This window comes from Enoplosus armatus, chromosome 11 (assembly GCF_043641665.1).
Source record: "Enoplosus armatus isolate fEnoArm2 chromosome 11, fEnoArm2.hap1, whole genome shotgun sequence".
Lineage (NCBI taxonomy): Eukaryota > Metazoa > Chordata > Actinopteri > Centrarchiformes > Enoplosidae > Enoplosus > Enoplosus armatus.
The window spans coordinates 7315150-7387238 of NC_092190.1; the positions used below are offsets into that span (position 1 = coordinate 7315150).

The 72089-nt window shown below is 41.4% G+C and overlaps 1 protein-coding gene across 3 annotated transcripts; it reads left to right on the forward strand.

Moving 5' to 3' along the window:
* The first annotated feature begins 18614 nt into the window (after nucleotides 1-18614).
* shox (shox homeobox) lies at nucleotides 18615-29154 on the forward strand. Of its 3 annotated transcripts, XM_070914747.1 has the most exons (6): nucleotides 18615-18987; nucleotides 20728-20936; nucleotides 24110-24167; nucleotides 24346-24434; nucleotides 26528-26740; nucleotides 27094-29154. In XM_070914747.1, exons 1-6 carry the CDS (start codon nucleotides 18741-18743, stop codon nucleotides 27181-27183), a joined length of 906 nt encoding a protein of 301 aa, XP_070770848.1. In that variant the 5' UTR covers nucleotides 18615-18740; the 3' UTR covers nucleotides 27184-29154. The 3 variants fall into 3 exon arrangements, with proteins under 3 accessions (XP_070770848.1, XP_070770849.1, XP_070770850.1); XM_070914748.1 differs by having other exon boundaries at nucleotides 24346-24470; nucleotides 26528-27184; XM_070914749.1 differs by having other exon boundaries at nucleotides 26528-27184.
* The last annotated feature ends 42935 nt before the right edge of the window (nucleotides 29155-72089 follow it).

Consider the following 72089-nt stretch of genomic DNA (forward strand, 5'->3'; position numbering starts at 1 on the left):
CATTTTGTGTCATTTATCAGCTTTGTCTACCATTTCTCCAAGTTGTGCATCTTTCCCAGGGGAACCATCTTTGAATACATACGGGTGATGTTTGCTAGTTTTGGGAAAACTGAAGGTGTGCCTGCTGTTCAGTAACTCTGTTTGATAATAAAACTTGCTGCAGAACCAAAAATCATAGCAGTGAAGTTCAAAGCATTCGATGCAAACGCGTCTTTCAGTAAGGAGCTGTTACATGTATACATGGTCCTCTGACTAACCAGTGGAAGTAACATGCTTCCCATTTATTAATGGCAGAATGGAATGAAGATAGAAAAACAAAGAGGGAAAATAGGTAGAAAATAATGGTAGAAAGGAGGAGCTTAAGGTGGGAGAAATCCAACATTCTCCTCTCTCCTGCCCATCTGTCCTCCTCCTCTTCTCTTGCCACTTTCAAGCTGTCCTGGGCGATTGTTTGTCTTCAGAGCGTCACTGTCTACCAGACAGGACTGTAACATCAATGTTAGGAAGCGTTCCTTTCTCTGGTGTAAGGCTGCAATGACAACGTCTGCCATGTTTCACTCTGATCTCTCCATCAGTGTGAATAAGTGTATCGCCACGCTTCCTCAGACTGTCACTCACTCCTCTGGGGAGACACTCACACACCGCTTCTTATTATCTCTGCCAAGATGGAGGCCTTCAAATGGAAATGCTGCAGATGTAAATGCACAGGCGTACACACACATTTATTGTATATTATATGAGTGTATGTTATAAACATATACACACTCAGTCTGCAGAGATATACATACACATAGAGGCATGCAGATGTAAATGTAGAGTTCTAATAAAAACTGGTATGAGTGTGTGTATTTTTACAGATCAGTGGGTCAAGCTAGAAAATAGAGACGGATTTGACAGACAGGGCCAGAGTCCTGTATTGTGTGTGTGTGTGTGTGTTTGTGCACATGAATTTCATTGAGTGTGTGCAACTAGTTTGTAGTGTGTGTGTGTGTGTGTGTGTGTGTGTGTGTGTGTGTGTGTGTGTGTGAGTGGGCTGACCTGTAGTGCAGCTGCGCAGCACAAGCTGACTACCTTTGTTAGATCCCTCTGTCTTTCGTGTCACATCAAAACGCCTCATTATCTCCTCCTCTGTCATTGGAATTCAGACGGTTCTTTTTTTACTATTAACCTACTCAATATGCTCTCTCTCTCTCTCTCTCTCTTTCTTACTCACTCTGTTTCTCTCTCTCTTTCTCACTCAGCTCCCTCTGTCATCAGCTGCTGAGACAGTGTTGGGTAACAATTCCTTCCTTCTCGTTTGAAACCATTATTTAAATAACAGATGCCTCGTCCAGTGGAGGACAGGAGAAGAAAGCGGCGCGCTCGCACTGCTAAATCCTTTCATAATTTGTCAGGTGAAGAAGACCTCTGCAATGTGTGGCATTAATGATCTTCATCAACCCTTCAGCTGCCTCTCAGGCAACAGCAGACCATATGGTGTTGTGCATGCTAAATGCGACAGCCCTGCACACTAGTCTTAGGTTGAAGATGCAGATTTGGTTGTTAAATTAAGGTTGAATCTTAATCAACGATGGGAAAACTCAGGAAGTGACTTAAAGTTTACTGTTAACTATGCATCAGAAACCAAATCTTAAAATCTATGATGCATTTCTCTGAGCTTGTTGTGTTGTTAGGTATGTTAGAAAATGTGGCCATTACCATGTTGAAGGCTAAGAATTAATAACTTTGCATTGCCAACAGTTGTTATGAGAAAATAAAAGCATTTCTAATGAGTCAGCTGTGCTGTGTGAACCTGGATGGCACGTATTTATCTGTTGCTGGAGGCAATCATTTGTTTTGATGTACATATGGTGATATGTTAAATCTGGACTGTACATTTTCTTTAGTGAACTTGACCAGAGAGGCCCCCACACAAGTAATGCAGGCTGCAGTAACTGTAGTCGAGGCCCCGGCCTCTTAATTACAGTACAAGTCAAACAGGAAATAAAAATTACTTCAAACAGGAAGTTCATATTACCGTGTGAGCCAGTCTGTGTCAGCAGTGATCACTCTCTCCTCATTAGTGTGTTATTTCACATCATTGAAACATTCTCACGCACACACACACACACACACACACACACACACACACACAGACTGCACCTGCAGACGGTGGGCGCCAGGTGTCCGGAGAATGGATCACTTTTTCTATGCCTCATTTCAAGTCACAGCTGTGTCTAAAAGGAAGTCCATGCTGCAGGGACTTCCTGTAGAAGGATGCGTGGAGATTACTGTACAAATTCACATACTCTGTCTTAATTCTTTGCTAGCTGTGATTATGTACATACTATATACATGTATGAGTGCACTGTATATATGCACGTACAATATTGGTATGAATGTAAGGGTGTATCTACGTATTTAGATAGATGCTTATACAGTAGATAGGCAGATGCAGATAGATACAGAGGTTTAGTAATCGTTTGCTTTTTTGATGGTGGCTGAAGGGTGACATGCTCTCCTCCTCCTGTTCTTTCTGCATGGAGGATGGAAGCCTTCTCCTCCCTTCTTCCCGTATATGAAAGAGTAGTGGCGTCAAGCACAGGGAAGGTGGTAACCCTTTTGTTTAGTCTGAGCTCCATCACAGGCTCTGTCAAGCCCAACAGACAAGCAGACAGAGCCGTGACAGGCCCACTAATCCGACAGCTCCTCCACATCACAAAGCAAAGAGCAGCCATCACATCAAAGTGGCGCGAGAGAGGCACCGGCGGTGGGAGGCTGACGCCACTCCTTTGCTCTGCCATTTTTGCTGGTATCTTCATAGCGCCTCTGACATGCTGCGCACCAGGAATCTTCAGAGGAAGTATCCAGGTGGCAAAGGGGGAAGCCTGAGTTGAGGGACTCCCCTCTGGCTGAGCGGTGAGCGTGGGCAACCTTCCTGGAGGATGAGTGTGTGATACACTGAGAGTACATGACAGGCTGTTTAAATGGATTTGTGTTTATGTGTTTGTGTTGTTGACGGGGGTGCAGGGCTGTTTTGAAGAGGGGTGGGGGTCATATGGCAGTGTGACTCTGTGTATGGCTTCCATTATGAAGGAAGAGACACTACAAAATACTTTTAGTTAAATTACTGGTTGAACAATGGTCATCAAATCCAGTGTCACTGCTGGAACAGTTATACTTTTTTTTAAAAACCTTTATTCATCCAGGTAAGCTTTACTGAGAGCAAAGCAGGAAGGCCTTGTCCACATTAGCACAGTTTCCCACATTCACACCTGGAAGCTGCCCAGTTCAACCACAGTCTTATCTGTTGGCAAATGGGTAGCTCCACTGGAGCAGCTGGGGATTTGGGGACTTGCTCGAGTGCAGCTCCGTGGTGGTTATGAGGGATAGGCAAGTGTTGCTCCTTCACTTTACCAGTCCAGATTTATACTTTTGGTCCAGGGATCGAACCGGTGATCTTCTGGTCTCAAGGCCATCTGTCATTCTCCTTGGCCTAAAGCTTTTTGAGAAAGTTTGCAAAATATAACAATTTCACCCATTATTAGATATATTAAAAGATTTGTGTTGCATTCATCGGAAAAATCATTTTGTCCATATTATCTAAAACACTTGTCCAAGTTCATCAGATCTAGCAGAGATACGTTGGTTGAACCTGGTTGTAAAAAATATAATTTTTTCTGCCTCAAAACTGGATTTACGCTGTAAAAAAAACTGTAGGACTCTGCGACGTGTCTGCATCTGGGGTCACACACCAGTTATGTGGGTCGCATGTGATCTTCCTCATCCAGATGGTTTGCCAGATGCAGAGCTGCCAGTTGTCTGACAGAGCACACACCCTACCTGCATACAAAAACAAACACATTAAAAACAGAGTGCGGCATTCACCGAAAAATTAGCACAGAACTATTTTTTAGTAGAAACTAGTTGGCTCTGAACAAAGCAGCTTGGGATGTTCAAAAGTCCAAACACCTTGCACACAGTTTGGCAAAGATTTTTCTACTTAATGTTAAGTAATGGAGTTGATGCATATGTGAGTTTTGGGACTGCGGTGAGGTAATGGTCTTGTAGCGCTCTGAAGTGCCCTGAGTCCATCTAATAATGTAAAACAACACTAATTTGAGCGAGCCGCTTCATCTCTGCATGTTAATCAATAAACTCATTACCTCCGGTGCTTAGTGAAGGATTCCCTGATGCCTGCTCACTGATGTAGACAGAGAAAAAAAAGAAAGAGAGAGGGAAGGGAGATGGAGATGAGGGGGAGAGGGAGAGGTGGAGAGAGAGGTTGATTATAATCACAGATTTTAGCAGCATGTGCCTTAGCATAACCTGCTCATTACAGTGAGTGAGTATGTGTGTGTCGGCCTCACACTTTCAACATAGCCCCACAGCCACAGTGCTCCCCAGCTTCCCCTTCTGCGGAAAGCCAAGAACAGCCGACACAAGTGGCCCATTTAAAATATAAACACACAAAAACCTGTTATTTCAATTGACCTTCGTCACATCAAGCTGTCAATGATCTCAGCTCTGTACTCTTAGACGTTCTCTCCTTCTCTTTCTCCGAGGCAGGCTGCATGGTAATGAACATTTGGTTCGGAGTAGGTGAGGCAGAGAAGGAGGGAAATGATATGCCAGGGCATTTAGCCTAGCAGTGTTTCTGGTGTAGGTGAGACAGCCAGCAGCATTTATGGAAATGGACAGAGCTGAGGGAGGCACTGTGGCTGCTGCTGTGTTTTCCCCCCAAACTCCCAACAGCGGGGAATTGGAGAGTACTCTGACAGATTTGGTATGCCTTTGTTATAGGGATCAGCAAACTTTCATTTTGCACCTGATTTGAGGTTTCTTTTGTCATTAAATGCAGGCAATCTTCTCTATTTGCTTACTTCTAAAATAAGACGCGGGCACAGCTGCAGTGACGACATATTTCAGAGTTTGGATCTTCTGTCACCTTTGTGCGTCTGATAGTGTGTGTGCTTGCATGCGTGCTCGTGTTTGTTGCGGATTGTCAGTGTTTGTTGATCATTATGTTTGTCAGTGTTGTGCCGTAGTGTATCTAGCAGGCATTCCCTGGCCTGCTTCTGGCTTGTGATTATGAGATGAGAGGTGTTTATGATTGACTGAGCCATCCGCTGACACTGTACACAACCATTAGCATAACTCTCCAAGCCGTCACTGCTTATCTACGAACTGTAGCGGCATGTTATGTAGAAGATTGAAACCAATGAGGATGAATAAAAAAAACCTGCATTCTATCAGAACTCGTGTCATTTATACCATAGCTGAGTTGAGCTCCAGAGTCCAGCTTCATTTTGTGATGGCGTGTGTAACACTGAGTCGGTTGGACGCGTGCCTTCACTCTAAATGTTTTCCTCAGGACAGGTAGTGTCATTGAAGTGTTGTTGGCAGAGGCAGTCTGCTGCGAGATTAGGTGATTAGAAAATCTAACGTCACAATCAGTTTTACCCGTAATAATAAATGTTTTGTATGAGGAGAGAATCGTTCATTTTAAGCTCTTTGCTTTTTGTTTACCACTGTCAACCAGTGAATAAAAGGCAAGGTAAATGGAGGTAATGGAATCTATATCTGCATATCAACTCACTTTGAGGTTTTTAATGGTGCTCGGTAGTCTCATTCCAAATCCATTAATATTCTGTTTAATACGGCTAAATGCTGCTAACTGTTTTTAACACTGGGAGACAGTCTCTGGGCTGTCTCTGTTTGTGCTGCCAGCACATCCACAACATCAGGTCGATGGATAGAGAGGCCATAAATGACTGTGACAGCCAGTTTACAGTCAGTTTAGACGCTTCTACTTTTCCGTAAAGCTACATTACGTCTGCAAGCAGCAGGATCTAAATTCACTCAGCTGCACAGTCCTGTTTAGTTCAGTCAAGTCAAATTAATTATGATTTTGTAAACCAAAAATATGATTGGCTCATAAAATATGATACATTTCTATAGATTTAACTACCAAACAGTATAAAATATTCCAGCTATTGTACAAAATGTTGCCGTAAATGTGTTGAAATATGTACATTTTACTGTTATAACGGATTTTTTGCTTATTCAAAGCTGAACTAATCATTTTTATATGAACATTTGTTTTTATGACTATGTGTTATGTAAAAGGGGTCGCTTGTAGAGAATTATTGCCTCCCCTTCCCTAATAGACCTTGCTATACTGAGTGTTTTCGCAACCTTCAGCTCATTGTTTTGGTTTCATGACCTGCAACTTTACTGTCTTTACTTTTACTGTCTCACTGCACACATCAATCCCAGCTGTCTTCATTGACAAGCTCTGATAACCCCACTGCACACCACCTGCCCAGCATCAAATGGCAGGCAGACAAAGTAAGAGACTATCTGGTGAAGATAGTGGAGCATTTAGCAGCTAAGAGATGGATATTTTTCTCAGGAGACCAAAAAAAAAGCTAAAAGGAGAGCTCCAACTCCAAATGAATGTTGATGTTTTTCTGTGTCTACTGGATGTCAAAATAAGCAACTGTTTTCTAACAAGTTTGCCATAGCCTTATCTTTATGCTAATTTGAAGAAATCTAGAGCTAAAAGAGGAGTGAATATTAGTCTTTTATTCATTGGGTCAGAGCCATGTTTTCATGGTAACGGTCACTGCCACCTGCTGACCAGTGGTACAAAACGACAAGAAAAGAGGAAAATGTGGCTCATAATTTGTGGTTTGGTAACAATGTTGTGGAGCGAGTAATGAGATGGAAATATACAGCAGCGAGGACATCGTCAATTGTTTTTGGTTTGGAAACCCTGAACCTGACTGACCAGTTCACAGCTCTGCACTGCATTTAAATGTTATTCTACTATGTTATTTGTATTGTTACACTCAGGAAAATGTCCTTTTAACTGTTCTCTGCTGGAGTGAAGGGAGATAAGCAGTTTGACACAGTTGTTCGGTCAGCCATGTTTTTTAGTCTGAAAAAAGTCTTAATTTACACAGAATTCATTGAAAATTAGTCCTGCTTAAGATAATCAGGACCATTGTGCAACAGATGAATTTAGATGTATATCTGAAGTCTGACTATTAGTCAGATCTAAGCCATAGTCACAGTCTGTCTTTGTGAAACCATCCTAATGTAATTTTGACCCTTCCATTCTCTTCCATTCAAATTTGGTCCATTTCAGTTCAGGGCCTTCTGTTTGCTTTAACTCCACCATCGTCCATTTACAGTCTAGTATCATCCATTCCAGTGTATTCAAATCCACTTTTTCCTTTTTGGTAATTTGATTCCAGTCAGTGTCAGTGAAACCCATCAGATAGTTTCGTGTCCCTCTTTGTTTCAGTGGTTAGCCAACCTCCTCACTTCCTGTGGTGAGAAGATTATCACCATGAAGACTACCACACGTCATCTGTGTGTCGTAAACACACAAGCACACAAACACAAAAGCCATATGGTAAACCTCAACAAGTAAGAGATGTAGTGATGGGAAGTGGATATTAAACAGAAAAAGTTTTATAAAAGTAGTGAGGAAAATGCTCTTTCCTTGCCTGTGATTTGTTTTAGTTCCAGCCTGGGCAAGGTTCAGTGGTTTCTGGGCAGAGGACGCTGGCACTGTGGGGACATCTGGACACAAGAGGGGAGCGTCCATACAGGCAAACTACAGGGACAGCCGTGCCAGAGAAACAGGCCCCCAGATCTGACGCCAGTGTTATGTTAATTTGATTTGTTAATTCAGTGGCCCTGTTTGAGGGAAATCTGCCACCAACACCTGCCACCGTTTCCAAAGGCAAGGACGCAGATCCACTGTGACACTGGCTTCATTAAATAAACAAACCAGGTCCCCCATAACAGCATTTGGTGGAAGGCACCATCAATTCTTATACATTTAGATCACAGCGATTAGAGATGACACTGAGGAGCTACGTCCCACTGTTTCACAGACACACAGGGGTGAAAACCTGCGTGCAAGTAAATGTGTGTCTCTGTGTGTGTTGTGTCTATGACTATTACTCTGTCTTTTGCCTTTGTGTGTGCCATGTTGTTTGCGAATGAGAGCGTGTGTGAACACGCCAAGTGTATTTTCATTCTGTCTCCCAGCTTCTCCGCCAGAGAAGATGGCGACTGATGTATTTTTCAGGCATAGTTCCACAATCAAAGAGGCTCTTGTGGCCTTTCTGATGCGTCATGTAAATTTTATAAAGTGTGGAGCGGAGGAGAGTCAGAGAGAGCAACTGCAGCTCTGGAAAGCCTAATGTCTGTTTGCCTTTAACTCTGACAGGCTGTCTTTGCTCCTGTCTATCTTACTTCCCCTCCACTTACTCTCTCCTCTGCGGATCAAGGCCGGTCAAGGAGCATCTCACCACAGGGCCCGATGTCAGACAGAATGTGTGGACGTGTGCGGATGTCAGAGCTCAACCAGCTCTCAGGAAAAAGGGGGAAGTGAGGTGAGGGGATATCAAGGCACAGACCTGGCTACAAGCACACAACCTAATGTTGGATTTGCATAACGGAAGAGTGTCATACTGCGATGTGTGTTTCAGTGTGTGTCTGTGGTGGCGTGTTTACATGTTTCGTCTCAGTAACGGTCTTGGACAGGGAATCCAGGCCCTCACATATTTTCCTCAGCTGCAGTTCTGGCAGATCCTATGGCCTACTGTGTGCTTTTCTAATGATTCAATTGGCTCAATGAGCATATGCTCTCCTCTGCATCATAAACTTCAATTAGATGTGTTGTAATGCGATTTGAGTGTGTGTGTGTGTGTGTGTGAAAGTCCAAGTATGTAGGTTTAAGGGAGAAAGAGACACTCGATTTATGTTTTTCTCTGAATTAGAAAACAACAAATGTCATCTGATGAAGACTTAAAAGCTAAAATCAATATATACTGAATATCTCCATCTGTATGCAGGAGTCTTTTGAGCAATATTGATCAGTTTGCACCTGTTTGGTTGACAATGCCGATGCAGTCATTAAATTATTTACATTAATATTACCTTGTTGGTTGATGACATTTTCACTGTATACATACAACAACAAAGTAAAACAACTTGACAAATGTCACACTAGATGCTCCGTCATCTCTGCTGTAGTTAAAACATGATGATTATGGTGTTTATTTTGATTATTAAAATGAAAATAGTGGGGGGAAGTCCATACTTCAGGAATCAGCACATTGTTTCCATTTTATCCCCAATGTTCTCTCCACAAGTATTCTCTGCTGTCCTGATCAAAAGAGGACCTTGATTTCTTATCAACTTATCAGGAAACACAACTGTTGCATGTGTGTGGACATGAAAACCTGGTGTAATTGGATTTAAGATGGCCTGCTCCTTTTCTGTGAAAATCATTAACAAAATGTATCCTACTTCCAACACATCTGAGACTGCAAAGTGCCACAGCTGTGGCTGGCACTGCCAGCTTCAGAGAGGCTTTACCTTCCAGTTTAACCAGTTAGACTGAAAGTCAACAGTTCATAGCTGCACCACCTCATGTTCTCAGCTGCCACGTCTCCCCGCCTGCCTGGGATGTTTACTGCTAAATATTGATAGACATCTGGAGTGCCATGCATCCACCATCAAACTTCGGCGTGCCAGTGAAGTAGGCCCAGCCCTCTTCTCAGTGTCCCACACACACACACACACACACACACACACACACACACACACACACACACACACACACACAGATGTGCAGAAAGACACATATGTACACAATGACACCTGGGGAGAGGTGTTTGGCATCATTGCAAATCAGAGGCCTTGGCCACAAAATCAAGCCCCTGGAATTTAGAAAGATTGGCTGCTTTCTCAAAGGCATAATGTTTTGGCAAAAATCTGCATTGTGATTGGACAAATATGCCTTTGCTTGAAAACTGTGTTAATACAAACTCTATATCACGAAATCTTCACAAGCACAGGTGGTAATAACATTGTGTAGCTCCCTGCTTCTCTAAACTGAGTCTGAGCATCACAAATATTGCTTTGAGAGCAAGCAATTGATTCTGGATACATTTCTTTTGTCTCTTTGCTCGTACCAGCAAAACAAAACATTGTCTTTGTCCTGTGCCATTGAAGCTGCATTGTTTGTGTTTGTCATCTAGAGCAATGGTAGAGGAAGAGACCTGATGTTTGAGGGAAGGGCAAAATCGGGATAAACTGTCACAATGCTCCTGCAGGATTGACAGACTTTCGGCAGTTCTGTTTTCACCACGAGCCTCTTCACGTTAGACAGAGATACTTGTACAGGGTCAGATTGGAAACATGTGTTGTGTGAGCACCATGGAGAGAATGATCCTCCGTCTTATTAGTGGAGAACTCAGAGTACACTACACTGGGGTTTACTAGACACACAAAAGAAGGAGATACAGAAGGAAAAAAAACAAGGCTCTTTTGTCTTTTCTTAATTATTCATGCCCGGGAGGGATGCTCTCTCTCCTTTGTTTTTGTCAGCTGACACATGTACAGGTACGATGGTGCAGGCAGTGTGTGTGTGTGTGTGTGTATATTTGTGTTTGTCTGTGTCTGTGCTTTTGTAATTGCACAGAAATGCCAGTTAAATGCATGAATCTCTCTTTGTCTGTGTGTGTGTCACCATGCGTCCACAATGTGCCCGTCAGTGCCTGTGCACATGGGCGACACGGAGCCAGATCAGCCACGTTGGAAGCAGCAGCTTTTCTCCTCAGCCCAAATCAAAGTGAGGAAGGAAGCGTAACAATGAGCCCAGCAGTTTGAGCTGATGGGCTCTTTAAATCCACCACAGACAACAGCAGCTCGGCGACGACCCTGCCCCACGCTCTAATCGCTTCAAATGAAGTCATGAAGGAAACACAGCACAGCCAGCCTGAGCTCTCCTGTTCCGCAAGGTGCAGCAGCACTTGTTTGTGCAGAATGTCTGGCAATTAAAAATAATTGGGAAGCAGGTTTGCCCGCGAATCTTCCAAGAGTGCCAGTTATGATCTAATGAAGCTTCATTAGGCATGCTGAAAGCTGAGAGCGCCGTATGACAACGGCAATTAGCCAGGATCATAGGCAAAAAATAATCATTAAAAAATACCTCGGCCAAGATTAGCTTTTCACTTAATGACCAATTCATTAGCTAATTGATTTCTTATTAGTTACAGGCAGAGACGACTGTTTGGGGTACTGGTGCCGGTAATTAACAGCATTTACGCCATTAGTCAATCGCCTAATTTTCCAGGAAAACAACTTTGGAGGGGAGCATAGCTGGAGGCTTAGGGCCATTTGCTTTTTTGCTCCTCTGCTGTGCTATCTCTTTAATATCGAGAGGGGAATCATCTTTCAGCTTAGGGGTTGTTAACACGCACTAATACCTACTGATTACCCATTCATGTCATGTGACCACATGTTTGGTGCCCGAATCCATCTGAGAGGAGACGGATGGATATGAGGGCAATGGAGGAAGGGAAGGAGGGCTGAGAGAGGTGATGTAATTAAAGAAAGAAATCAGGAATTTCACTGCAAATCTGATACATTCTGTATTTAACATGACACTTTTTTTCAGCATCGCATCTGTGCTGCCTGCACCTATAGATTAGGTGTGTCAAATGAATTGAGAGGGAATTAGATTAATTATTGCTCTCAGCTGTGGAGGCTGCTGTGGTCTTCTGAGGGTCTTCTTCCTTCCATCAGACCTGAGTTAAAGCAGACAAGGATGGATGGATGCGTAGTGACAGAGGCCCCCTGCCTACAGCAGCTCGCTGAGCTTATAATGACTGTCTAGAGAGGGCATATGCCACTGCCCACTTTACTACCATGTGAAACAACACCTAAGAAACATATCATCTAAAATGTAGCTGAATACCAGTACTTTTTACCACACAATCTATTACTAATGATGATCAGTGGTTTTGTCTTTACTAATTGGTCAGAGGACATAATTATGATCTCATGACTTGTTTACAAAGTTCCCATTGCACTCTTTTAACTGATGGCTGCCTCTATGCTTTGTGATAATGTACACATGACGTTTTGACTACTTCTGCTAAAGAAATTGCATTGTTTTTTATTCCTGTCTATCTCAGCCTTCCTTGTCCACCTGCATGTGACTCTAACACATCTCTCTCACGCCGCTCACCTTCTTCCAGTGCTAAAAATGTTCATTTCCTAACTATGTAATAGTGGCAGAGCTTGTCTAAATGTCCAGCAGATGCCCAAAATGTCAAAGCCGAGGCACACAATGATAAGTCAAAAATATTGCATGCCACTCTTACCTGCACTCTGTGTCTAAATGTCACATCTGAAGACGTCAAACTGGGTTTCAGGTCTACAAAAAGTGGACTCGAGTTTAACTGTAGTCACTGCAGTTCTGGCCTCTGTCTCTTTGGAGGAGAGAGATGAGAAATTCAAAGGGAGATGAGATGATGGACATGTCTGATGGGAGAGAGGCAGTGATTTGGCCCATCAAAGCCTGCCTTCAGCCAACAGACACAGCCTGCGGCACATGGCGGATCAGTCTTACATACATGCGGGTGTGTTGGTGTGTCACAAGTGTAATGTACAAGTATGTGCGCACTCTAGCTGCCCCTCTCTTAAACGGGCCACTGAGCTCTATGTAGCGTGTGAACTGGTTTTATGGGGACTCATTGGCTTTTTCCTCGGAGTCCCAGCTACAGAGGGCACTCCTGTCTAATCACACACTAACCTCTCAACACATAAAAACAAGCCTCTTCTTCATGCATCGCCATTCTCATCCTAATCTCCGGCATCTGTTCTCCATTTACCCTTTCTCCCTCTGCTCTACCTCTCTGTTTTCCTGCGTAGACCCCTTCTCTGTGTTTTCTTCACCTTTTTTTATCCCTCAATCCCCCCTCAAATCCACTCTCTCCCCTTCTGTCTCTCCTGCGTCTCTTCTGTCTGTGTCGGGTCTTTGCTTCTGTTAATTAAATCTAATGAAGTCATCTATCAAGGACTCCTCTTTTCTCAACACCACAACATAAATCACTCTGTAAAAGATGCTATCCTTCTTTCTCCCTCTCTCTTGCTCCCTGCACTGTGAACACAAGACAGTCTCTCTCTCTCTCTCTCTCTCTCTCTCTCTCTCTCTCTCTCTCTCTCTCTCTCTAGACCAGGCTTTAATTGCGTGATTGAGAAAGTGTAGCATCACTCCATAAAAGCTGGTCTGCCTCAAATGGCTGACACCAGAGGGACCCCTTATAGCCTGCTGTGGTGAGACACGCAGATACACACACACAAAGCAAGCAACTTAAAACAGACACTTATTGTAAATGGGCCTCATTGGTCTCTGAAGACGTTGTTAACATGTCTGTGGGATGGTTCCCCTGCCAAGAGGCAACTTGATCCATCTCCACATTTACTAAATTAATTTTTATTACAAGCTGTGACTGACTAACACTGTCCAAACTGGGATTTATTTGCTCACACAATGCACAGTAGTCATTTCGAATGGACAACACTAAAGGATCTAACAGAAATCAGCATCACACAGCCTTCTTTGCTGGTTGTTGGTTTGTGTTATATTTCCTCTTCTTCTTCGTCTTCTCTGCTGGTGGATGAACAACAAAAATTAGACAATTACACAAGTAACATTTTCTTCTTATCGTTTCAGGTCATCAGGCCGTGTCCCCTCCAACGATGATGATGCAAACCTGATGTAACGAAATGTACACGAGAAGGCCAGACACATCTAAATAATGTATAAACGATACATCTTGTTATCCTTGACTCACAGGTTCAGTTGTCTTCTTGTGCACCAAATGATCAATGTCCTCCTATTATCCTCATGCACTCTCTTCAGTTCCATTCCCGGTTCTCCCCGCCTCTCCCCAGGTCTTTCATGTTGCCCTCTGGGAGCCAAACAAAACATGGTTTTCTACTGCAAATAAGGAGCTAAAACACCATGTGATCAGTCATGAATTATTTGAGCACTATTGATTTGTATAAATTGTTGCGTTTCCCCAGAGTATTTGACCATAAGATCAACCGTATCCTTATGAGAGGAAAATACTCTCAGTTTTTTGGCATAAATGAAAGGAAACTGTTTTAAGGAGATGCTAGTAATAAATGAGTAGATTTAACCTGAAGAGCATACTGTAGCTTGTTAAGGAGAAAGAGGGAGAGAGAAGAGAGTATGTGTTTGATTTTCAAGCATTGTCAGTGGATTACTGTGTTTTCCCTGCAAATCTGCACTGCATTTAAGGGTATAATGTCAATTTCATGCCTTTTTTCTTTCCTCAACGAGAGGCCCCGGTGCCCTGTGGGTAGCAGTTAGAGAATACACAGGGAAAAATAACAACCCAAAAAGGAGAACCAACATATTCCCAAAACATCCCAGTCGAGTGCGAGCTAATGTTCAGCACACTGTGGTATTTTCGTGTTGAATTTTTTTTTTCAATTTTTTTGCCCCGAAAGCCTCATTTAGATGGCAGACAAGGCTTTTGAACACAGAACAGCCTGTAGTCTCAGTGGACCGCTGCAGCTCTGGAAAAGGACCTAAATGAAGGCACCAGACAATGTAGCAACCACAAGATCCCTGCAGCCTGCAGACAAGCCAGAGGAGTCTAATAAACAAACAACACAATCACTGTCATTAACATGACTTCAAGTTAAAAAATCCCTCCTCTTCCTCACAGGAAAGGTTTACAGTTTTCTACCAGGGGAAGAATCCAATTGTTCTGTTTCTACACAGGACCACATCTGTGCAGCATTTCTGCATCGCTGAATCAGATTCAAGTAAACCACTTTATTGCATTTTTTTGCTGCTCCCCTGTCCCTATAGTATGAGATGATGATATTTGGAGATAAGCGCTGCTATAAAAGAAGCTTTATGGTCATGGCAATTATATTAGAAGCTTGAGGTGCAGTAGTTGCTTCTTGAGTTGAATTTTCAAAACTCACCCTGCTCTTTTGGGGCCAAGTATAACATTTAGACAATCACACCTGTCATATATTATGATTTTACTGAAGCATGGTGCCGAGAGATGAGGATGGGCGCATGTAAAACACATCTGTTATTATCTTTCTGTCTCTCTTTTACACAAACATAATTTATTATATAAGTAGGCAGTTATTTGTAAAAAGAAAAGTCCTTTGACTCTCTTTTAAAAGCCCAATTTTAAGTAGTTCAATGATTTATTATATATTGCTATTGACTCTTCTCATAAGTGGGAGAAAAAAAAATTCTTGGCAAACTTCCAGAAGCTGAGATCTGCATTTAGGATCATCCGTCCCTTCACAGATGAGGGGTTAGTCAGGCAGAGGTTGAAACAGTGTTGGAGTGAGGACTTGTGTCCAGGCAGGCAGCGGCTGCTCCGACCCTCCATGCGCTCCCTTCCCCTCTTCTCTAAATCTGGATATGAGCAGGTCCAGAGGGATTCAGACCTTCACACCACGCTACAGGCCGCTAACTCAGTTCAATTCTAATATTTGACATGCCAAAAGTGTAAATGTGACGTATGATCAATGGGGGCAACAGCATCCTAATTTGCTCCTTGCTTTGCATTGCTACAGTATGTCCCCCACTTTCTCTCCCTCTCTTCCACACTGTCTCTTCACCCTCCCTCCCCTCTTCTCCTCCCCCCTCTCTGCCTCACTCTCTCTGTCTCTGCTCTCCTCCAGCCAGCGCAGACTCATTTAAGTCTGCTGATGTCTTGATAATGTTCCAAAGCCTTCACGAGCAGGTAGAGAAGGAATTCCTCAGCTCCCTAATTAGCAGTAAATGGACGACCAGGGCACGATCAGGGTTTATGGACAGTAAAAGACAGTGCTTGTCACCTCCTGCAGCTCAGTAAGGACGATATTTTACTTGCAACTCAATGCAAAGAAACCCACAGACATGTGGGATTCTACTTAACACTCACAATATGTCCAATAGATTTTATAAAGTGAAAAAAAGGGACACATTTATCAGTATTTTTTTTCCTGAGTAAATCAGTTGAGCTCTGGTGATTATGCGCTTTAATTGTTAAATTTATTTAATTTATCACTTAGGTAGAAGCAGCTGCTCTACAATGGACATAAACATGAACACACACAAGTGGTTTTGCAATGAGAGTAAACATGTTCAGCATCATTTTGGTAGACCACATCGATCAAAGCTGGTGACAAACAGGAAGACATTAAAATTGGAATATTCGAAATTAGGCAGCTGATCATTGGAGAAAATACACATTGTTTGATAATTAAATTTACTATTTTAATTATAAGGAAAATAAACCCTGGATATAATTTGAACTGAATTATATTACAGTATTACCACTGATAATACTAGTAGTATTAATAATAACAATAATAATAATAATAATACCTTTTCCATTATTGCTTTAAAATGTGTGTATTGGTGCATTTAGCAGACACCGTGTCCCTTGTCTGTTTTGTGGTCGGCCACACTAATAACAAGCATAATGCTGATAAGAAATAAACAAGTGAATAATTTAAAAATAACATGCCTGTTTTTTTTCGGGAGCGCACGTGCAGCAGGGGGGGGGGGGGGGCGGGGTGTTGGGATCGTGGGGAATGAACTGCGAGTGAAAATATGATTGAGGCCCCTTTAAGAGTTTTTGGCCACTAAACTGTAGCGACACCAGCGTTGGTGCGTAAAGAGCATCCCTCCTGGATTTCTTCTGATATTCCTCCAGGCGGCTGCTGATTGGACACCACATGCCTCAAGACTGTGAGATTACGTGCAATCATTTTTAAATCTAAAGTGGAAAACCCACTCTTACTACTGGTTTTCTATAATGGACTGAAAAACAAATGTGATAAAAAATAAAAAATGTAAAGATGCATTGTGCTATAAGTTGCCTTATTTTAATTGGGCACCGTGTTCCGTCTAGTGCCTTCTGGCGATATGTTTTCCTTTATCATTCTGGATGAATATTTTGTTGCCCTGAAGAATTGTTGATGAGCTTTAGCTTTAGTGCACCGTTACACAATACTTAAGAGTTTAAAAAAAAAAACCATTAATCTTAACAATAAATGTAATTGCATCTTTGCTGGTTAACAATACATATATTTCCACCGTTTGAGAAAAATGTCAGAATCTGGTTTTAGGTTTCTGTATGTTCAAATGTTCTCACATCCAACACTGCTATATTTTAAATGACGCATTAAAATGAACACTGAACACATAAAGATAAATGATATCTTTTTTTTTTTTTTAGATCACCAAGTTGGATGGCACGTGCATACGCCGCGCTTAAAAGTGAGATATTTCCTTTATTTTTTATTTCTTTTAGGAAGCCCCTGTTGGTGGCATATTTCGTTACACGCACGTGCGCCTTCTGTAAGCGCCACTTTATTGTGGGATGATATGGAGGCACGCGACAGGGAGCGCAGATTTGCGTCTTAAAGAGGATTTAGGTCTATTAACAACAAAAGGCGCAGTTCATGGCACAAGGGAGAGACCTCGACTTGTGCGTCAGCCGCAGTGATGTGAAGCGGGCTCGCTGATAAATGGAGAGACATCAAACCGAGTCATTAGAGAGCTGAGATATGAGACTTTCACAGTGGCGGGCCGCTCAGGGCGGCAGACCCAGGGGATCACACTCCTCTCCCGGCCTTTTGTGTTTGTGTGCTGGACTGATGAACGACTTAGATAACGTTAAGCCATTATGGGCTCACTTATTCCCATGAAAATCCTGTAAATAGAGGGAACATTTTTTCACTGCTGATATCTATTGATTTGTTGCCCATATTCGTAACCGGAAACCACAAAGGATTACAAGTGAATACTCAAAAGGGACACGAATTTATAACAGCAAAATATTAATTACAGTATCAAGCCATGATTATGTGTTTGTTGCTGTGAAATGCTGGCTACTATCCCTCACGGTTTCCAGCGTGCATTTATATTCGTGTGAATATACGTGTTTATAGAAGGCAGGAAGAGCCTGAAAATAACTTTAAAAGAGCAGAAATCAGAATTTGCCTGCACTAAAATGTGTGTAAAACAAAGGTTTGGCTCCTCATTAAATTTTGCTGATATTAACTGAAAGTAATTGAAGCCTGTTTAGGTGTTTCAAAAATATTTAGGATTGAGCAAGTCCATTTTTTTTCTCTCCAATTAATTAATTAACCCCTTTTTAATTCTTAATTCTCCATGCCTGCGTCTTTACACTCTGAATTGTGCCCTAACTCCAGAGTAGAGAAGTATAAGTCGGATCAGCTGATACACCAGAGGTTATAGGTGGCTTTTGGACCGAGTCGAGCGCAGATTAGCTTTCAAACATATCTGTCAACTCAACAAACACCAAAAAAAAAAAAAAAAAAAAAATCAAGGGGCAATCCCACAAACCCAGCATTTGTATCTCCTAATCGCGTTAATTAGATTTTCGCCGAATTAATTAAACATAACAGCCATATAGGCTACAGCCTCCACGCAGAAGTGAGCCACCGTGGGCATTTTAATGACCCCGTAATTCAATTAACCGCCTCCATCAGCTCCATCATTGATTTGTGGAAGGAGAAAAAAAAAAAAAAAGCTGCTGAAAGTTGAATTCTGCAAAGTCGAGGCGGCCTGTAATTGCTCAAGACACAGAGATCGGAGGAGGGGGGGGGGGGGGGCGGCTGGTGAGGGGGGGCTGGGCTGAGGTGGCCGTGTATAAATAGTGTGCTCTCAAATACACAGTCACAACAGCAGGAGTGATCTCACCTCCTCTCCACCCCTTCTATCCATCGCTGCTGCCAGCCTCCAAAAAAGAGAAAAAGAGCGTACCCGTGAGCAGTGCTGGTGCTGTGTACAGACGGTAAGGTCTATACGCTGACAATTCACGGTGGATTTCCCTGACCAGGACCACTACTGAGCGACAGAGCCGACCATGGAAGAACTTACGGCATTCGTGTCGAAATCTTTCGATCAGAAAACCAAGGAGAGCAGCAAAGAGAGTATCACGTACAGGGAAGTTTTGGAGAGCGGCTTGTCAAGGGCGAGGGAGCTGGGCAGCCCGGAGACAAACCTGCAGGACATAACGGAGGGCAGCCACTGCCCGGTGCATCTGTTCAAGGACCATGTCGAGCTGGAAAAGGAGAAACTGAAGGACTTTAATGTTTCGAGGGCGACAGAAGGTATGGTTTCATTTTTTTTATTTTTTTTTATTTAAAAAAAAAAAAAGAAATGCTCCGTATTGTGTCGGGAAAATGTCTCAAGTTCACTTGTCTTGTTTCCGAGGCGACGCTTTTGTTTTTACAAATCCCAACAAATCCCCGCGTAAAAAGAGCTGAATTTACAAAACGGCGCGCGTTTGCGTCAAGTACATTCACCAAGTTATTCTGTTACAATGGTTATTTTACTCGGCAGGAGGCGGGCCCTTCGTCTGATCGTCGTTTTAACTATTTGATGATTGTTTTCAGACATTCAACGAAAAATCACTGTGGCGTTTCTTGTAATTTCTATAATATAATTTCATTTGATCCGTGGTGTTTAATACTGAGTTTAACATTAGTTTCATGCCAGTTTAACATTTTGTGCCAACACGAAAATATTTGTCACTTTTAATAATCCTAGAGGATGCATTATAAAGTGTAAGGCAATCTTTCCAACGCCACTTTATTTTCTTTTATCTGTTACAGTATTTTAAGCATTGTCAGGGACATTTTACATTATGCATGGCATCATTTAAAAGTTTAGCTGCAGTACTATTGTGATGTAGTGTCCCCTTTGAAATCTATTAGGCCTACCTGTAGGGCTGTCAGTCTCCTTTAAATCTAGTCACATTTATTATTATTATTATTATTATTATTATTATTATTTCAGCTGTTAAATTCCTGTAAATTGAACTAACCCTTGCCACTGAACACGCTCTTGAAAATGGATCTCCCTTAAAAAAGCCTGTAATTTAAAAAGTAGAGTCAAACTGCAAGACAGGCCTCTTTTCACTCAGCAGCCAGATAGTGTGCAGAGTTTCACACATTTAGTGTGTAATTTGAACTTGTTTCTATATTTATCCCACAGCAGGAGCAAAGAAACGGTCGTCATCATGCTGTATTATTCTGCCTGTACTTTTGTTTTTATTATTAATGCACGCTAATAGAGGAAGACTGGCTCTGTGTGTATGGGATTAATTTGATAAGCATTTTTACATGCTATCATATAAATAATATTAAATTACTTTCTGGAAAAAACACATTTTCATGTCAACTTACTACAAACACCAAAACGTGACCAAACATGTCATCATCTGCAGCAGTTGTCACGTTTGTTACTAATAATAACTGCTAGCACTTAATGTTGATGTTGATGTACAGGCTAAACACACACATAATACTGTATACTGACAGCTGTGCAGCGTATTATTATGTGACATACAGACATTTTAAGGTTTTTGAGGAAATCTAAAGGTGTCTGGTAGAATGAAATGTTAAGACTGACCATTTTTTATTTATAGTCTGAAATAACCTCAACTCCTTAATGGAGGAGAGTAATTAGGCCTAAATCTTCCCCGTTTAGCCGGGACTTAATTCTCTGCTCTTTAAATCGCTTATACCCTTATTAGGCTTACATGCCATGTATTGACTGATTTACTTTTATAACGGCACTGACATCCCAGGAAATGCAGCCACAGGCCCTCTCTCTTCGAGAAATAGGCTGTGTAATGTGTGTGTTGCTGCCAAATTGCCAGGCCTCAGGCCCCTGACAGGGCCCAGTGAGGGCTATGGGGGGCCATGTGCGATGTGTGTGAGAATAAAGGAGAGAGAGAGAGAGACCGGTAGTGTGTGTATGCTCATGTAACTCCTCCAGGAAGGTGTGTAACGTCCAGAGTTTAAACGCATCCTCTCTCTTTTGTCAACCCGTGGGCCGGTTAACAGGGATTTACGAGTGCAAGGAGAAAAAGGAGGACGTGAAGTCGGAGGACGAGGATGCACAGGGCAAACTGAAGCAGCGGAGGAGTCGCACTAACTTCACCTTGGAGCAACTCAACGAGCTGGAGCGGCTCTTCGACGAGACGCACTACCCGGACGCCTTCATGAGAGAGGAGCTGAGCCAGCGGCTGGGGCTGTCCGAGGCCAGAGTGCAGGTGAGGACCCCATCCTCTTTCTTTCTCCCACTTATCTGATTCAAAATGGCTCAATCACAGCGGGGGCTGCCGTGTGAGCAGCACACAAGGAACTGTGTTTGTTCCTGCAGGGACTGGCAGCGTGTCTGCAGCGTTTGCAGTGTCCTCCTCGGTCAGTGACACTATTCTCGGTGTTGTGAAGAGATATCAGGATATACCGTCAGACTTTTATAGTTCTCATACAGTCGGTGTGTGAATCGTTTAGTGGCTTCAGCGCTTGATTTATGCTACAATAAATCACTGCCATAATTAAGAGACAATCAAAAAAACAGTGTGCCACGTGAGAAAGACTTTATGGATTTATCTTGAAATGATTTGCTTATAAAGCAATTAAGACAATTTATAAACTGTAAGAAAATATTGGAACTGCTTATACAACGATGCATATATTTTTTTCCCTTTTTCCTTTCCTCTTTAATAATCCAGTTTGCTGCTCATGTTTTCGAGCTTGTAAAAATGACTTCAAGCGAAGTACTGTCATGTTTAAATCATAGCACAAAAAAAAAAAACGTGAAAAGCGAGCTTTTTCCTCTTGTTTCTTTTGTGATATAAAGAGATCATTCTCTCTCTCTCTCTGTATGTGTGTGTGCCCCCTGCAACATGTAAAAAAATATATATTAAAAATTAAAAATGTCAATAGCTCATTAGTCTGCAGGCAGGACGAGCTTACAAGCCTGAGAAATAAATGATACAGCATCTGTTGTGAAAAAGCCCCGAGTCTAAAATATTCTTATAATATTCCTATGGGGATGTGTGAAGTGTCGGTGGTACTCAGTAGTGGATTTATTGTAACTTTATCGCAATCTATGATTTTTCATTTTCATTCCTATACTTTCTGCTAAAAGAAGTCAGCAGGATCTTTTAGGATTTGGCTTCTAGATTGAAATTAATTCATATTTAGACTGAATATATATATACCAATGTTGTCTGTGCCTTCTGTGATGTAATTAGTCAAAATAACGAAAAAGTATATAAAACAAATGTGTATAATTATATTGGCGGTGGGTTAGTATCAGTCAGTGATATCAAACAAGTGTAAACTGCTGTAAATCATCCGGGATGGAACAACCTCCTGAACTTGCAGCAGCAGGCCTGCAGAGCCAACAGCCTACGATCCCAGCAGCCTTGGGGGGGAGGGGGGGGGGGGAGAAAAAAAACCCGACCAGTGATTAAAATGAATGAAGAGCCTGAATGGCTGCTTCAGGGGACGCGCATTTATGTCAACTCGTATCTCTCCTCATTTTCTTTGTAATATCTGCCATTGGCTTGATGTAGTGTCCCCATAAAAACACATTAGAAATAACTCAATTCTGGCCCGAACTCTGCTGCTGTTCGGCCCATCTAATCGGATGACTGAGACCCATCACGGAGCTTTATAAGCCCACCGACTGCCATTTTGAGCTGAATAATAAGGGATAACATCGCAACTATCACTAATAAAGTTTACAGCGCGTGCATTAGACTAATTGATGGTGTAAAAATGGTTGATAAAGACCCAACAGCCTGACTGTGTGTGTGCTCGCTGTGATCAAAACGAACTGTGAGAAATGTCTGAGAAGCCTTCTTTAAGGCACGGGGACGCGTTTGCTCCAGATTTAGTGGCAGTGAGCCGCAGCAGGGCTGTTGCAGGCTGTGGACCTGCGCTCCGAGCAGCTGTCAATGAATCTAATTGAAAGTTATGAGAGCTTGGTGAGGAGCAGGCAGTAATTCAGTTAGGACTAATATCTTTGGGTTTCTGGCGCGCTGCTAAATTAAATGTCATTATTCACTGTCTCTATTAAAAAATCAAACAGGAAATGAGATTAGGGGTATTTGTGAAGCGCATCATTGAGTGGCCCTTAATGAAGAAATAACTGTCTGAACCAGTGTAGTTCACTTTGCTTAACATACTGGCACGTAATTGGAATTGATCCCGGGCCCGTCTAATATTAGCCTTGATTTATCTGAGGGATTACTGTGCGTCTATGCAAAATCACCTGGGATTTTCATAAACACCTTTTCTACCATCATTTACCGCTGCAGAGCTGATAACTAACGGCCTATACACCCATGGCACTTTACAATGTGTGCCTTTATTTCATAATAATAATAATAATAATAATAATAATGTCATTTAATTGTAAAAATAAAAAAGCACCTACGTTTGTGTTTCTTAAACCTCACGTGATATTACGCAAATAATCCTATAACGTCTCTATATTGTGATATTTGTATAAAATCATATTTTTTAAGAGCAGTTTTTGAAAGACAGAACAATATATTTCTATTTTCAGTTCACTTCGGCATCTTTGTCTCAGTCACTAATGGGCACTTTATCGACTGGCCTGTTATGAGTCCCATCGACACACTGTCGAGCGCCGATCCACACAGCTCAAAATGGCTCCACGGCTCCTCGAGTCGTCATCTTCATCATCGTCAGTGTGAGCCCTTTGTGGTCCGCGACCAGCCGCTAATTTCGCATCTGTAAATGATAATCACTGCGGGGTCGAAGGGGAGGGGAGATAATGTTATTCACCGAGGCAAATTAGGTTGATGGTGATTAACAATAGGCCGTAGCCTGCAGCCTGCAGCTTCAAAGACACGCAGCAAATTAGAAGGTGGTTAACGAAGGCTTTTAAAAAAAAATCATCACAGTATTCTTATGATATTCCTACACGGTCTGTGATATTGTGGTATCTCCCTCAGACCTGAGTTTATAGTGATTCTGTTGTATTTTACGACCCAACACCAAACCTCCTTTAAGAATTTACTGTGAGGCTAAATAGTACGTTTATACCGACCATGTGGTTTTGTTTCAGGATTCTCTGTGTTTTTTCGAGCTGCATCCAGTTTTTAACATGTTCCGGCCTTATTTATATCCAATAAATGTTTATTTATTTTTTATTACTACTATTTATTATTAATTTGTGTACAAACAGCCAAATAAGATTTAATTTGCTCAAATGTAACCTAGCCCTGATTTCTGTTTTTATTGGTTACAAATAAGTGGCCTGTCCATGAATTATAATATTATTAGAATAACATAGATATGAGAATAAAAAGGACATCAATTACATTCATGTTAAAAATTAAAAAACTGGATTTAGTACTTGTTTTTTAAGTATTTTAAGTTTGATTTCCTTTTTCAATTGCAGGTCTGGTTTCAGAACAGAAGAGCAAAATGTCGAAAACAAGAAAACCAGATGCACAAAGGTAAATGTCGCTTTTTGTAACTTTTTGAATGATCTTTTTTATATTTTCCTCTTCTTTTGTGTTATTTCCGTTTCACAATTTGTCTGATTTTAACTGCATGTGGAAAAACTGTGACCTCCTCATCTCACATAACAACAACTGTCTGGCTGTCTGACAGACATCTTTCCCTTCTCTCCAGGTGTTATTCTGGGCAGTGGCAGTCACCTCGACGCATGCAGAGTAGCACCCTATGTCAATATGGGTGCCCTCCGGATGCCCTTCCAACAGGTAGGCCATGTTCTCGTATTAGCAGCAGCTGACAAAGCTCGAAAAACATTTTGAAACATCCAATCAGGGAACATGAACTCAGGCAGAATTAAATGTAGAAAAAGTTAAAAATGCAGGCTGAGTTGCAGAAAAAAAAGATGATTAGTCAGCATCTTGTAATGCAGTGAGGAATCCATAAAAACAGGTCAAAGTGAGTGTTTAAGTTGTGTGTGTGTGTGTGTGTGTGTGTGTGTGTGTGTGTGTGTGCAGGCGTGTAGCTGGTGTGGTGGAGTCAAAGTAGTACACTCACATGAATCTATAGGCCATGTGCAGCTATTATAGATGCGAGTGATGAGAGACTGTGTGTGTGTGTGTGTGTGCGTGTGTTGGAGGGGGAGGGAGCAGCTCAGACCTCAGTGCACCTTTCACCTCCTGGCTGTGTGGAGAGGGCCGGGCTGTACAGGGAGAGGAGAGGTGGACAGACATTTGATCTGCTGCTATCTGCGTTTTTTGCGTCCTGGCTGCTGTGTTGTCGGCTTGACCCTCGTGAAAAGCAGCGGCCTAATTAAGCCAACAGTGCAGCAGGCGCGAGCACATAAAAGAGATGATGAAAGAAGGGGATGGAGTGGGCTCTGATGGATATTGGCGTTGAGCTGCACTGGCAGGGGTGGAGGCTTGAGGACTGCATACCGAGATAGGCTCGCTGTTTGAGGTCGAAATAGGCGGTGGGACTGCACTGATATTACAATGCAGCACACGCAAGTGAAACAAGTGAATGGCTTGTGGTTTGGTTCTGTAAAGTGCATGACTTGTAACTGCAAGGTCTGAGGGTCGAATGTGGCCTGAACCATTCGTGTCACGTGACTCCTTCTCATCCTTCTTCAGTATCAACCAACAAGTAAAGAAAAACAGGCAAAAATCATCTTAACAAGCAAAAGACTAAGCGCGCTGTGAGTGTGAATGTGTGTGATAAACTGTTCGAGTATATAAACGGGACGAGCACACCCTGACACACAAGCAAGTCAAACGTCCACCACCTGTTTTGTCAGGGAGGGATCAGTTTGTCCCCCAAACACTCCACAAAATCAAGTTTCAAGAAGTTAATTTGGTTTTCCCGTCAGTCCTTATACATTTTAATCAGATGTAAATGCACCATACATTTGGAAATGATCAGTCACAGCTGCAGTTTGTTACCTGATTGTTGGTAAATGAGATTCGTGGAAACGCTTGATGTTTGCGAGAGGTTTTGTTTGGATGCCATCGCAGCGCTGCTGAGCAACTATGAATTTGTGGTTCAAATTAATTTTCCCTTTCATTTAACAACTTCAACTTAAGTCATTTTCAGTATTTTTAGGCCAATATGAAAGGGAGCACGGTGAAAAAATAATATTTAGTCAAGTTAAAACTTTGACTTCATATCGTTCTATTTTGGTTGGAGAAGAAAGCACGAAATACTTTAGTTTTCCCACTTCTTCCTGTGGTGTTTGAAACACATGAGAAATGGCAACAGGCTCAGCTCTCTCCCTCTGAAGTGAGAGGATGCTTAATTTTCACCTACTTCTTATAAAATAATTGCCAAGAATGTGAAAACTGATATTCTATGCTCCTTATGGTTTCTTTTTTTCCCTTGACTCAGGAATATGTCTGGATAAATATTTATAACTCCAAATATGTGAATATCTTTTTAGTGCAAAATTGTTTATTTATGCAATTGAATACATAATCAGGATAACAAGACTGCATATTTCCAAGGGTATAACGGAGTCCTCAGTCTGAATTAAACAAATCTGTTCTGGGTCCTAGAAAGACTTTGATTCTAGACGATTAAATTGGATGTGGTGTCTGAGAGCAATGTATGATTCATTAACTTTTAGAATAGCTGACATGAAAAAAGGGCTAAAGCGCAGAGTGCAGCCCTTAACTATTTTCTTAGAAAACACACTATAAGCAACAGCTTTGAGGGGGTAAAATTTGAGGGGGAATTTAATAGTGTCAGACTGTGAAACCTAAATCCTCAGCCCTCTTCACACACACACACACACACACACACACACACACACACACATGGCCTGAGGCACCTATGCTGACTAACTTTGTGTTTTGCTGTTCTGCAGGTCCAAGCCCAGCTCCAGTTGGACGGGGTCGCCCACTCACACCCTCACCTGCACCCTCACCTGGCTGCTCACGCTCCCTACCTGATGTTCCCACCCCCTCCGTTCGGACTACCAATCGCATCACTCGCCGACTCGGCCTCTGCAGCAGCGGCGGTGGCGGCAGCTGCCAAAAGCAACAGCAAGAACTCGAGCATCGCCGACCTGCGACTCAAGGCAAGAAAACACGCCGAGGCTCTGGGACTCTGACCCCACCGGGCTGCCCCTCCGCTCGCCTGATGCCCATAATCGCCTCTCACACAAGACTGAGCCTGTGAAAGGGCCGTGACACTCACAGCTAAAACTAAACTAAACAAAAACACTGAGTGAGAATGAAAGAGAGGAACACATACAGAGAGGGGGGAGAGAGAGTGTGTGTGAGAGAGAAAGGGGGAGAACAGTGGAGGAAGAAAATAAAAAAAGAAGGAGGGAGCGAGAAAATTGTCACAAAACCAGCTGCCAAAACAAACCACTTGTAGAGAACGGTAATTAAATACCAATGAAATCACCTTTTACTTTTCGCCCAACAGGCAGGACTTCTGCGGGGCCAGTGGCTCAGTCCACTCCAGGCACAGATCACATCCCAAGGACCGTACAAACACATGTGGATGTCTGTCTGAGGGCCAGGCCGGGGCCCGTCAGACCAGAAGACGTTAGAACAAAGCAAACTGGCAGGCAGCAGCAGGGCCAAAAGCAGAGCCTCGCTGACGCTGGCTGCCGCCATGTTGACAATGCAGAGGGTTGAGCATGGGGGAAACAGTCCCAAACACCACCTCACCGAGGCATTGGAACGGCTCTCACCTTAACACCCCCCCCCCCTTTCCCCCCCATCCCTCCTTACCCTCACTAGAAAAACGAAGAAAAAAGAAAACGTTAAAAAAGGCCATATTTGTCTCCAACCACTGTGTTCCCTGCTGCTGCCAAGTGCATGAGCTCTAATGGAGGACCGTTGTGGGACCGGCCTCCATCCACACCTGACATAAACGCTCATAAACTGTTTTTAACACTGCCATTCTACATCCCCACAACCCTCCTACACCTACAAAGTGAAAGGTCTCCATTACGGTTTGATATCCTTCTTCTTATGGACTTGTGCTGTAACAAAAGCAACAACTCATGTTTCCTTTGCTGCAGAGGGGAGAGATGTTATTCTGTGTTGCTGGGCATGTGTCGGCGAGACTCGTTTTTGCATTTCTCCTCCCAGCGTGCTCTCTCTCTCCCTCTCTGTCTTTATTTCTTTCTGTTTATTGTGTTGTATCCTGGGTAAAGAAGTGACGATAGCCTTTGCACTTCAGGTCTTGTATGTGGGTGTTTATAAATGGCACTACAAGCAGATACTACTTTACTAATTAAAGGGGGAGGGGAGGGGGTTTGATATTGTCATGTGATCGGCAAAAAGGACATTATCTTGGATAAAGGGTATAAATGCGTTTTTTTCTTTTTCTTTTCTTTTTTTGTAATAAACTGAAAATATGAAGAAAGCATCAGTCAAACTGAAATGCAATGGTGTGCAGTTTAAGTGCAATACTGTAAATAGCAAAAAAGTAAAAACAGCTAGCAGTTAATCCTCAACGATAAAGAGACCCAATGATTTTTTCTGTTGTTTTTCATGCTCTGTTGGAGTGTTGGATTTCTTTGCCAAACACACCAGTTTTTCTACAGCAGTGTATATTTTATTGAGTTTGAAAAAGGTCACTCATTACCAGGTGCCATATCCTACGTAACTTCCTATGTATTTAAGCAGTTCTGTATGCATCAGGTACAGTTGTCACTTGTTGAGGAAAACATGAGCACATTTGTGGATGCTGCAGAAATTCGGGTTGGGTTCTAAATAATTAAAACAATCTCTTTGGACTCTATTAACATTAGAGAAATCCATTTACTTTTGGATATTGGACAATGTTCATGATAAAACCAACAGAAATCAGCAATGTAATCCAAACCAAGCAGTTGTTTACAATATGATTAGCTTAATTCTGCATGATACATGTGGCATTTCATCATTAATTTCCAAATTATTCAGATTGTATTTTACAAATTGTTCCAGACAAAACAGAACGTGGGGATTGTTTTTGGAAATCAAAGATTATTTTGCTAACCTTTTAAACACTGCTGTCAGAGCTGCGCTAAACATGTAGGTCTGTTTAAGATCTATGTACCTCTAACAGTCTCCAAAAAACATTTTCTCTGTCAACAGACCTCCATTTAGAATTGTTTATCTATGTCTCCATTTTAAATTAAACATATTGGTGTTTTATTTATTATTTTGTCTGAAAGTTTATGAAAGATGAAATAGCTGAACTACAAGTGTACATTTTTACATGGCTTTGCATTTATTTTTGTATGTTTTTTTTAAGTGTTAAATTTGAATTAGGAGGTGTGGCTGTAGTGCATTGTTTGCCTAAAAAAAATGTAGCGTGTCCGAGTTTACAAACATTTCAGGGATGGTTGAATTGAACAATACTCCATGGAATTTGTTGTACCCATTAAAATGATTATCATTTCATATGCAAGCATGCCTAAACATGAATCATCGTACAGTTTGTTTTTCCCCTTTTGATTCACAAAATATGAATGTACATCTTGTACAAGTAAACTATCAATAAAGTTATAAATATTTGTATTTGAGTTTTAAAATACTTGCTGCACAAGGGACTTCGAGTTTCATACACAAAGGCTGCTGTGGAAACATACTTTGTTATTCAGCATAAACTGGAACACAAACAAGAGATAATCCTTGTAAATGACTTGGAAAGACAGAACTAACCACATTTTTAAGATAATAACAGCAGCCCAGATCCAATCCCCTTCCCTGATGTCCTGAGTGTTTACGTCCTGATGCAGATTCATGCTCTCTCCCTGTCTCACACCGTGTTGTGGCTGATGCTCAGCAACCGTCTCAACCTGTGGATCAATATCAATATCAGTCAAGAGTTGACATTCACGCAGACTCCATGTTTGCCAGCCCAACTCATCACATCCAATCTGAGCCGCACACCAGCACGGAAAATTGAGCTGCTATAAAATCCAGATGCAACCAGAATCTGGAGCCCCCCCCCCCCCACCTCCCCTTACATGGTACATCTCTCTGCCTGCGTTCGTCAAAATGACACAGATAGGATTGGTATGGAAAGTGGGGTTGTAACGTCGTCAAATAGAAGCAAGATGGCTGTAACCGGAGTGGGAAGCCTATAAGTGTGGAGGGAAAATAGAAGGCGAGCGAGAGATTTGAGGGATACTGTATATATGACATGTAATCTTCTTTGAGCCCGGTGCTCAAAGAGGATCTTTTCTCCTTGTTTCAACGGCAATGATTAACTTTGAGCAGATGACATGAGAAGGTCAAGAGTTAGTGCATGTTCGTCAGCATCTACACTTGAAGTTGACCCCCCCCACACACACACACATGTACAGATACACATACATACATGCACAAACACACACGCATGCTCCCTCCACTTGTTCTTCTCACACATACTACATTTTGCACATCTAAAATGGTTGGCCTCTTTTTCTTTTTTTTTTTTTAAGTGTATTAGCTTCCTCTGGGAGCTTAATTCCAGATGTGTGTACACAAAGTAATTACACCATGTGGTATAGTGGCCTATTGTCTGAACCCCATGCAGGAATTAGCCCAAATGGCGTCCTATTGAGTGCAGTACCCCCTAGAAGGTCGCTGCGCGTTTAATTTGTACCTCTTTGCTCATACATCAAGATTGAGTGATATAGTCGCAGACTGATGGCTCGGTGTTTACCCAGTGACCCCTCCGGCAGGGACCTGCTGGGCCAGGTCTGGAAATAACAGCATCCTTTTATGTGTACTAATAATTAGCATGGCACACACGGCCATCCATCAACCGCCAATGAGCCATGGCTGCTTTGTCAACAAGTTCAAGCACATAATGCTATTTATGTTGGCCACGAGGAACAAATACACAATAATATATTAATAGTTTGGAGGAGTGTGTGTGTGAGAGAGAGTGTGTAGACGGCTATGCTTGATATAACATCTGGTTTTATTGCTGATGTTTCTGCTGTTCGTAAAAGAGAAGAATCAGATACATATTGACTTGTGCTCGGATTCCCTGAAACAATCATTATGAAGCAACTGATTTCACATCTCCTGCACTCTAGGACGGACCACGATGAGTGTTAAATAATAGCTTTGATCTCCAGAGGAAGCAGCACATTGGATTTCTTTTCGTATCACCTCGTCGAGGTTGTCCACTTCTAAATCTCCACAAGCACGGACTGCACACGGCGAGTACCAGAAGTCTGAGCCTCGCTGCTACGCTGCGCTGGTCTACCAGAGGTCAAGTACTCAGGGGTCACGTGGAAATAGTTTTTATCACATTTCATTCTCATAATCCTCTTTGAAATGTCACACACAACTATGATCAGACGGAATGTGAGCTGTCGTAGCCTCAACGTGAAGCCGGTGGTGGTGTGAAAATGACGAAGCACAGGCCTGAGAAGACAGCAAATATTTAGCACGAAGACGTGAAGTTGGAGATTTTGTCATTCTATCTCACAATAACTCGAGGGGGCTACTTGCAACAACTCTGAAAATGAGCGTCTGTTTGGTTTAGCTGAGAGTTTTTTTTTTTTTTGTGTGTGAGTCTACTTTGTGGTTCTTAAATCCCAAGTAAATCCTGTTCCGGCAGTTTCAGTTGTAGCTTGAAGTGAAGCCACCCAGAGAAACCTCAGCTGAAAACAATCGAGCTGAAGTGCTGAAGTCACTACGGTCGGCCAAGGATCAAAGGCCGCCTTTCATCCCAAGTTTGTTTGGGCTAGACTTGGGTTTGCTTTGTTGGCTAATGCTCATAAATGTATCTGGAGTCATCAACAGTGCAAAACTAGATTAAAACTAACATTTTAAGTCTGGGTCAACACTTTGTCTTTTTGTTTTTTTTTGCAGTGGAGCTGGAAAGTGTCAAGAATTTCAAACTTAGAAAATTGAGGAAAGGGAAAAAAAAAAACAGCAGGGCATTAAGTTCACATTCCGTTCAGCCGTTTATGTTACACTCATTAGCAGTTTATTTTCAGATCAAGCATTTGGCTTGGTGTTGTTGTAATCCAAGTAAGTTATCTAATAAAAACACTATATTTTCTGTCCTATTGCAGTGTAATGTCCCATCAATTTGGGGTCATTACCAAATGTATCAGCTCCATCTATAAATACAAAGAAGTCTCAAAACAAATAATAAAATGTGAATTGAATGAAGAATGAAATGCTTTCTTTTATCAACCTCCATCACATTAATCAAATACATATGCACATTGTGATTTATTCTACTTTCACAATAACTTAAACGACAGATGTAGTAAGAGATATGGAATATCGGCATGGTGGCTGTGTTGTTTTGAGCTGTATTAATGTGGTTTGTGCTTTAATCTTCTGGTTAGCTCTGGTTAGAGTGGGTTTCTCTGTTGCGGGAGTGTTGTTGCAGCTCCATCCAGTGGGCTCAAAGTATTTCTGACCGGAGCATTTCCTTGTTCTCCTCTTGCATCACTCACTCTCTCTCTCTCTGTCTCTCTCTCTGTCTCTGCTGGAAGGATCCATTCAGGGGTCGGGAACAGCATCAGATTAAAAGACAGTGTCACGTGGCAGCCGAGTTAAAGTTTCTTCTCAGTTTAAATCACAGTGAAAAGAGTCAAACGGGCTCACATAAAATAAAGAATATAATGGATTTATTCAAGCAGTTCTTCCTGACGGAGTAACACGTAATTTACTGTGATTAAAGAAACATTCACACAGAAGTTATTTCGACATGTCACAGCAGGAAAGGCACAGGCGTAAATAATGAAATTAATGATGGCTGAATTCCATTTAGCTGCTTCACTGTCACACTGTCATGGCTTACTGGGACACTTAAATAGAACAGAGACATCGTTAATGTTATTAGTAACACTTGTGCCTTTCCTGCTATGACAAGTCAAAATGTGTGCTGTGAAAAAGCTCTGTTGACGTGACTTGAATTGTATTAAAATCATTTTTGCATTAACTGAAATACAAAATCCCACAATTTGGCAACATGGAAGTGTTTTACTCAACACATCACATGCTTAATCACAAAATGTGTATACTGCTTTATACAACTAGTGTTTCTCTGATGAAGTTTAAAGTGAGTGGGCCCATGGTTACATGGAGCAAGGAAGTACAACCAACAATGTAGGACTGCGAATAAAACAAATACATGCTTAATCATCTTGCAGACATGATAAGGAATAAATAAAGCACCTTGTATCCCAGCAGGCTGTTCAATATTCGTATCTAGTATTCCTTTTACTATACTCGACAGATAAATAGCTGATATTTATTATACAAAATGGGATCAGATCCTTCATATGAAGAGATAAACACATGAGTAGGTTTGCTGCTTGCTGCTCAACAAATGCTGATTATTTTTGTGAAGAATGTGAAATTAATCTAATTTTGATGTACATAGTTGGAGTTGAAATGAAAGTAACTTTGCTGTGTGAGTCGATGGACCAGCTTCAGAAAGTGTGATGACATTAGACCTCAGAGTCCTGGCTCTTGTTTTCACTGACAGTTGTTCATGTTCACAAACAGTCTTTGAACTGCCCACAGTCACTGGGAACATATGAACTCAATTGTCAAGTGAATATTCTTTCCAAAATAAAACAGCTTTATTTTGAATAAAAAAAATGTCCCTGACAAATGATGCATCATTGTTTTTCATTCTCTTTTTTCAGTTCTTTTTTTTCCACACTGCAACATGGTGGATATGGTAGAAATAAACATTCAGCCGCAGCTTAAAACCATAATTCATTTTGAAAAGTCCTCCATTGAAGTGCTGAGTAACAAACACTTCACTTAGAGCTGTTTTCAAAAATATGCTCCTTAAAATGTCAAATCTCTTTATGGGAGTCTTCTTCAAAGCTTTTTTTAATTACACAGCTTCAAACCAGTATTTAGACAACAAATTCACCCTGAGAAAATGATCATTGCATATTAATGTGATCAATAATCCCAACCAAACAGCAGTTTTATTTCCAGCCGGGCTGCCTGTTTATGTGAGCTGCAGTCCCCCTGCAGACAACAAGCTCCATTCTGCTGCACAGAGAACTCAGTCGATACCGTTTGCGCAGACAGTTTAGGTTATGTCCATATTTACAAAAAAATTAATCTAAATGGGAAAGCAAATATGATTAAGTTGATGAATTGAAACAGATGTTGACGGTAAATGTTTGCGAACCATCCCAACAGACCATCAGAGTGAATTCCAAGACTATTAGCTTTAGTTAGCTCAGATTGCCAGGAGGTCTCAAATTCACATTCCTCATCTCAGAGCATGTTCGTCCGGCTAAGAAGCAGGTGGTCCGCAGTGATGTCTTAATTGCATTTGTCATAGTGAGTGAATTGAAAGGATTGGTAAAGTTAGCCATTAAACACTTTGTTACTGAGAGAAGAAAAAACTACTCTTTAGTAAACATATCAAGGCTTTCCAATGAAAAACTCTCTAATGCTGCGCCAAACTTTTGTTTGACTGTATGACAATGCAGGATAACTTTCCACATCTTTATTTTGTGGCTTTTTATCGCACTCGGTCTCCCAGAGTGGTTTATGCTAATCTGGACCAAGGCGGAGCAAAGGTCACCAAAATGATCCTTCCTTTTCAACACTCTGCTTGGAGATCTTTCAGAAGCTTTTTGTTTTGATGTGGCTCAGCAAAAAACATCTGTTTGACAGAGAATTAGCTGTGATACATTTCCAAAGCCAGGGAAGGAGACTTTGCACCTTGTTATAAGATTCCTCCACTAGCCTAGTTTGTATGATGTGACAAAATGAACAAATAACTTGCACTTTGATTCTAATCTGTTTTTCTAAACCTTTGTCCACCCTCGCCCATATTATATTTCAATGTGTTGAGAAATTTGTCGTTGTCGTTTCTTGAACCTCCTGATGTTTGAAAAGATTATAATACTTTTGATTGTGCATGCACTTCTCTATGCATAATTAAATTCTTCAGATACACAGAAATAATCTCATCTCATCTCATCTCATCTCATCCAACCCTTTCTCCTAGAGATTACCTGTTTTTTATCTACACAATGAGGAAATGCTGTTAATTAACATATCTGGCAAGTTTCAAATGGTTGACTGACAACGTATTTCATTGTCGAAATATCTGATCTTGCAATACAATATCCAGCATTATCAAATGTTTTCATTGTTATGTTTAGGTACTTGCAGCACTTGGTTAAGGTTTGGTTTAATACAGAAAATGTCCACAGTGACTTGAAGCACAGAAGAGGATATGTTTACCGTTATAATGTTTAATGCAAACCAAAGGTTTTCCTCAAACCTTAACTAAAGTGCTTTTGTTGCCTAAATCTAACCTTAGGATGTGAACCTCGTGCTCTGGGGTCAAAGTCCTACACTTTTTACTCCCTCCATCCTCAACCCAGACAACATCCTTACAACGTAATTGGGAAAACAAATGAGTAGTATTTAAAGGCAATTTTTAGGGGACAGGGTTTTCTTGTCTCATCTCATCTCATGCTACAAGCCGTCCCACAATGCATCTCATCTCGGTGAACAGATAAAAAGACAAACCTGCGCTGCTGTGTGTCCTCTGCAGGGTGGCTGGGAGGAGATTGTAGAAGAAGGAGCCTTACAGATTCAGGGCAATCAGACAGAGGGTGAATGTTAATGAAAAAGCAAGCAAGCCCACCGCTGCAATTTGTGCTGGAAAACATGTTTGAGCAATTGCTGCGGCTCTCTACTTTGCTCCGTTCGCCCTGCAAACAAGGAACACTTCAGGGAAAATAATTATCTGTCATTTCCAGTGTGAGGGTCAAATGCATTTAGATGCAAATGAAAACAACTTCCGGTTTCGGAGTGTTTGCTAATGAAATGGAAAAATGCAAATACGGGGCAGAAAACATTTTCACTGTGATCAGAACTATGTGATAACTGGGAGCACGTTTGGGAAACTATCAAGCAACTTCATGCCAAGTTTTGGCGTCTCAGGCTGAAAAGGATCTTATGAACAAGAAAAGGTTGACTGTGATTTTGTGTTGCCTTAATGAAAAACCATGGGAAGAGCTGATGAAACAGTAAAGACATGAGTGAAACAACATTTTATTTTCCCACCATCATGGAGACGTTTAGCATGAGTCATTTAGCACTAGTCCTCCGCTGCAAATCCACAAACAGATTTAAGTGTGGATGAACAGATTAAGTTTTTTTTAAGTCTCTGGTCTAAACCCGTACTTTCCAAGGCCAAAGGGTCAAACCTGACTGAGTGAATTCAGATTTATGTCCTCAGGGAACATTTTGGTTGTAGGAAATGTGATTTACATAAAATATGGTCAGCAGCTCTCTGTGTGCAGTAATGAAAAAAATCACTGAAGCTTTCAGGACAGCGCATCAGCCTGATTTGGATCCTGTATCTAAAACTATAGCTGAGACTAGAAAAAGACTCTAACGACAGCCTTTTCAGCATTTATGCCTATGACAGAAATAGCTGAAATTTAGAAAGCTATGTCAATAATATACATTCAAAGGTGTAAAGAGGGCCTCACTGACAGAATCAACTGTATCGCCTTACAAAATGTGACCTTGTGAGGGAAAGGCAACGACCGAACAATTCTTCCAAATGTTTAACTAATGTTGAGCTGAAACGTAACTCAAAATGGAAAGAGAGCAGTTATTAAGGGACTGTATGAAAATGATTTGGGTTGGATAAGGGGCTGAGCCTTACGGTTCACTTTTTAAAAAAGCAAAAGCAAGACCCCCCCAGTGATATCAATATTTTCTTTGGACCCTCCTCTCCCAATATTTCAAAATAATATGACACCAATGAATTAGAAAAACTCACTTCATTATGACTGTATTTCTGTTTTAGCTGAGTTAAGCTGCAGAATAAAGTGAAGATAGGAGCTGCTGTAGGCAAGTGAAGAACAGTAGTATTAGAATTAAAATATACTTAAAGTACCCAAAGTAAAAGTACTCATTATGCACCATGACCAATCATTTATTTTATGTCTTTGAATTATAATTATTGATGCATTGATGTGTATAAAGTAGCATAAAATGGAACTACTCATGTCAAAATTTGACTTAAATACTGTACTTAGTTACTTTAAAAGTACTTAGTTACTTTCCACCACAAGTGAATAATAATGTGCTCTCTGGAAATGTTCAATCACTAATAACTTAAAAAATCCATGTCTATTTGTTTTGTCAAAACTGACTATTGATCCTAGTTGGTTTGGATGAGGAAAATTATCCCTGATGCAGAGACACTTTACTGTCTTCACATGACCTGTGGCACACAAAACACATCTTTTGAATGTAAATATTTGTACTATTTTTCTGGGATGAGAAAACGTTAAAGGGCTCTCTACACCCTCCCAAATATTTCAGAGTTACATTCATTCATTAAAAAGAAAGAAACACATAACCCTCCCCCTTTCTACTTTATACATTTGGGTTGAAAAACCTCCCTGCTTTTGTCACTTCAGTAGATTCATCATGATCAGCAACAAAATGAGAACAAGTAATGCAACTGGTACAATAAGCCAACACAATGTGCAGCAAATTAATCAGACTTGGCCCAGGGCACGCTCTGGAAAAAATGATCGTATTTGACGGGTCGGGGCTCCTCTCCAATCATATCACAGTACAACACCATGAGTCCTCATCTTTGTTTTGGTCATTAGGAAAATAAAAACACCAACTTCACTGTCTAAACCTGTATAAACACTGCTGAAGTCGTAGCACAAGACTGGACGGCTGCTTCAGCGTTTGTTCAGCAACCAATTCATATTTTCTAATTTATGAATTATGCATATTTTCCCTCTTGAGAGAAAACAGATGGATAGCAGAATTAACTTGGAATGCTTGTGCTCACATAATGATTTTATGCAAATCAAGGTGTATATTTACAAAACTGACAATACAATACTAAGATTACACTGATTGTGATCTAAATAACAAAGTGGTTGATCCTTGAGATGATCTTTGGTTCATTTGCATGCTGGAATGATCTTGCATAATTAAAAGTTAATGCACAGTATTTGAAAATTGAAAATCAATAAATAAACATTTGAATTCAACACACACTACATGTATATCACACACTTCTGCATGACCTTGTGACCTAAATCACAGCTGAATCAGAGCCTTTAACTCAGTGCTATAGTCTTATCACTCTGCGATTGAGTGCAGTGCATGTGGCATTATGAGATAAATATGAATATAAATGGGACAGAATGCATTCAAGAAAACTACACAATCCTCATGACAGCCAACTGGGGTCATCTCCAGCCATGTAAAATAACAATATGTCATATACACACATCTGACCTCTCACCCTGCAAGGAAGAGCAATGCCTTACGGGGGACACCCAGACTTCCAGCACATACTCTCTGCACAATGGGTTACTTATTGCAACCCCCTTAAGGTGAAGAACAGGAGAATATTTCGTACCATAAAGGCAAATGGGTCTATACATTGCCTGAGGGAAAGCTAGCTTTCATGATTGCTACTCATCTCACTGTTTCCCAGATGTTTTATGCTCCTCTGACTGGTAATCAATAGCTACACATGCAGCCTCTCAGCCAGCACTGGTCTTTTATAGCATGCCTAAGGAGTAGTTGTCAGTCAATGGCAGCCTTATAAATAGACTGAGGCTGCATGTAGACAGATGGATGCTTTCCCTGTCAATTGTGCAATGCCACAGTCGAAACAGTCGGCTTTTGTATTGAGAATTCTGCCATGTAAGGCCCCGTCTGAATAAAACCACTATCTCTCTCTAATAAGTCGCCTTTATAAAGGTTTATAAGTTGTAACTAATGGCTTTATTAATGGTTAATAAGTCACGTGCTAATGCTTTATAGATCAGTTATAAGACATTAGTAAGATTTCTTTTCTACAACAATCCCTTCAAGTCTGCAGTTTTAAATGTTAATACATTGATAATGAATAGATGTTTTGGTATTTTGCCGTTTTCCACGAGGTAACTGGTCAAGTGGTCTGTTGGAGGGGGGCTTCCTGATGTACTAAAGAGCTGGTTAAAAATACGAAACATGATCCAGGATTCAATACTTCAACATAGTAGATAGGGAATTGGTTTGGTGCAAGGAGGATAAACACCAGTCAATGGATTTTCACAACATGGCAACCCACAAGCTGAAAAGTGGAACTCAAATTGAACAGTATACTGTGATTATTACCTTGTTCTTGTTCCTTATTTCCAGCTTTCTGTGAATAAGAAATAAAAAAAAACATATTTCTTGTTTCTACATGTATTTTTGTTTCATACATTTTTGTTTTCTTCTCTTGCTGTACGTACTGTACTGAGACGAGATTTTACACTCAAAATAAACTAAATTACTTATTTATTTATTTTTTAAGTTGTTGTCATCCATGCTTGCGACTTTATCAGTTGCTAGTTTCTTAGAAAGTGGTAGCAATAAATCAGTTATTTTATTGGCATGTAAGTGACGCAGCAGAGAATATAAACCCATACATCTTTGAAAAAACGTATTCTCTTTGTTTACAGACATTTGTATGGACACCCTTGATTTCAGACACTGCAGTGATGATTATCCACCAGTGAAAGATACATCAGTAAATCCAGCAAGGCTGCTGTTTGCTTTGAAGAGAACAGAGTACCTAATTACCCTTATTTACAGGACGCTTCTGAGTAAAGCATCATAATATCTCACTGTGACAGATTCACTTGGCTAATAAATATGATCATTAGGATTTTCTCCAGCGACGCCTCACGGATATCGCTGCTTTCTGCTGGCAATCAGACACACACAAAAATACATCTTTGAAGTAAAGGGCAGAGAACCCTATCGTGAGTTATTATGGATGTGTTGGAGGGATTTATAGAGTGCTATTGACGCCCCCAAACCCGCAGAGATGACACACACACACACATTAACACAATAACAAAAATGAATGTAGTGTATAATCGCCCTCAGAAAGAACTAAGAGTGTTTTATTTTTGCCTGGCTGAGCTTGATAACCGTTTCTATCTGCACAGCAAATAAACGTCGCAGGTACATAATGTGGGACACGCTGATGAAAAAGAACGGGCCCTGTTAAGTTACTGTGCCGCCTGTCCCTACAGGCGTGCTTATGCTATATTGATGAGCAAATTTACGGGGTTGGATTTGACTAGAGAAGCTTCTATTAGATGAAGCTGTGAAAGATGAATTCAATTGCGATTTGAATAGCACAAACCACACTGGATGACTTTCAATGGGAGGCAGGAAATTGGCTCACGCTAAATTGAGTTGTGCTTGTTATGATGAATGCTCAGCGGCATATCAGTTTGGATTGAATTTATCATTACACCTAGTGCTTATACAGAAACTCAGAGGAAATATATGACCCCTCTGTAGAAGCAAACACTTATCTAATGTGTATGTTCAATCAAACATGTGTTGGTAGGTAATCCTTCTCTGAATTCTTTGACTGAACCTGTTGGGTTTGGATGCAAAACTTCATGAACTCTTTCTCCTCTCCGCTGTTATTCTGAGACCCAATTAGATATACATATCCCACACAATCCTGCGGTTGGAGGCCAGAGTGCGTCTGTTTGTCTAAAGGGAAGAGGCGTGGGAGAAACACATAGTGGTTTTACTCGCCAACACGGTGCACTGGGCATGGTGCATATCAATAGAAGCAGTAACTAATAACACTGGCTGCAGGTATGTCTCCCAACATCAGAGGGAGACGAGTGCAAAGGTTGTTTCATCTTTTATAGATCTTGTTTGAAACCAGCAATTGCCTCAAAGAAAGACTGAGTAAAGAACCAAAGAGTCAGAACCAAAGCCAGCGTGTGTATGTGTGTGTGCATTTGTTCATGTGTTTATGTGTGTATGAATCATGTATGTGTGTGTTTTGTGTGTATACTGTGCCACAGCAGTGTAACTGGGCTGTTTGCAACAATCTTGCCTTGTCTTTGAAATTGTTTATGTAGGCCCAGATCCCTACGGCCAGATAAGCAGGAGGCTGTAGGGTTCCCTGCGGAGGTCAGCCTTTCTGCAGCCCCCCACCCCTCCCCCTCATTTGCGATTGCCCTGTGCAATAGCACCCAGCAGGCCTGAAAACACAGGCCTAATGTTCTGGATGGATGGTGTCATGAAAGAAGACAATTATCAGGCAGTGAGCGAGGTCTCCCAGGGTTATGGTTTTAGTCAGATCATTTATTTTATGTAGTTTTTGAAGCAGGAGCTTTAAAGTTTAACAGCCCTAGGGTTTCTTTTGCTTTTTTTTTTTAAAGCCCTAGCTGTGTGTATTTGTGCAAGGGTGTGTTGCTGGGAATAGTGTTTTTGATGATCTAATTGGCTATTATTGGATGTTTTCAGGCAATAACATTGTGCTTTTTTTTGTTTTGTTTTAAGGTGTAGTATGTGTGATATTGAATCGACTTCACACAAGCCCTTTCTACACCCTTCAGCATGTTGGCCACAGCAGCTGCTGCATACATACACCAGAGAAATACAGATGGATAGATAGATAGACAGATAGTTAAAAAGAGGGGGATATGCTGCTTAAAATTAAAACTCTTTTTACGGATTCTGTGGATTTCAACTCACAACTGAAATGTCCAAGTGACAAAGAATCTGTTCAACGCAATAAACATGCATTTGCAATACTATACTGCATAGGTCACTAACAGTCGGACCGCGGTCCGAGTTTGGACCCAGACGCCGTCCTATACTAACCCTATAATCAATAAATTATTATGGGATTTTAAATTTTGACAGAGCGCTTCTATTTTAACCGGCGCAGCTGTTCTAGTCTTTACGGCACTGGTTTAGCAGATCAGGAAACTCACAGACCAATTGCATACAAGTAACGCCAGCCCACCTGATGCTACTCAGCCAATCAAATCCGTGCATTCCAGGCAATAAACACTGTGACTCTGAATACAGACAGACAAGAGAGGTGAGAGGCGAGTGACAGATGACAATACAGAGAGAGAGACTGTTAAGTCAAGATGTGAAACAGTTAACAAAGAAAAAGGGAAACTCAAGTTGCTGCTACACCTTATTTTATTTTTCTAAAATTAAGCACTTTATTTTAAGATGCACAATTTTTCAAAAGCTATTTTATTTATTTTCTCTATTTTATTTTGAAATGCAGCCCTTTTTTACTTAATGAGAGAAGAACATTATACATATCTACAGTATTATATATCTGTATAGAATCTATATGGTTCGGGACCTTTGCTTGAGGAAATTTTCTCTAACTGGACCTGTTAGATACCTACTGTATGTAGGTAAGAAAGAGACAGATAGAGATGAATAGAGTAAGAGACTTGATAGAAGTAGATGAGGTTATTAGTGTTATCAGTTTTCAGGGTTGAGCTCTATGTACTTTTAGATCCCAGATCCTTCATCAAACGAAGAGTTGCCAAGAAATGGTTAAGAATGTATCGCCCCCTGAAACCACAAATTGTCATTTTTAAATTTCTATTGTGTATGGGGTTAAACAAACAAGATAAAACATGTAAATTAGTGAGCTTTAGAGGCCTATTTTCAACTTTGGAGAGAGTCAGACTAGCTGTTCCCCCCTGCATCCAGTCTGTATGCTAAGCTAAGCTAAACGCCTCCTGGCTCCAGCCTTCTTCTCACCTAACAGCAAAAAATGGTACTTTCTAGAATGTCAAACTATTCGTTTATATTTAAGTATAATTTTAAAAAGGATGGTTAAGTTTAATTGACAAGCGAGGTTAAGTATTGGTTAAGTAGATTTGTGTACACATACATGATTTACACAAACATTATGGCCGTACCAGCTTCTAAAAGGCCATACATATGCTGAATGCCTTTGGTTGCCACAGACAAGAAAAGGATGCAAGCCTTACCTGAACCCTGGTGACTTTAACTGGCTTTCTGCAGTCGCTCCACTCGTTCCGGTGCCGGTCCTCTTCTCGTGACACCAACAGTGCACTGAGCTCTGTGTTGGTTTCAGTTCATTTGGGTTAACAAAATTTAACAAATTTAAATACTTCAGAGATGAAGGTTATTTTTCAATGTTCATCACGGAAAGCGAAGAGTTCCTCGCTATTAGCAGCACGCCACTCTCCTCTCTTCTTCCTCTACTGTTTTTTCTCTTTCCTGGCATTTGACCTCTGACTGGCTCATATTAGACACGACCTGCCTTCATGACATTTGGCAACCAATAATGACAACCTGTGATCGTGACACTGACCAAGAGCTGATTGCAACTGACTGATTGCAGCGAAGAGACCAAAGAATCCCGAACACTATTGATCACTTGTACTCACTTTATTAACAACATTTCATTCCTCAGATGTTCACCAGGCAAAATTTATACAGACAGAGAACACATGCACCATATATATATAAATGTATGTGTTTTATCTACAGTATATATAGTGTCGGTGCAAATATTTATATATTATATTTCTTCTTCAAAGTCAAGTGTTTTTTAATCCAATAAGAATTTCTAGTGTGCGAGCAAGTACTTGGTCATAATTGTTATCTGATTGAATACTAAGAGTAGCACTGCTCATATTAGATAAACAGCTGTGATAAAAATAACATGTTGAGTGTAGGACTGTGGGACTCTTCAACAGACATTTTTGGTGTAAAACGTCCTCTGTAGTATCAGATAATGAACAAAGGCTTTTGTAACAAAATGTTGTCTCTGCAGGGTATCTGTGCCTTGTGTGTTTTTCATGCAAAGAGAATGAGCTAGCTTTGAGTGTGTGTTTTTATACGCCTTGTGGCGTGCTTCAGGCCATGAGCTAAACTGCTGGGTGCCACAGAGTAGCACAAGCTGCATTAGGGTGGTTAAACTACACTAATCGCAGTGGTGTACCGATCAGAATTCCACACGCTCAAATCAGTATTTATCGATGAGCTCAAGTCTGTGAAGATAAGCATAACTGCCACATTTCATCAGAGATTGATAGTTTGATGTCTGCAGAAGCAGTTGAGCCACATCGCAGCGGCTCCTTATGCATGGCCTATAATACTACATCCTGTGCAATCAGCCTCACTACTTTCCCAGTGAGCGGCCCCACGTCTCCTGCAATTACATCTCCCCTCTGTAATCTGTACTTCCACCCAAATACGGCCAGCCTGAGTAATTTGCGTGAAGATTCGCCAAATTAAGAAATATAATGGACGAGAATCCGGTCTGTTCTCCTGGTTATTAAATACAGCAGTGCCAAAAGAGATGCTCTCTTTGTACCCTATTGTTTTCTTGTGGGTAATCACATTCACCAAGTCGCAACCCTGCGAGCCCAAGCCTCTCCCAAATGGAAAACAAAGGCGGTCATGACAATCTGTAATATTAATCTGATTGGGTTAACAGTGTCTCAGGGGCTCCTCCAGCCTGACTTCTCAACTACCTGTGGCTGTGTTTTAATCTGATTGCACTAATAGCATATTCAAAATCAAGACCTTGCCACCTTCCCCCACCGTTACACATAACTTCTAATAGAACATCCTGTATTTCACATGAACACTCACAAATTTGTAAATAATTACTATCACATGGGGGGAAAATAATAGGCGGCCCCAATTCAAATTCACTAGCTCGAGGCAGTGTGGTAATCATGGAGGAGAGCGGGACAGGGAGAATAGGGGATGTGGGGGGTAAGGAGAGAGAGGAAGGTAATCACATTGTATAACATCCACAGAGTCTGACAGTTTCATAAGAAAAACAGTTCAGAGTGAATAATGAGCAACTTTGTACATAGTACTTATGACTTTATGTGCTACAGCATTTGTCAGTAACAACTATGTGTTATTGCTTTAAAACGCCTGTTACCCACAGTTAAAACAAACTTGGCTCAATCTAATGGATTCATTGCTCGTTTATGGATGGTTCCTTACAAATAGCCGGGTATATTTCAGGCCTGTATTTGTTACTTAAAAGCAAACAACACACACATTGTGGGAAGTTGATGATGAATTGGATGTGTTATCTTCCTGTTAGCACAACAGCCCATTATCAATGTGCCCAGGTTACTGCGCTAGCTGTAAAGCAATAAAGACAGCCTGATTCTAGCCACAGCTGAGTAGGAGTTCAGTGGCTGCCTGCGTCCTATCACTTTCAAATGAGCACCACAAATCACTTCAGCGGGATGCCTGCACCAGTAATGTGGCCATCAGCATATGAAAATATGTATGGGAGACCATCCAATTTACTGACAGCAAATAGAAGGAAGAAACCCGCAGTGTGCTGAGTGATTGTTAGATGGCTGGTTGCTGTGCATACATGCAGTATGTGTATGTATGACTCTGTATGTGCATGTCTTCTGCGGTTGTTAATAACAGCAGAACATCATGTGATTGCATGAAGCCCGTGTAAACAACATTTTTAAAATTGCCAGAAAACAGACAGCATTTGTTGCATTAATAAGCAAATCAATTTCTCTCTAGGAAGAATCACAGTATAACAAGACAACCAGGGGAAAAAGTTGGGCTTGTTACCTGCCGCGGCAGCGTGTGGCTGGTAATGTTTTCACCTTGTGAGTCTGTGTGTGGTGTTTATGTGTCTTTCTTTCTGTGAACAGGTTTTGTCAACGCGATAGCGTCACAACTGTGTAACCTGCAGCCACTTTACAGGTGTGTAGTTGGGATCAAAGTTCAAGGATCGGTGTGGTCTGGGCAAGGGTACCAGGTGTAGGGGGGTAGGAAGTAGGAATGGGGTCATTGGCACCCCCACTTTATGGCCCTGGCCCACATTCGTTTTAAGTTGTGGATCACTTTATCCCAGTATGTTAGTATGTGGGTGTGGTCAACATTTCAACATGTTGACAGGCGTCACGGCTGGTGTGATCCCATCCCACGGTCTCTAGTTCAGTGTCTGTGTTCATCTACAATTTGTTTTTGTGTGTGTGCATGTGGCTGTGGAAACATGCCTGTCTGCTTGTGATCATGTGTGTGCTTATCTGCGTGTACTTGTCTGTGTGTGTGTGTGTGCTTGACTGTGTGTGTATGCGTGTGTGTGCGGCACATATTTTGTACAAACCAGTTAGATCGTCACAAGGGTGTTTTGTGTGCACTTTGTTCTCCACACTGATCCTGTTCCTGGCAGAAAATAATTACAGTCTGTTTGTGAGCTGCTGCGACGGAGGAAGGACAACACAGAAACCAGCTTCATTTTACTGCTTCAGAGGACATCACATCGCCCAGGAAGAAGAGGAGGAGAGGGAGAGACACAATAGCACAAGAGAGATGAGACTATTAGATGAGAATGCTAATTGCTCCACCTCATATTGGACATCTGTCAAACCACACACTCCTCATAATAAATCTAAATGTTGTGTGTTTAACGCACACTTCGCATGTGAGCGCATGGAAGTACATTATATCTCATAGTTTCATGTTCCAAAACAGCTGGAATAACACAGTTTGTCCAAACTAATGAAAAAAAAAAGAAATGAGGGGCTCAGTTTTGGTAGACAAAACAGCAGGGAAAACAATGTGGTGAGAGCGAGCAAAGCATTCATTGATTTCAAGATAAATCAGACAACACAGTGGTGGAGACAATGCTACCCCTTTTATAAGGATTTATGACACACTTGCTCACGAACCCACACCCACAGACAGTGACGACCCCCCCTTTCGATCACTCAACACAAGGATTTACATATTGTACACTCAGACATGCACACACACTCATTAGGAGAGGGGGCTCGTGCATGCTATATGCTAGATGATGGTAGATGATACCCACCTTCTTGACAAGAGATCTAAGAGAGATCCCTGTGTAGGAGAAAGCAGCGTTGAAGGCTCCTAATATCTTTGATAGCATCGTTATGGTAATGATCAGGCATAATGTAAAATTCATGAAGTGTACCTAGCATTTGAGGATTGCCAATACTTGTTCTGCTGGCAAGAAGGAGGATACAGAAAACATGTTACAGAAGTCATGCATGCAGATGTTGTTATGCTTTGCCCTAATTGTTTTTCGACAGTTAAGTGCAGCTAAATGACTTTCATGTGTTGGCATGTATACACGGGGAGGGAATTGCTTCTTACCTTTGCTTTCAGCTGTTTGGCAGAGTGCTTGTTGGAACAAAACATTGCCTTCCTAATTATTCCAACCATTAGACCTATTAATTTGCCCAGTCAAACAATCCAGACAGACTTTGTGTAAAAATACCAACAATAGAAATATTGTGATTTCCCAGTGAACATCTGAGCTCAGCCAAACAGAAGAAAATGCAAAACAATCAGAAGGGGTCTGCAGCGGAAACCTGGTCCATTCTGTCACTTCAAAAAGTCTCTGCATCAACCTGTCCATCATTGACAGTTATGAGTTTGGACTCTCTCTCTCTCTCTCTGATAGTCTGTGTGAGTGTTTGCACGCTTGTGTGTGTTTGTGTGTGTGTGTGTGCCTAAGATCTCTAAGGAGTGTCTTTCAAATAAATTTCCATCGAGCACTCATCAGTAGGAGGTCCAGGTCCATTGGAGATGGCATAGTCACTCTGAAATCACACAGCTAACCAGGACTGTCAGCCAATCAGGATGTTTTTGATTTTTCTTGAAATCCACGCTCAGTTCAGATTAACCTGGACTCCGACACAGACATCAGAATGGAGTGTGATTAGATGGCTGTGGATGTTCACATCTGGGGAACAATTAGCCCGGATGCACGGCCAAGCTGGAGTGAACAAAAGTGACAGTATTGTCAGATTTGACAAGTGACTTGAGCTGTTCCAAATTTAGACCCATTGAAGTTACATGAGGGTGAAACCAGGTCAATGACATGCATCGTGAAAAAGGGTCACTTTGTCTTGGGAACCACTGTCACCTCACAACAGCATGTAGAAGAACTGTAATAAATGTAAATGTGATTAAATTTTTTTTGGACACCAGACATTAAAGAAAACTCCAGGACATTATTATAATATGAAAACACTGACAAATTCTAATGATCCCGTCCAGGGAACGCTGTGGCTCCCATTCAAGTTAGGGTTTCGGATCAACTAGAAGGTCTCTGGTTGCAGCTGCATTCAGTCTAGGCTTCAAGTCAGCAGCTCACTCTTTGGTTTCATCTGGAGAGCTGTACATGAGACATTTGTAAAGCCCCTATATCCAGGAGGGACCTGGACCACTGGAAGGAATCACAGACTCCGGAGGTCAAAACACTAAAATAGTCTCATGAAGTATATGGCAGTGCTGAAGGCTGCCAACCAACCAGCCTCACAGTTTCTCGATGCAAAAATGGATACAAACACTTAGTGTTTAAGTGACTACCCTCACTTTTGGGTTCACCCTTAAATAAAGGGTGTAGATATTAGCGCTAAACTGTTCATGCTCAAATGAATGGAGAGCGGCATTAATGGAGCATCTCCCATAGGACCGATGCAGATTGACTGAACACAAGCTAATTTTACAGGGTTCAATCCCCGATACAGCTAATTTAAGCAAAGCGAAAATTTATCTTGATTTATTTGAGCAAATTTGTATTTGCAGTTTGTATTCATTCACCCCCAAACAGCCATACAGACATGTAGATAGCTAGCAACATGTGCACTGGCCTGTGCTGTGTTTGTGTGACGGCTCAGCCTGACTGAACTTAACAGAACTTTATTGGAACTTAGCAGGAACTCCACTTCTTTCTGTTATCTTCCTTCAGTGCCCTCTCCTTGTTTCAATAAATTCATGAACTGGAGAACAAATTCAAGTCTGTTTGTGTCCATTTCTTCCTTTGCATTGACTTTATGTGTAGTTGCACCATGTCTAAAATTTGCATCGCTCTAACCTTTACAGGGTTCTTACAGTTATCACAGAACTACAGTTACATTGTGTGAGTATTAATTTGGCACCAGGTAAAGTGTCCCACAGAAATGATATTGTTTCTGTTCAGACTAATTCAAAGGCTACTTTTTTTTTTTAAGACTGACTGCCTGTTATCAAAGCTGTTGTCTGGAAATAAAAGGAAATCATTTCCCTGCAGAAAGTGGACACTGGTGAATTACCAATGATGAAATGACAAGGATGTCTGTCAATTGGATGTTTGATGCAGGCTCAAACTGAATGAGAGGCCGCGAGCAGTGGAAAGCAAACACTCTTTGAAGTGCGTTATTTCATGACATGTTGTATTCATTGGTGGATGTAAGGTAGTGAATTAATGAGAGATGAAGAAATGTCAGTATTTTCCTTTAAGCACATCCAAAAACCTTTACAATCAGAATAAACACATGTGACTTCTAGACTCTACTTCATCCACTCAGTCAGCCAAGTTTGTCAGCAGCTTTTCATAGAGGGAGAAAGTAGAATTAAAGCTGCAATAATCAAAATGTTCACATTAACAGTGGATTCAACGACAGCATAATGTAGTGAGTATATTGTGAAAGAGTTCTCTTGCAGGAACAAACCCACAGATAATTATCACCCGACTCTGCAGTTCCCTTCAGCTCTACGGAGTATTTTAGCAGTTTCTTCTTTCAGCTCATTGTTTTGGTTTTACGGCCCGCAACTTAACTGTTTTGGTTCATTTTCATGACTCTAGTGTTGTTTGTAGACCGTTTTTCAGTGAAAAACCCACCGTATGCTATCTATGCAGCACTAAATACAACAATGTAAGCAACTAGCCGGTGAACATAGTGGAGCATTTAGCAGCTAAAGAGTCAGATGTAGAGGAGACAAAAACAGAATGAAAAGGAGAGCGAATATAGGATTTACATCCCAGATTACATTTTCTTTTAACATAACGAGGAAATGTTTCCCATTCTATCATTGTACCTGGCAAGTTGTAAAAATGTTGATGCTGTACGTATTAGTAAAATGTTCTGTAACATATTTTTGTTGTTGTTGTTTTCCACCAAAATATCCCATCTTGCAATACAATATCGCTACATATCAATATCTTGAGACTACCAAATTTTAAAACGTATATATGGTAATTCTTTAGACACTAACAACACTTGGTTAAGGTTGGGGAATGATCGTGGTCTTGGTTTAACACAGAAATAGTCCACAGTGACTTAAATCACAAGACACAAGGTGATTATTAACATTTAACTTCTTTCCCTAACCTCAACCAAGTGCTAATGTTTCCTACATCAGGACTCATGATGTGAACGCCCGTCCCACAAGGCCACCTCCCTGCGACTCTGGTTCGGTACGTAAATGTAGCACTTCATTTAAACGTTGCCTGCAAACATAATCCAGGAAGCGATTACAAAGTAATTGGGAAAATAATTTAGTGCTATAAAAATGTGAATTCTAGGAGACAGGGTTGCTGTCGGTTGATGTGTAAATAATATGTCAGACTCATTCCTAACAGTTCTGAAATCAGTTGAATTTACTGCTCTGTGCAGACGGCAATCTTCTTTGCTCTGATTCAGAAAACCTCGTGATCCATCCTTGCTAGTGCCTTAGTGATTATTTATGTTTTCCCCAAATCAGCTTTAGTTGAACATCACATATTGAGAAGCTTGGTGAATTTTTTTGTCTTGCACAGAAATAAAGTGGTAGAGGAAGCTCATTGAGACATGAACAGTCATTGGAGTAAGACAGGAATTAATACTTGCTCACCAGCCCATGCCAAGAAGTTCAGGAGAAGACACTTGCTAGAGAAAAATTAATTTCAAGCAGCAGTTTTGAAAAATACGCCTATTTGCTTTTGGCCAGTTAGCTTAGTTAGTATAAAGACTGGAAACAGTTAGCCTGGCCAAAGGTAATAAATCCACCTACAGTGTACTATTTAACATGTTGTTTCTCATATGTTTAATTCAAACAAAACCTGATTAAAAACGACGGTGCTTTCCCTGTGTTTATGCTATGTTAAGCTAACCAGTCGTTGCCTCTAGTCTTATATTTACAGCACAGATGTGAGAGTGGTACCAATGATCTCTTCTGCAAAAAGCATATTTCCTTACTGCTTTAAATATCAGCTGAAAAGAATATTTGAGGCTGCAACACACAGGGCATGTGCTGTAATTACACACCCTGTTGTGTAGTTCTGGGTTTAAATTCAGTGTCCTGCACTACAAGGCTTGTTCTCACCATAACAGCCAGCACCCTTTCCCCCTCCCTCTTCTCCCCTCCCTCCCCTGTATCAGTTTGACCTAGTGGGGTCCCACTGCGTCTGCTCCCACACCTGTACACCATTTTACCCTCATAGTTCCCACTCTGGAAACATGTTGACTGACAGCTGCACTTCAAAGATCTGCTCTCTCTCTCTCTCTCTCTCTCTCTCTCTCTCTCTCTTGCTTTCATGGTTATCATCTGTTATGGGAGTTGTATGGGAGAGAGAGAAAGGGAGAGAGAATGAGTCTCAGGCAGCCGGTTGTGTTGTGGGGCCAATTTGGATGATTGGCCTTGAAATGCAAGCTGAAACGGGCTTCCCTGTGTTCCTTTAAAGTGACCCGTGCCCGGCAGTGTAATGTAAAATTATCCTCGCCGTGTTTGTGTTGTGTCAGATGTGGTGACTGGCAGAAACTGTTAGTAATTGTCTAAGTACTCCGGTGTGTCAAAGCTGTCCGTCACTCATCCCAGCCCCCTCCTCCTCAGTTCTGCTTCTTCGGCTTCTCATAATATTTTCACTGAACTGCAGAGGACAAACTACTTTCAGTGATGGAGTTGTCACTTTGGTGCTTTTGCTAGGAAAAATATTTTACCTTGGGAAGAACACACAACCAACTGACATGTGTTCCTGCTTTTTTGGAAGAGAAAAAATGAGAGAGGCATACTTGTTCTTTCTTTTGTTCTTTGATACTTTTACAAATTCAAGACTATGAGCTTTTCTTGTCATAACTCATTGAAGTCGAAGCTAACCTGAACGTGGCATTATGAAAATACATTCCAGACTAAATCAACTCTAAAAGAATGGACACGCGTACATACTCTCTTATGTATACACTTAAAATGGAAACTAATCGACTGGATTCCTGAACAGCACAGTATCATGAAAAACTGAAGCTGCAGTTTCATTGAGTTTGGTTTCTCCACTAGGAAATTATTTAAAGACATTTAAACACATCGGCAACCACGCAGCACACACATTATATACAAGACATAAAAGCTCTGCAGTGTAAAAACATGAAACTCAGGTGTGTCTAATTAGGCCCATGAAGTGTAAATTGTTCCGGTTATTAATCTTGTTAATCAGGGGTTTATTTAGGGAGACAGAGTTTATTTTCAAGCAGTTATGGAACATAAAGTTGTTATGCAAGACAGTCTGTAAAAACTTGGACGCATCGATGCGTTTTCAAAAGATGTGTAGAAACACCATATAAATTTAAAAATGACATGAACATTTTTCTAACCCTTTGATGGGGAATTAAAACCAGGCATACTGTTCAAGTTATATTGATTTAATATGATGAACTCCATGATATCTGTGTTAAAATTAGAGTTTGTTAATACTTTTTTGAATAATTACATTTTAGTAATTGTCTAATTCTTTAGTGTCAAATCTGACACGTAGCACTACTGTTTATCCACGTATGTTCGACTACCAGGGAAGATTTTGTATTGTTATTGATTTTGTCATTCAATGCAGTTATCAAGTCCAATAGTCAGTGACTGTTCAACCATATAAAGTCTGTACTGATGTTAGCAGAATACTTCAAATTCCATTACAAGTACTTTTTTTCTGGGTTTAAATTCAGGGCATGAAAAACATGGTCATTTCATGTTACTAAGTTTGTGGTGCTAAGTGCAATTCCCAGAAATCACTTGTTAATCAAACAATTGGACCTGTAATACCTTTTCATCATGTTGGGTAGTATTGCATTACTTACTACCGTGCTACAGTTTTGTGTAGTACTGTAAGGATTTACAATTTGAAATTTGGTTACTATTCCCAGTAACATTGTGCCACTTAAACATTTTGGGCTTGTTTGCTGTCTAACTGGGAGTTTGATTGAGGGTTAGCTTGGTGCATTCGCTGGAGGAATGGGAAGAGGGAGAAGAGGAGAAAAAGTTGTCACCGGGCTAACGTTAAGTTAAATACCTCCAAACGTTGGCTGGCTGCCTGTGAAACCACAAGAATCACTTTCTATTTCTACTTGTGAAATACAGAAGATGTGACGAGTAGGTGTGGAGTCTTTTAAAGGCACCTTTTTATAATGTTATGTAACAACCTTTCCAACGAGTTATATGAAATGACTAATTGATTCCATTTTTCAAAAACTTGCCCAAGATGCTTTTTGTCTGAATCTTTTAATTTAATTGAATTTTATTTATATAGCGCCAAATCACAACTAAAGTTATCTCATGACACTTTCCATAAAGAGCAGGTCTAGACCATAATCTTTATGATATTATTTACAGAGACCCAGTTCCCACCATCAGCAAGCACTTGGCGACAGTTGCAAGCATAAACTTCCTTTATCTAAATATTTCTGTTGACCTTTGAGTTCACTTCGATTGTGAAATGTTGGTGGCTATCACTGCTCATGAAACCATTTAGCTCTTCTTGTCTTTATTCCAAACAAACCTGTGTGAAAGCAGAAAAAAACAGCAAATGTAAGTTTGAAGTGACTACATGTTGAATCAATATTGTGTTATGTCAATCAGAAATAGAGAAGCAGATGTTTATTTATATGAAAACGTTGGGTATTATTTGTTTAATGTTGTCCAGTTTATTGCTTCCTAATACTGTCAAATGCCAACATGATTTTTCACATTTGTGATTTAATGGGCAGTTGTGCTTTTTATCCTCGGGCTGCTGGAGAGCTGTAGGACTCAGGATGCAGGGCTGCCGCGAAGTCACAGCGTGTTAACCCCCCCCTTCCTGTCCAAACACACCTTCTCTGCCTTCCTCTGGGGAGGAGAAAAATCATTCGTTATTTTAATGGGTGTCAAATATGTTTTCCAAATCTACTAAAAGGTTATCGTTGTTACACGCGGACAAGTGCTTATATCTGAATCAATGTTAACTTTGTTACTAGGGAAATTTACTGCCTTCCCAGGCCGACCACGGTGCACAAACTTAATCGGCATGTTTTCACAAAGTGCTGCTTGAGGGTGATTTATATGGCTGAGGTGACTGACTGCTCTTTGATAGAGCGGGAGAAAAACACATATCCGAGAGGTGTGATGAAGGCATAAATACCACTCTCTGTGTTTTAATTTGAACGTCTGACACATGAAGATTATGTATTGTTAGTGTTAGAACAGCAGGAGGGGTGGGGGAATTGGGGGCGGGTGGTGGCACACGTGGTAATATGAACGAATGACATGTAACTCTGCAGACAACCTCTGGTGGTTTACACAGCCAGAAACTTACTCAGACCACCTCAGACCACATCCTACCTTCTGGTCTCTCCTTACCTGACACTGTGGAGGTCTTGCCCCTCTTATAATGATCACTGTACTGATGAAATTATGGGAAAAAAAAAAGATCATCATTGAGAGGAAGAAAAAGAGACAGAAAAAGGCAAAGAAAGAACGGGAGTACTGCTGTTACTCCAGTGCCTCTGCGTCACTGTTTGTCTTGGGCAAGTTAGTTTTATCTAATAAAGTGTCTTTGTATTAAGATGGATACTTCAAACACTCTTTTGTCTCTATAATCACAGTGGAGGGAGGCAGAACTCACACATTCCTCGCTCAATTTATTATTAATAAGTACATCAGTGGGAGAAAGATATCCTGGGGACCAAAACACCCGCCGAGCGCAACATTCATCAAACGTAAACGAATATCACAATACACAGGATACAGAGGCTCCAATAACAGATAATTGATGAGAAAGGTCTTTGGGTGCACTGGATCACTGTTGATAGTTATCATTATATAACATAATTTCATAGTTTACACCGAATGATTAACTGTTTGTTGAAGGGAAACATTTTTGCTGCCTTCTGTGTGCAATTAAGTGGTCTGTTTGTGGGAGTGGGGTCACTCTGTGCTCTTGTGATTAGACTGCGGTTAGCAGCATAACTGCGTCCACTCAATACTTCTCTTTTCTCGTAAGACCTTAATCTTTTGCAACCGCAGCAATTACCCTTCTGACAGGATAACAAAACACAAACACAAACAACATGATCACATCCAAGGCTTTTTCTCTCTCTTTTTTTTTAAAGTAACCTCTTCATCTTCTGCGGAATGAGGCTTTGAATCTTGTTTTCTTTTTAAGATGCTGAATAAAATCTCAGTTGTAATTTGATGAAAGATGCTAAATAAAATACAAAAACTCAGATGTACAAAGATAATTTAGGGAGATGTTTTTTGCTAATATCCCCACTCTTATTTGTAAGTGATAATGAGGCTCTATTCTACAAGACCCTGACAACAGGAAAGCACTATTTCCAATGACAGATGGGACTGGCTGTGCGGCTATCATAAAAGGCCACTCCCCGCCCTGCTGCACAACCTGTGCTCCGGTGTTGGGTTTCCAACAGCCAAGTAGCAGCACTGACACATGTAGCTATAGCACCCGTGTCTGAGGGCAGGAATTCAATCAATAAAACTCACCCCTCGACAAGATATACCATGTTACAGCAGAGACGCTGAGGGAGAGGGTGAACCATCTGTTCCTTTCTTTATCACTCTCCCCTGTCACATGTCAATCTGTGCTGCTAATGTCCAATATATTGGGTTATTCATATACTTTAAAACCACCTTCTCTGGCTTTATGTAATGAAGCTGTAACTCAATTAGTTTAGGTTTACTGTCCCCGGTGCCTGCTCTCAAATCGGCTTGCATCTGTCTCCCTCCCCTCAGGGACCAGTGTATTGCTGTGGAGCCGTTGTCACTTTTCAGGTGATGCGACATTAGAATAGCACTTCATTAAGAAACTGCATGTACGGTTCATCAAAAAGCCAAGTGCCGGATTAATTTATTTGATCGTATTTTGTTGTTTGACTGCCCATAGCCACGTTTTTAATTGTGGCACCCTCTCAAACTGGTTATATGTTAAGTAGGTCCTCTTGCAAATTGGTGGCAGGTGGAGGATAAAAAAAAAAAAAAAATTCAAAGCCAAATTTGACGATTTGACCTGTAGGGCCTCTGAGGACGCTTGCTCTGGAAGAGCCTCTACACAATCAGCGCAGCTTCTGAGTTGAATACAGTAATCATTTGGTAGACAACCTTCGAGTGCCAGAACGAACCACCCACATAATGAGAGCATCATTAGTCACATCCCTACATGATTTGTTGAAGTCTAACAACTCAGGAGGTGTTGTGGGTGTTTTTTTTTCAAATCCTATTTTTGACTAAAATGACATATTACATAGTTTGGGTTTACAAGGGGAATGTCATTCCTTCATTACAGGCTGTAAGTAGTTTTTTTTGCCATTTCTAAAGTTCTGATGTTCAGCAGAAAATGAAAATATATAATTCCTGGTTTATAAACTGAGAAGCAGATTCTATAACAATACTGCACTTGAGGGATGCTTTGTCATTTAACTAAAAAAAAAAAAAGAGAAAGAATTGAGAGCAACGTTATGACCTGAATGCAGTCCAATGGACTTTCATCTCCACTCAACTTCAGTGTCTCAGCTCATTGGGACAATTTATCATTCGGGGTACGATAAGGTTCTCCATTGTTTCAGTGGTCTGCATAATTCTGCTCTCATAAGAATATGAATACTTCCCCATCTGTTTGGTGTTAGCTTTCAAACCGCACTTAGCTGCAAACCCACAGCCATGCGAGACATCTACTGTTTAATTAAAAAAAGAAAGGAGAAAGTCAGAATAAAATTATACCGCTATAAAAGAGTCTTGCCAACAATAACGTTATCGTTTGACATGCAGCATGTCAAAAAAAAAAACAGCTTCATGTCACAGTAAAGGGAACCGACCTTTGAAGAATGTGTGTGTCTGTGTGTGCGTGTGTGAACCGCTGAATTAAGCTTCAAAGATCGCTTTTAGGATACCACAAAAGAATAACCTCTGACACCCAAACAAACAAACATAAGCCACATTTAAATAGCACAAGTTGGAAAAGTCTGAAAGCTCACTTCTTTGGTGCGTGCGCGTGTGTGTGCGCTGCACTGTATGTGTGTGTCATAAAGAGCAGGGACATGTCTATTATGTGCAGTTTGATTAAAGCATGATGGCTGGTGTCCAATCTGCTTTCCAGGGGAGTGCTGTGACAGCCAGCAGCGCGTCTACCTGCTGCCTCCTCTGCGTGTTAGGTGATTTACGGCTGACTCCCTCCGTTTATGTACTGCCTTATTTTCATTTCTACCCCGCTGAGTGCCAGGTTCAGAACTCCTGAAGAAATATTATGCTTTGCTGACAAAATACAGTGACAGCCATCTCCCAGCCTTAAAAGAGTGCCAGAGTGTTTAACAGTACGAGAGCCTGGGAGACAAGGCGAGGTTGAAGGCATCTGTAAGCACACGGCCCATTGAAACAACCATTTGATCTAAACCAGCTCTGATTGGGTGGAATGATGTTTATAGCCGAGTTAGAATCTACTTTCAATTAAAAAAATGACACAGGGGGGAAAGGGGAGGTCTGTAAAACAGACGGTAAAATTTATTGAACAACTTTTACTAGGGTCTTGTCTGAGAAACATGTGGCGCACAAATGAAATGTTTGTTTCGACAGACGGGTTCGCCTGCAGACGAGCAGGTAACTTGACGCCAGGGACTTTTTCATTAACCCAGAGTTCAAACCCTGCTGCTGTTTCAGGCTTTTGTGGGGAAGCAACAATTTGATGTAAACGGATGAATATAAATACCACTGTTGTTCAAGCGCCGCCATGTTTCCTATTCATTCCAGCCTGTTTTCTCCTTTACAAGAACTACTCTGAGCTGTAATGAGATGTTGTAGCGTCCCGAGGCGTTATCATTTGCCGCATTATTATTTCAAAAGCTTCGACAACAGCGCCGTCTCTGATGTAATTCTCATGCATATGGAAGGTGTTCCAGTGACTTGATATCCTGGTTTTGAGGAGAAGGCGACCCCTCACTAAATTAAATGAGAGATCACAAACCTAATGAGGCAAATGAGTGTTTGGAGCAGTTGGTGCCAGGCATCAGATGGACATACTGTTATCTGTAATTAGCCTCTAGCTACATGAGGATTGCTTATTTTTATTTAGATTCCAGCCATTAAGCCAGCACCAGTTAATGTGAATCTGACGCTACAAAAAAAAAACACCCCCCTCCCTGCATCTGAGACCGACTATAAATAAAGATTGTCATTGTAACCTAATCAAATTATGAGACGTATTTTGGTTAGGTTGTCAGTTGTCTAATGCTCTCTCTCTCTCTCTGTCTCTCTCTCTCTCCCTCTCTTTCTCAGCAGATGAGGCGAAGCAAAGTGAATCCCCTGAGGTCCTCTCATCTCTCCTCAGGAGCTGCCGACTCTCTTCTCTTTATGGCACACCCAGAAGGATTAAGCACAAATGGCATTCACATGATTTCAATAAGCTCAGGGAGACAAGAACCAGCCTTTCAGCACATTAGCTTTTTGCTGTGGAGGACACAAAGCAGACACCGAGCAACTGCAGGGGGAAGAAAGAAAAAAAAGAACACAGTTAATAATGATCATAATAATAGACCAGTCTGGCACTGCTGAAATGGAATTCCACTAGCCCAAAAATGGCCCCTTAAGTGGTGATGTCATCAATAATGGCCTTGATTGGGTTAGACGTGAACCCGAGGTGACACTGTCATAAAAAAAAGGTGACCCCTCGTGGCAAACCCAGAGACGCGGCCTTTCAAAAAAAGCAATGAAAAGTGTTATCTGGAGAAAGTCAACATACGTGACAGGTCCCCCTTAAGTGTTTGTTTAAAGGCACAATCCGTGATAAACAAAAGGGTCCCCTCACCACCAATAATCAAACACATGATTGGACCCTGCTATCACTCCCAAAGTGAATTATGATAACTTTTAACACCTTTTAATGAAAGTATTGATGTTTTCTGATGCAGCACAAAGCTTCAAAACAGGCCTATAATTTCAGTTATGATTAATTAAAGCTGCTGCAATCTATATTTTTGTAATAATATATGTGTAATGCGTAAGGGATAGCTTGTAGTGATAAACCCAACTCTGCAGTTCCCCTCAGTTCTACGGAGCATATGGAGCACAGCTTCTTTCAGCTCATTGTTTTGGTTTTCAGGCCTGAAACTTTACTGTTTTGGTTCAGTCTCTCACATGCCTTGTTTCCAGCCGCAGCAGGAAGCTGTTCTCAGTGAAAAAATTGAGATAAACCCACTGTATGCTACCTGCCCAGCCCCAAACAGCAGACAAAGTTAGCGACATATCATGTCAGCTTTACAAGGTGATAATAAGTTCGTTTAGGGAGAGACTCAGTCCTCAGCTGCCTGAGGTGGTAAAGGTGCTGCCTCTTTCTCACCAGAGTGTCTGTTTGTGTGTTCCACATCAGATCCTCTGTGATGTGGACTCTCAGGTATCTGAAGCTGCTCACCCTCTCCGTAGTCCCATTAATCCTCAGTGGCGTGTATGTCTTCCATTGTCGTTCTCTCCTGAAGTCCACAATCAGATCCTTGGTTTAGCCTACATTCACGAGTAGGCTGTTATCCCGGCACCACAGTGACAGGTCAGCCACTTCCTCCAGGAAGGCCTTCTCATCGTTGTCTGAGATCAGGCCGATCACCGCTGTGTCGTCAGCAAACTTAATGATGGACTTAGAGCTGAACCTGGCCACACAGTCATGTGTGTACAGGGAGTACAGTAGGGGACTGAGGACGCAACCCTGGGGGGATCCTGTGCTCAGGGTGAGGGAATTGGAGGTGTGTCTACCCACCCTGACTACCGGGGGCCTGGCGGTCAGGAAGTCCACGATCCAGGTCCACAGGGGGGTGTTCTGTCCCAGTTCAATCAGCTAGACTACCACTTCCTGTGCAATTCTTTGTTTATACTCTGATTTGACAAACGGAGGAAGAGAAACTGCCTTGCAGCCTCTCTTGAATGGGGTATGTTGTTATGTTGATGTTACAGTCCCTTTATGTCCCGTTGAAATCTAATCCTAACCCTAAGATCATCCAACTTTTTTTCCAGAGACTGGACATTAGCAAGAAGGATGCTGGGCAGAGGTGGACGGTGGGCTTGGTCTCTTAGTCGCTCTGTTTTCCTCAATGTTTTCTCCTTTGTTTCCCCGGAGGCTCGTCTCCACTGTTGTTGTTATGATTGGCTCGTATGATCTCTGCCGGCCACGTTGGATCGATGGATGAACGGTACAAAGAACTTTTAAACAAAAGCCTATGTTTAGGAGTGTGTTGCGATCGTAGGATGTTACTGCCAATGTGTTTGTATTACCAAAAAAACACACAATCATACAATAGCGACTGGACATGGCTGTGCCATTCTAAAACGAACTTACTAACTTTGATTACACACGTAAATTAACAGTATAGTTATATTATAGTTTTTATGGTCATAAAAATTACAGACTTGTCACTTAAGAGTGTTCCTAGTTTTTGGGTCCTTTTGTTATATAAATAAGCTTAATATCAAAAGTTACGCTCAGAGGGAACACGTCCTTGTCACCTCATTAGAGCAATTTTCAACTGTTAACTTGTCAATACGGCCTCCTATTTTGCAACCTCCATTCTCTTCTGCTTTTTCTACTGTTTTTCTCATTTTAGTTTTTCTTCATGCCCTTTCTCCCTGTCGTGTTCTCCTTGTCTACCTCTACCTCTTTCTTTCTCCCTTGTGAATGTTTCTAATCGTCTGGCTTGGTGAAGGTAGAATGGCACCAGGCCTCCTCCCTCCCTCCCTCCCTCCCTCCCTCCCTCCCTCCACCCCTCCACGCTCTCCACTCTTGCACTGTCAGTAATTTTTCATCGCCCTTGTTGGGGCCGTTTTATGCATTGTTTCCCTGATGCAGTGATTGATGTCAGGGGCTGGTAATCTGGGGGAATGAGAGGCTGGATGGTGGCCGCCGAGTCCCCTCTGTCTCTGACACGTGTCGGTGCGCCGTGCCGCGCTGGGGCCCCCGTTTGGCCGCAGCCGCTGCTGAGGCTGCTCACTTCGCTCACTCAGCCAGCCCTCATTTCCATTTCAATCTCAACCTCATGAATGCAAAAACTCTGGCCGAAAATTAATAACACCACACAGGGGAAAAGTGGGCGCAAAGGAGAGGGATGGAAAGACAGAGAGAGATGGAGAGGAGAGTAAGAAAGAGAATGTGGAGCTGGGGTCTTTTTCACCCCTTTTGTTCCTCCAAAAGTGCCCCTTATTTTATTCCCCTCTCTCTTTCACCAGGATCCTCCAATGAATGGGATTACAGACAATGCCATATCCAGAGTGACATAAATTTATTTCGGCTGCAGCACCATAGTGTATTTCCACAGAACCAGGGGCGATTTGTCTGGGGACAATTTGGTTTCCATAAAGGATTTAAATGGTTTCTGTGGAGATAGTGGGGTGAAATTTAATTTGTTTCTCATTTACTACAGCAGGTATGAAAAGGAGAAAAATTGGACGGCTGATGGGCTAAAAATTGGTGCTGTCCCTCTGCTGTATCCCCAGAGGACCAAGGCCCTGCATCATATAGATTGAGTTCGACCCCCCCGGCCCTCCCAACCACAAGCCAAGCCAACACACACATGCACACACACACACACATACACACACACACACACACACACACACACACACACACACACACACACACACACCCAGCCTGCCTCAAGCCTGGAGAGAGCTGTAACCTTAAACCAACTTAAACAGTAACCTTTGGGGAGGCTGCCAATCACTCCTAAAACAACGTTTCCATCGATCGGCCTGTCTGCGTGATTTATGGCCTCATTTTACACTAATTGAGAATTAGAGGGCGGATTAGTGGGCCTCAACACTTCGGCCTGATATGCACTCTGAGCAGTGTAATCTGTCACGCCGGGATGTCCGACACTCTCTTACTCACAAAGGAGGAAAGGAGGGAGGAGAGCGAGGGGGGTCCTTTCTAATTGAATTTCCAGATAACACGGAAATTAATTTGACACCAGTGAAATTTGACTACAGCTCTGGTGCTGTGCTCTCTTGCTCCCCCATTGTGAAATGTATGTGTTTCTTCTCTTTCTTTCCGTCTGTCTCTCTTTCTCTCCCTTTCTGTCTCCTTCGCTCCTTCTCTCTCTCTCTCTGTTTCTGCTGTGCCTAGCAAACACTATTGATCCAAATCACTTTGAGTAGAGGGCCGTCTGAAGCATGGAATCCCTAAATCATATTTGTGCTCATATTAGGGCAGTTCATCTGCTGCTATCTTCGGCCAGATAAAGAATATTACCTTTCATTTTGTTTGACTGTGTTCAGATTATCTTTTTTTTTCTCCTTTCTTTCTTTTCGTGGAGGGGAATCTCCTTTACTGAGGCCGGCGAATGCATGCAGGCGAATGCCCAGAGTCAACAGTTGGAATTGAATTAGGGTCCCGGCTCGCCAGGTCCATTGTCTAGGTAATTTGTCGTATAAGTGGCAAAATGAAAGCACTCTCCACGGTTCTCCGAGCACCTGCTGTTGTGTCACTCATCACTGCAGTTACAGAGAGCGAGAGGAAGAGAGCGCATAGTGTTTCAAATGCTATCAAAGATCACATGTTAAATTGCTTCGCCATAATCAACTCAGATGTCATCGCAGTGCTTTTTGTCATGGATTTATAATGACATCAAAATAATCAACAGCTGTAAAGGGGAATTATTTCAGTTTGAAAGATCTGTTATATGCATGTTAATGCTTTTCCCACAACATATTGTGCACTCAAGATCCCTATTTCTTCCTACCTTTCATGATCAAATTAAAACATGGACATTTGTTGTGAATTACAGTAGTGGAAGATATCACAGTACCACAATGTAAAAGGTACAGCCTTATCAGCAAAATATACTGAAATATCAAAAGTATGAATTATGCAGAATGGCCCCTTTCAGAGTTATATTGTATATAATTGGATTCTTATTACTAATTCTTTAACACCTACACATCATTTTAAAGTTGCAGCTGGTCAAGGTGAAGCCAATCTTTAGTGCTTTACATATAACTGTACAGCTGAAGCCTTAAAATCCATCATATTATACAAATTGTTCATATGTTTTACAAATTAAATCTTAATCAGCAGAGAAACTTATAATAGCTGTCACATAAATGCGGTGGAGTAAAGAAAGCACAGAAGTATAAATGGAAAGTACTAGTTTAGTATGTAGTTACTTTCCACCTTTGGTGATTTGGAGGTACACAGAAGTGCTAATAAATAAAAACTCCCTCAGAAACCTTTTCTTTGTTGCTTGCATTGTGTGGGAGTTAAGTTTGCATGGGGGCTCTTTAGCAGGCTAAGAGATGCATTTATCTGCGTAATGAACTTTGGACGCTTGCTAACTTAATCCCAGTAATGCCTGCGAGAGTCAATTAGCGCGACTAGATTCAGTGTGGTATTTATCTGATAGAGCAGACCCAGCAACTACGCACACCAGAACACACGCGCTGTATTGACCATCTTCATCTTATCTTTCGGCTAATGGGACCATAGGGCCCATCATCAGCTCCACTCTAAAATACAGCGTTAGGTTTTTTTTTTAAGCCTGTGGGGAGTTTTGAAATTGAGTAGCTGTTGATTTGCAGCACTAACAAGTCTTTTAAGAGTTGATTTTTCCTCCCCTGATCATTTCAGTTTGCGATCTGATGAGCGTGTTAACCTGGATTCCCCTCGATCAATGCTTGTAGGATATTATCAGTGTCGCACACAGGTGACAGCATATTACAAGACCTGTAACAGATACCTCTGGGATCTTCATCTCCCCTATGACAGGGTCTACTATCTGGAGCAGGAGCCTGTATAGAGAATAATAAATGACAGGATGTGATAAGACTAGGCTGTTAGCAGGCACGGTCATGGTCTACGTTGCCCTTCTTGTCTCTCCAGGGACGAGTGCATGCATGTGTGTCTTTGTGCATGCATGAATGTGTGTGTGTGTGCGTGTGTTCCAGCTGTGCTCTTACACAGACCTGCTTAACTTTTGCAATAGCGTCAGTGGTGGCCATTGTCTTTTAGCAGGCAGCCCACAGTGGGTTACAAAGGTCTCTATCTGCCTGCTTCCTCATTTCTTATTCAGACCCACAGGGACAGAGGGCGAGGAGGGTGGAGGGATGAGGGGAGGGGGGTGGAGGGAGGAGCGGGAGAGGAGGAGGAACAGGGGGATAACTGAGAGGCTGATGGAGACTAGGTGACAGGTTGGAATGGGCCATCAATAGATCCATCAGGCTGGTAATTTGGAGCGCGCTTAACATACATCAGTGGAGTCGTAGGAGCTGGTATCTGTCTTGTCGTGGAATCACAGTAAATAACAGTTAAAGATGGTGTCAGGCCTGACCTGGCTGACCCCCCCTGCACACACACACACACACACACACACACACACACACACACACATATACCACACCACCCACACCACTGCAACAGAGCAGCAGTGGAGCTGGTACAGAGGGGAAGGGATTAACACATAGATTAACAACATTTACATTTACACATTCAAGCATGTAGTCACAGATAGACACATTCAGACTCACACATATAGCAAAAACATGTCTTAGTGTATCTTTTAGGCACTTTTTAAGCTTTCAATACTTAATTTTCAGGAAACAAGAAATAACTCCATTCGGTAATAATGAAATAAGATAATTTTATGTCTCCGTAGCAACTTCCCTCGTTTCAGGGGATCAAGCTGATTGCTGCACTACAATAAAGTTCTTGAAATGTACTCTAAATAAATTTATTTTTATTGCAAATTGATGAAAAATCTCACCATACTGGCAGATCTTTTAGCAATTTCTGAGTAAAATTTGATTTAAGGACTAAATAATAGACTCACACCTTGAGTAACAAGGACATTATTTTGTTTTTCAGCATTAGCACTATTAGCATAAGAAGCACTATATTAATATATATTAACATTTAACACATGTAAGGACATTTTAAAGTTTTTATAAATGTATAGTATTTGTCAACAATTACAACTTATCCTATGAAGATATTATATATTATATTGTCATTCATTATCTGTCCATACACCAACCTCCGCTTACTGTATGGGTGCCCACAGGCGGCAAATGCATAAGTAAAGTGTTACCACACTCTTGGCAATACAGATACAGTGAGTCCTTTTCATTTTAGAAAGCTATTTGACAGGAAAAATCTTAACCAAAAGATTAAACCTGCTCATATGTAAGTTGACAAATAGGCTGGAGCATCTTTCATAGACAGACACTCTCTGAGAAAACAAATGCTGCAGGTGCTTTGAAAACTGTGTATAGCACCAGAGGGCAGGCAGATGAGCCTCATCCCTGTGGAAGATGTGTCTCTCTTTGTGTAAAAGTGAGTGTGTGTGTATGTATGTGTGTGCTTACAGCAGAGCATGTGACTACAAAAGTGAAGCACCTTAGGCTAACTGCTGTTCCTGCCACTCACACTCCCCACTAACCTTTCGAACACACATTATCCAGTCTTAAAGGTGTTATCTCACATTTGGGGGTAATTCAGTGGGATAATGCAGTTAAGCTTGATAATATTAAGCTGCAATTTATAATACTGATGTCTATATATCTGTTGCAAATTTCCACGCTGAGGGATTAATAAAGGATTATCTTACAATATCTTAATATTTGCTGCTTTATATGATCACTTTTAGTGTCATGTTTAGCAGAATGATTATGGTTATATTAAGCTGCTGGGCCTTATCTTCCTTGACTTCATGACTTCACTGTAGATCTGTAATTCTCAGGTAGCAGCGAGGCAATAATTTAAAACCAAAATCTCCAGTGCAGTATATTGCAAATATCCTATTCTAAGTAATTGCAAGTAGGTTTTGTGAGGGTTTTTTTTATTTTTGGGGCATGGTTTTGGAGGTGAAGGACTTTGTTATCACTTACCAGGTAGCACAAATTATTGAAGCTTGACAACAAAAACTTTAGACATCCCAGGGAATCCCCCAATGTCAATAGGCCATGGTGAAGAAAACCAATACTGCGTATGTTAATATCTTCTGCAGCATCTTTGATATGAGATGGTCAAGGCATACAATGAGCAGAAAGACAACATTTTGCTTTTGAGTTTCTCTTTACAGGAGAGCAGTTCTCTCTCCGCACAAAAAGTAACATATATAGCTTTACAGTGAAATGATCGATGACATTTCAACCATAATCTGAGGCCATTATTGGAAAAGCTTGTCTTTTGGTGAGGTCTCCAGCAAATGCAACAGAACTACTCCCTGAGAGCACAAAAATCTCTCCGCTCACCTCCCCTTATAATTTAATGTTATAAAAGTCACTCCTGTGGTTGTACTCCTTCCCTCTTTGAGTAGGACAGCTCTGTTTGCAGTCAATAAGAGTTGGAGTGTTTGGATGACTGCATCCTAAATGGACAGCTCCAACATCAACAGATGTCGATGTAACCAAAACAGGACACACTTACACATGCGGCCTAATCTAATAAAACTCTGTATTGTGTATACATCACAACAAACCTACTCAGCACACCTGTAGAGTTGTAATGAGGTACCTGAACCAAACAGCCATCACAACTGTAATTGGTTGTAGTTTCCTGATAGAATAAATCGAATTAGTGGGAAGGAAAATCTGATCACAAATGCTCACTCGAGACGCACTTGACATTCATTCAGAGTTGTGAACAGCAATCTGTCTCAATTGGATCTGGACACAATGTGGATAGCACTCACTGTAAGATTCCTGTTCTGAGCAGGGCTACAGAAACAGAGGCTTGTATCTGTCTGATGCTCCTATTGGTCCGGGGGGGTAGTCCACATGATTATAGTAGCTTATACCTGCAGTGAAATAGGCCCTGGGTACACAGTCAACTGCCCCCTTTTATCTTAAATAAATGAATAAATATAAATATAACAGCATCAGCAACATTAACTGACATTTAAATGACTGGATAACATGAACTAATGTACCATTCAAAAAGGTAATATTGGAGACTATAACGATGCATTTTAATCACAGAAACAGTTATGACTACATGTTAGCCATCATCTCATGGCCAGACAGGGAGCAAGAGTAAAACAAAGATAAAGAGAAGACAGAATACAAGACACAACACACAAACACTGATTACAACTTGATAACCTGTAAGCTGTGGGTTTGACCTACTCACTGGTTTTTAATGAACACACATAACTTACACACACAGCAACACAAACCAGTACTGAGCCACGATTCTGACCTGTTCCTCTGTCTTATTGAACTTGTTATAGTCCTCTTGGCCTTGCTTTAATTAAACCCAATTAGCTAGTCAAGGTTCCACGTGCACTAATACTGTTAGCTCTGATACAATTTGGCCTCTGCTTTTAGCTTTAAGTGTGTGCAGCTACTTTAATCAAAATTGTCAGTTAAAATGAAACTACAGCTCGAGTAATTAAATTTAATTGGATCTTGTCACTTCTCATGCTGCCGATGTTTTGATCCTTGTTGAGTGTTTGCTGCCGCCGCTTCTTACCGAGCTTTATTACAGTGTGCACCCTTGACCTTACTGGGGCCAAATGCATTTAGACCCGGTCGAAGCTGAAAATGCTTTGAACCTTGATCATCCGATGAGTGTAAAGAAACAGCCCTAATTTGGCATTAGATCATCATTATATTTCCAGATAATATGTGGAAATACTCTTGCCTGATCCTGTGGAGGAGTTGAAAACAGGTTACAATAAATCCATAAAACAACACCTCAAGTTACAATGAAAATATAGATCAGCTGTTTTATAATGGAAATTATAATTGCAGGGATAATAGCATGTTCTACCAGTTGACTCTCTGTGAGATGCACTTTGTCTGTGTGTAGGTGGTTAAAACACTCCTACAGAAAGGATATATAATATCATTGCTTTGAACAAATTTCAAAAACAATTTCCAGGGACAATTGTTAGTGTTTTTAAAAAATAGGTTTTTTTAAGTTCATGCTTGTACTGGAAGATAAATCAAAGCCACGTGACCTTTTTTTTGCCCATTTTTAGAAATGGCTATTTTCTCACAAAACTCAATGATTTGATGGGTCATGAAGGAGATAACAATGACTGCTGATGTCTCCATACATTGTGCTTAACGCAGAGATACGGAAAGCCAAAGGTGGAATAGCTTTCCTGGAGCGTGGGTTTTCGTGGCCAGGTATTTGTGTTGCCAGAGGAATGAAAAGTCTAAATGAAGTGGTCAGGATGGGCTTGGCAGCATTGGAGTGACCTCTCAACCTCCAGACTTGGGAGAATATGGAGGAATTCAACATGCAGCCATGCTACCTAAGGCAGGAGCGGCAAATCTTTATTCACTGAGAGCTGCTTGCTGCTAAAGCACATTCCCTTTCAATCCATTAGAGCTCACCGTCCCCTTCCCCTTCATCACACAGTGCACCCCTTAATTTGACAATGACAAAGAGCCACTTGCAGATTTTAAATTTCATAATTTTAATCTGTCAAGTCTGACATTTAATTAGTGGCTTCCTAACCTGTGTCTGCCTCGCTCTCTGAAGGGCAGCGTTTGTTCTGAGAGCGCTGCGCAATCTCTCGGCGGAGGGAGAAGAGAGAGTGGATTAATATATATGTACATTACCAGCTGCTGCAAAGACAATACACAGAGAGGGAGGCCATTAGGGCCTAATGCAGACAGATGAGGTTAATAATATTTGGGAAGTGTTGCTCTATTAAGCAGAGCACTGATTAAGACCTGAGTGGGATCCCCCTTCATGAGGCGCTGATTGGGACCGGGGCTGCCTTTTGTTCTCCTGCTCCCAGAAAGAGGAGAGAGGGAGAGAGTAGCAGAGGAAGAAAGGACGGGAACAATGTTTGCCCACTTTGTGCTGCAGCTGACAATGAGGATAGGCTTAATGAGAATCTTTACAGACCTGGATGGGGGTTTATAGAAGTCCAACGCCCACTGATAACTTCATTACAACCACAGAGCAAACAGATGGAGCCAGCTTTGGGAATCTTTCAGGTCTCTCTCTGAAGGAAGCAGCTCTGTGATTGCTTTTAGTTCAGACTTGATTTCTTTTCATAGTCACTGCAGATAATGTTGCCAGACTGACCTCATTAATTTATTTCCATCGTTACATAGCTTGAAGTGCGGAGATTCAGCCCCAGTTGTAGTTTGAAATTCTTTCCTCCCCCCAAAAAAGCCAGTTTCACACAGACAGCTCTGGTGGAGCTGCTATTGATTTTAAAATCAATAGAAAGTGAAGGGAGATGGGCTGGAAATGGCTTGGAATTGGGCGAGCAGGCAAAGTGTCAGGTGCTGCAGGTGTGTATGTGTGTGTAGCACATGTTTTTTAGGTGTGTGCCATACGGCAATGTCAGAGTTTGATGATCATAAATATTTCCAATCTTTGCTCGTTTCCTAAACTCAACATATTCTGTTTTTCATTTTCTCAGATTCACTCATCCAGACTTTGTGAACAAATCTTTTGGATTTCTTGTTTTCACAAACTTTCTAATTACTGGCCGTCTTCCTCTGTGTTTCTATTGAATTGTCTTCTGCACCCTCCGACGTCAAGAGAGTGTGTCGTTGAGACAGTAAGAGACAGACAGAGGGAGGGGGGAGTCAGTTGGATGGGGAGGTGAGATGGTGGGAGGAGTGAGGATGTCTTCCTGGGGCCCACTAGTGGTTGTTCTGTGCTTATTCAGCCGTTTCGACGGAGGGATAAAGCAGATGACAGCTACGAGGAGAAAAGAAAGATTCAAGACTCGGAGAGCGAGCAGATCCACATGCTCCTTCCCTCACTCAGGAAGTGCAGGAGACCCAACAGTGAAAAAGACAGACCCACCTGTTTGACTCCTTTAAATCATGTATGTGGGTATTGTGAGCATCTGCATGTATTTGTGTGTATCTCTGCATGCACGTGTGCACTGGTGTGTGTGCAAATCATCCCCTTGGCCTAATTGGTTTCTGATAACGCTCTCATTTCCTGTGGAGGAGGTCTATAAGTCAATGGGGGCCTGCTGGGTCCCTCTGGGGTATTCGTCTGCTTGACCAAACCACTGCCTGTCTGACTGCGTCCTAATCTGTAGTAACTTTTTGCTGTGACTCTTTGTGGTGAGGTTTGGGTTCCTGTTAGCGAATACTTTGGTGTGCCTGTAGTTCATGTGCAACTTTGTGTGTGTGTGTATGTGTGTGTGACAGTAAGTATGTGTGTCTGTTTGTGTTTCACTTGATCGCTGCCTTCCCTTGACAGTGCTCATAGAGAGAATTAGAGAGCGGGTGAGATAATCACATGAATAAAATGCAGCCGGTAGCTCATTACAAACCCTATTATTCATTAATTAACATTATTAAAACGTCTAATAGAGCCCGGCACTCCTCCCAAGCCCCCCTGCCTCTTTTCAACTAGGTCCCTGCTCCTCGGTCCCTCCCGTTTCTCAACATGAAAAGAATAGCACATCAAACGAGGCCTGGTTTCAATGTGTTGGGGATTTGCAGGTGTAGAATCACACTGCGCAGGGGATCTGCTTGTCGGTCGTGCCACGCTCTATACTCTTCCACTTCGGCCTCCCCGTGACACACGCCGCTCGCCCGCGCCATAACAAACGCCTCATTAGGAGTGGGGAGAGAACTGGGCTGTGCGCTCCCTAATTAGGTCCCCATCTAAAACTTTCTGTCTACCCCTCATCCCTCATCTTCACCCCCCCCCCCCCCCCCCCCCCCCTCCATGTCCCTTCATCACAGGGAAAAAGAATGCTGACATTTATGGAAGGAAGTTTAATCAACTGCATGTGGAGGGGATATAAGGGAACAGTTTGTGTCTGTGATATGCACATGCAAAAGGAAATACATTCCTTTAGTATTCGAAAGAGATTGAGCAATGCTGTGTCTGTCTTGTCAAGATTTTGTGATGTATGAAAAGTCTGCTACAAATGTGTCTACGTTTTATACATTTATCCACAACTAAGTTACTGAATATCATTCACTTTTTCTTCCCTCATCTTACTTTGCAGTAATTTTCGTTCTTTTTTTTAATGTATATTCATGCATTAAAATACAGAAATACAGCCATGAGATGCACAAATGTAGCAGATTAATTTGGTTACATTGTGGTGACCAATATTCAACTGAGAGAATAATATCCATCAAAAGTTTTTAATTGTGTTCTGTGAGAACCAGATATATTAAACATGCATAATATATGTGTGTAGCAAGATCTGGAAAAGATTTCTGTCCCCGAAATGTAATGATTATCATGCATATTCAAATGTCCACACAATACACCTTAGTTAAACATTAATACCATAATTTAGATGCAATCAGTTTAATGTGTCCAGGAAAAGAAGCATTATTCCTCATTTTGTTCTCATTATTTTCAAATAAACAGGACACTCTGCGTGGAGAAAAAGGGGCTGAACAGACAAATGATGAATATGTAGAAACTCTCAGAGATATTAGTGGGGCTTAAACTACATCTTCTGATTACTTTTTCTAGTTTTAAATACTTGATGTTCCAGTTGTACTATGACCTTAAACTAGATTTTATTGGAACACAATATCCATACCATTAAGGGGGTCTTTTATCATTCTGAGAGGGACATCGGCTCCTTGTATCCTTTAGTGGAGACTATGCACGTTAAATTACATTAATATTTCTATTTGTGGCGCCACATTCATATGTAACACAATACACCACATGCATATTGTATAACGCTAAAAACAAATATTTTCTCTTGGGATATTTGATATTATAATACAATTTTTAACTGAATTAATTTCTGAAACACAGACACACAGATAGATGTAGATATATAGGAGTGTATAGAAAGATAGAGAGTGGATGTAAATTTGGGTATTTATAACAAAATAATCTCCTTGAGCCTTGGAATTATTGGCCATATATTAGTATGGAGACAGCTCTCCCTCTCTTAATCTCTCTTGCTTTCTTCTCACTCTCTCCCTTTCACACAAGCGGAGTGATGCTTCCTGACAAGCAAATCACAAAAGAGGTGGCTTTTCCCATCTCCATGTGGCTGAAGAACCAGCATCCTTCATTCAGCCTTCTCCTCTTTCCTCCTTCTCTTTTCTTCTTCCCTCTTCCTCCTCTCCTCTCCTGATTAAATCTGCTGCTCCCTGTAGGATTATTAGGATTCTAATTCAATCTGAATTTCAGGAACTTGTTTGCTTGGTTACCTGTCACAGCATATCAGCTTGTCATATTAGTGGTGATCGTTGGCTCTACCTAATCTGCTTTAAACAATTTCATTGGGTGCTGGTCTATAAATCATTCCGTAATGGGATTGACACGCGCGGGCTTAGCTAGGTAAACAAATCAGCTTTGTTTTATGTTAGGCAGCAATGAACTTGGCTTTATCAACTTCCCATCGATTCACACACACCACAAGGTCAAAATCTCTCTGGCTGCTCATCAGTGGGAGTAGGGGTCAGCACTCAGCAATTAGAATATGTATCAGATAGAGGCAGAAGAGCCCATCACATCCTGCTATCACTGTGCCTTTCTCCAAAGCGTTAATTCATTTCTTATCAAAGTGAAGGCATTTCAAAGTAAAGCTTTGCAGCATTGGAGGGGAAGTACCCTTTATGGGAATTTGAAAGAGAAAATAAAATGAGTTTGTAGTTTATTGACGGGAAGTCCCAGAGGCTGCTTAAAAACTCATTAACTTTCAAAAGTAATTCAAA

What these genes read in the sequence shown, in the direction of transcription:
- shox (XM_070914747.1), top strand. Translation starts at nt 18,741, where the DNA reads ATGGAAGAACTTACGGCATTCGTGTCGAAATCTTTCGATCAGAAAACC. An exon ending in AGAAAACCAGATGCACAAAG is followed by an intron (nt 24,168 to 24,345) that starts GTAAATGTCGCT and finishes CCTTCTCTCCAG; the next exon opens with GTGTTATTCTGGGCAGTGGC. An exon ending in TCGCCGACCTGCGACTCAAG is followed by an intron (nt 26,741 to 27,093) that starts GCAAGAAAACAC and finishes TTCGCCCAACAG; the next exon opens with GCAGGACTTCTGCGGGGCCA.